The sequence below is a fragment of the Saccopteryx bilineata genome, chromosome 4 (genome assembly GCF_036850765.1).
Source record: "Saccopteryx bilineata isolate mSacBil1 chromosome 4, mSacBil1_pri_phased_curated, whole genome shotgun sequence".
Taxonomy (NCBI): Eukaryota; Metazoa; Chordata; class Mammalia; order Chiroptera; family Emballonuridae; genus Saccopteryx; species Saccopteryx bilineata.
The window spans coordinates 20,499,399-20,571,487 of NC_089493.1; positions in this window are offsets into that span (position 1 = coordinate 20,499,399).

The following is a 72,089-nucleotide window of genomic DNA, read 5'->3' on the forward strand; positions in this document are numbered from 1 at the left end:
TGTAATGGAAAAACCATAGACTTGAGCATCCCATTTTTTTTCCTGTTGACTTTATATTCAACCATAGACAATTCACATATCCTTTCTGAGCTTCAGGTTCAGCAAAATAAAATGCAGACCTTCACAATTGGCAGGCACAACCCTAGGGTGGCTATCTATATCTATCCATGCAAGATAGATACAGTTATGCCTTATTTTCCAGATTCGAAAGCAGAGACTCAGTGAGGTTAAGGAATAGGACAGCTAAAAGTATGTCATAAATCCCAGAGCTCTTCGGGATTTTGTTATAGTTGTTTTGACTGTTAGGTCACCCAATCCAACTATTAGGGTTTATGCCTGGTTAATTATCATAATACAGACAAAATAAACAATGATTAGGAGTAAATATTTTTGTTCTCCTTGATTTATAATATAGAGAAAATAATTAAGGGAAAAGTGGCAATTGCTCTTCCTACTAAGCTATGCAGTAAAAAGAATGGTCTATGTCTATCTAATTCACCAGTAGGTATCTCTAGCCCATAGGACAGTGCCTGGTATATAGTAGGAGCTGAGTAAAACCCTATAAAAGAGTGATGTGAGCCCTACTAGTCACTTACATTAAATGCCTGATTACATTATTGCAAGATTAACAAGTCCATGAAGTTTGCCAGCTGGAAGCTGTGGAGTATGCAATGCAAATCCATGTGGTCCCATGACTGTGGCTTAGACCCACCTCATAGTTTCCTGCCCTGCTTCAGGTATTGATTCTTGCTTCTCTGGCTGGCTGAGATTCCCAGGATAAGCATACCCTTATGTCTTTTTGGCCCTAATCCAGGTAGAAAGGGATAACACTGGAAATATGAGGACCAAGCCACCACACTTCTCAAGAAAAATTCCCCTCCTATTTCTTCACCTGAATTTACCCTACTCTTTCTGCATCACCTCCTCACCCCACATCCCTTAAATGATGAGAACTTTACTCTGGGTCTGGGCAGAGAACCAACATCAATTACCAATCACTAATCAAGGTGCCTTACTGTATTTTACTTTGGGTGAATCGAATGAACATACAACCAAAAGACGGCCAAGAGAAATGAAGGTATAGTTAGAGCATATTTAATGGGATAAATGAAACCAGTATGTATTGGGGTAGAAGATATTCCTAACAAGATTTTTTTTTTTTTCAAAGTGAGAAAGGTAAGAAAAAGCTCAAAGGAGAAGCTTCAGGGAAAAGAAACAGAAAAATATCCATATGAGGGTTGACCCTATTGTGTCTTTTTTTTTTTTAAGATTTTATTTATTGGTTTTAGAGAGAGGCGGGAGAGAGTGACAAAGGCAGGGGGTGGGAGAAGCAGGAGGCATCCGGGGTTTCAAACCGGCAACCTCAGCGTTCCAAGTCGATACTATCCACTGTGCCACCATATAGGTCAGGTGACCCTATTGTGTTTTAAAGATGGGCACATTTTGAGAAGTAAACAGACCCACAGACAAAATCATGCACAGCAAATGTCTAAGTCCTCTGTTTATATTAGGAAATTACTTCTTCAAGAATTACTAACCCTCCCCATTCCTCTTACAACATATCGAAGTGTCTATTTGGGGGTCAGTTAATTGGGTCAGCTTGCTCTTCACAATAAGCATGAGAATTACCCAACATCTGACAAGTGGTGGGATTCAGCCAGTTTGCACAGGTTCAGCAGAACCAATACCTAATTTGTTGAGTTCGGCAAACGGTTGTTAAAATGGCGCTTATAATCAAGGTTCTAAGGTGGGAACCTGGGCCCAATGTGGAAATCACAAATTTACATTTCTTACTCTTTTTTAGTATTCATCTGCACAACAGTGTATTCTATACACCTGTAGAATACCCTGTCCACAGGTGAAAAGAATTGCAAATGAAGACGCCAAACAAGACGCAATATGAACTTGACCAGGTGGTGGTGCAGAGCATTGGACTGGGATGCGGAGGACCTAGGTTCAAAACCCAGAGGTCGCTGGCTCATCTGGTTTGAGCAAGGCTCACCAGCTTGAGCCCAGAGTAGCTGGCTTAAGCAAGGGGTCACTCGGTCTGCTGTAGCCCCTCGTCAAGGCACATATGAGAAAGCAATCAATGAACAACTAAGGTGCTGCAACAAAGAACTGATACTTCCCATCTCTTTTCCTTCCTCTCTGTCTGTCCCTATCTGTCCCTCTCTCTGTCTCTCTGTCTCTGTCATACACACACAAAAAGCAATATGAAAACATCTTAAATAAAAGATTTATTGTTTTTTGTCATGTATTATCTAATATTTTTATTAATATTTTAAAACTCTTATAACACAATCTAGTTTTATTGTTCTTATTTAAGTATTAAATGAGTGAAATAATAAACTACCTTTCGGTATATCATTTTTTTATACTTAAAATGGTCATTGGGCCAGAGAACCAGTTGTTAAATTATTGATATTTGAATCCCACCACTGTGCCTGACCCTCCAGATCTGAAGGAACCTTCCCATACCTACCCCATCAAATTGCATTTGGCTACCATTTTAGTTTATCAAATGTACGATCTGTGAGCTTTCGTGATCCCTAACATCTGTCTTGATTTTCCCTGGGTCCACAGCAATGATGGTTAAGAAGAAATTCACAAGTGTTTGGCTTTGAAATACTGTGGTAGACTCCTGAGACTAGAGCAAGAAAAGAGAAATTTCTGTTTTCTTCAGATTTAACTTTAGCAAGACTACAGACTGATGACTTTCCAACCAAATGGGACCACTTTAAGCAGGTATGGTGACATTTTTCTCACTGTTTGATTTTAATACTAATTTTTTTTTATCTGGAGGCCATAAGACATCATTCAATAATGTTTAATATCATCTCGTGTAACCTTCCTCACAAACCTATGAGCTATATACTTACATTATTCTATTTTACAGATAAGGAAACTAAGTTTTAGTGGGATCAAATAACTTGTTCTAGTTCTCACGGCTACCAATGGATGAGCCCAGATTCAAACCAGCAAAGTGGCTCTTAATTGCAGACCAGAAGTTTCACTGCTAGCTTTACCCAGTGGCCAGATAAGTTTCTATTGAATGAGTACAAAAAATGTTTTACATAAATGTTAAAGGCACACTTTCAAATTAAACACCCATTGCATTTTGAAGTTATTTCTTACATGTTCTTACAAGCTAATATCTCTTTAAGGTATGATATTTATAAAACACTGTGTAATATGAAAACACAAGAATTCTCATGATCCATCTTCAAAGTGTCAAGCAGTTTGTCATTGTCTCAATTGGAACGTATATTTACTTTTGTATTTTTCCCCCAAGTCAGAAATTGGTTTGAAGTCTCCAGTATTCATTATAACTTGAGTGAAAATGCATTTTGTTTCTATTGGAGGTTATTGGTACTCCCATAAAAAGGTAATATTAGATATCGTTTCATGTACATTTGCTTTAGTAATAGATTTTCTAGATGCAAATATAGGTTCATCACTTTGCCACCTCTGTGACCTTGACAAGTTATTTAAAATCTCTGTGTCTTGATTTTTCTCATTTTAATTCAGCCTAATAAGAGAAACTCTCATAGGATTTTATAAGAACGAAGTGATATAATAGATATAAAATGCTGGAACAATGTCTAGCATAAATTAAGCTTTCAATAAATGTTGGAAACTATCATGACCTTGCATCTCTTAGGTTGTGCTTCTCTGATTGCATCATAATTTCCATTTGTCTCTCCTATTAGATCATTAACTCCAAAAGGCAGGAACAATATCACTTTCACCCTTATAGCTCCAATGCCTAACAGTATCTGATACATAGTAAGAGCACATTACATGTTTAAGGGATGGAGGAATAAACAAGTTCTTTTCAAAGGGCAAGCTAAGATTTTACATCAGATGAGGCTATCAGCCTAGACAAGGAACAGCCAGTTGTTCTTTGTTAATTTTCAGAATGTGTAAGTTTACTACCTTTATAACTGTAAACTGCAGATGGCAAAGACATCAAGAACCCCCTGAAGAGATAAAGAGAGACGTGTCTGTGGCCCTAGCTCATTACACATCTTTAACAAATTTACTTTATGTAATTCCATAGAAGGTAATGAGAAGCAATGAGGACTAATGACCCAGAAGTTCTCTTGAATTCAGAATAACCACATCATCTTACTGTGAGTCAAACAGAAGTGCATTTGGGTAGTTATCCGCACTTGTAGCTACTGTTTCATTCCCTTCTCCCTTGCAATTAATCATTTCTCTGGTCACATTGCCCACCCCATCTTTCTCCTGTCTCTCATCCTCACACAGTCCAGATAAAACATGGAAAGAAATTCTTGCATTTATATGTCCTTGAGAGGGCCTTACATTTGCAAATTTATTTAGTCTTAAGAGGAAAGAAATAATAAATCAGAAAACATTTTTAAAATAGAGCTGGTCTCCAGATATTCTTTGGGATTCAGTGCCACAAACATGGAGTGACACCACTTGGGTTTGTGTCCCTTCATGTTTGTTACCTGTGCCTCTTTGCCATAACTCAGTGTTTAAGCATCTGTCTCCTTATCTGTAGTGAGAAGATAATAGTACCTTTACTAGTGGCTTTATGCCAAGATTAAATGAGATAATCAGGTAAAGCATTTTCACAGTGGCATAATACAAAGAGTTAGTAATAATTTTGCTTGCAATTTACTCTATATTTATTTCATTATTTTAATTTTTTTCATTGGATCTATTGGGGTGATATTAGTTAATAAAATTATATAGGCTTTAGGTGTAGTATTCTATATTCTACTATGTGTCAGGTCCTGAAACTATTTACAGAAATAAAACAAGCTACTTAATGGAAACACATACATGTTACCTGAGAACTTCAGATGGAATGACCAGGAAAAAAGAAGGCAGTGTTATTGTTATTCTCACATTACAGATATTGAAACCAAGGCTTAGAGAAGTTAGCAACTGGCAGTAGGCTAATATCCTTAAAATTCATTCAGCAAAATTCAAATCCCTAAGTGTCTATTTGTTCTATTTATCAAATATACTGCTCTAATGGAAATGGTTTTTATAGCCTAAATGGTAAGAAAACTGAAAATCAAACAGGAATATTTTAAGAGCTTAAAAGGAAGGTTAAATTTTGATTTCTTCTAATAAAACTATTTCAGCAAAACAGAAAGGTCACCACTTATTATAAAACTTTTTCAATTTCTACTGATTCCTAAACTCACTTTAACATTATTTCCATTTTGCCAGATTTAGCAATTTTAGGATTATTTTTAGTCTATTTTTAATATTATTTCTTCACATTTTCTGATTTATGGTCAAGGATTAATAGAGGTACTAATCATATGATCTACCATAGCAAAATAATATGAAGAGTCACACACTTTAAACTTTTTAATCCTTTTATGTTTGGTATTTCACTAAATTTATACATTGGTCTATTCCAATCATCTCTTCTTAGCAAATAAAATTTTTACATTTTCTATGTCAGGGGTCGGGAAACTTTTTGGCTGAGAGAGCCATGAATGCCACATATTTTAAAATATAATTCTCTGAAAGCCATACAATGACTCATGTACATTATGCTTTATCCAATAAAAATTTGGTGTTGTCCCGGAAGACAGCTGTGATTGGCTCCAGCCACCCGCAACCATGAACATGAGCAGTATGTACGAAATGAATGGATTGTAATACATGAGAATGTTTTATATTTTTAATGTTATTATTTTTTTTATTAAAGATTTGTCTGCAAGCCAGATGCAGCCATCAAAAGAGTCACATCTGGCTCACAAGCCATAGGTTCCCAACCCCTGTTCTATGTGATTGTTGCTGGAAAGGGGACCTGGCCCTTAGCAGGTCAGCCCGGGGCTGGGTGATAGTGTGTGAATTCTTGACTTTGTGCAGGAAAGATTTCACAACGCATGCCCAGGTGATTTGAGGAGTATGCTTCTTGAAGCTGGGGCCTAGCATGGAAGCAATAGGAGAGCGCCTAGGTGGGGCTGCTTTGGTTCACCAGAAATGTAACAGAAAAGAAATGAACCCAGCTGGGGCTGCTTTAGCTCATTAGGAAGTCGGAGAAAAGGTGGCCTTGGAAACGGACTCAGGAGACTAGCCCAGGATGAGCTGCCCCTGCCCATTGCTCCTCTGCTTGCAAATCTCATGGGGACCCTTAGAATTTAGGTGATACACACCTGTGGAGAAGAAAAGAGAGAACAGGTAGGCATGGGTATGCTCCCAGGAGGGAGAGCATGTTTTGAGGGTTTTTAAAGGCTAGGAGTTTAGGGAGGTCTTAGGGAGATCTCAATAGAATATCCATCACCTTTTCCAGGTGTGTGCCCCATCAGGGTTGTGGTCTCCACTGATTGGTCAACACCAAGGCAGGAGGTCATTAGTTATTATGGCTGGTCCTGGTGTCACCGACTTGGTTTTTGTGGCCTTTAAGGGCCTGGAGCTGAAACACAGCAGGTCTAGATGTTATCTCTAGGGAGGTGACCTTCTATATCTGGCTGTAAATTGCTCAGCTAGTTTGTTCAGCTATCTGCCTCTGTTTCCCCATTCTACTTGCCAAGGAATTTTTCTAGCTTCTTGCTACCATGCCCCATGAGGAGATATATTTTCAGGTTATTTTTATCTTTTTAAGGTGCTTTTGAATTTAAGCTTAAATTTTTAATTCAATTTAAATATTTATGTAATTAAAACTTAATTTAAATAACCAGAAATTTCACTTAATTTGGAATGAAAATTTAATTCCATTTAAAGTTAAAATTCAATTTAATTTAATTTAACATCATGATTATTTAACATGCTTTTAAATTTTAAATGGCTAGAAAGACACACCAAATGCTGCTATGCCATTTGAGATGTTGGAAATAAAAATTTTTAAGTGCTTAAAGTTTGAAAAAGTATAAAAATGACAGTCAAAAGCATCCAGATTGAAATCTGAAAAAAGGAACAGAAACAATCCTAACATGTATGAAAAGTCAAAATGTTTACTGAAAAACAACATTTCTAAAAGAAATTTTTTTAACATGTTTTAAATTTGACAATTTTCTGGCCCTAGCTAGTTGGTTCAGTGGTAGAGCGTCAGCCCAGTGTGTGGAAGTCCTGGGTTCAATTCCCTAGATTAAGGAACACAGGAGAAGCATCCATCTGCTTCTCCACCCATCTTCCTCTCCTTTCTCTTTATCTCTCTCTTCCCCTCCAGCCGCCAAGGCTCCATTGGAGCAAATTTGGCCTAGGCGCTGAGGTTGGCTCCATGGCCTCCGCCTCAGGTGCTAGAATGGCTCCAGTTACAATGGAGCAATGCCCCAGATGGGCCGAGCATCGCCCCCTGGTGGGCTTGCTGGGTGGATCCCAGTCAGGCACCTGCAGGAGTCTGTCTCTCTGCCTGCCTACATCTAACTTCAGAAAAATACAAAAATAATAATAATACTTTTTAAATTTTTTTTAACAATTTTCTCAGCTAGCATATCAACTTCAGTATAATTGATATTCTCATTAAACACATGAATATTTTTGTTAAAACTACCACAAGTAAGTCTAGCAAAAACTGGTTATTTGGTTAACAGATTATCAGGAGAATTAACCTACTTCCCAAAGGTACATACCGACAGCCAGTATTGGAGTTGTAATCTGCCTAAGGCAACGAAAATGCTCCTTTCTGTGCACCATCTCAGAGAATAGAGGACCACGAAACTCGAGTGGAAAGTCTACTGCAGCAGGGTTTACTTGCTGAAAGATTACCAGGTGCCCCATGAAGTGAAATTTTCATTGCAACTACATATTAGCCAATAGGGGCAACCCCAAACATTTCACATGAAAAGGTAAGCCTTCTTGCTGTGTCCTTCACATTCTCAGTTAAATATTTTCTGCCAGCCTTTTCAATCAAATAAAAAAGGAGTTCCATCTTCTCATTCCCCAGTATTTTATTTAAAACTATATTATTTACTTGTACAAACAGCCAGACTTTAAAATATACCATAACTATTTTTTTATTTATTCACTTTAGAGAGGGGAGAGAGAGAGAGAGAGAGAGAGAGAGAGAGAGAGAGAGAGAGAAGTGGGGCAGAGCAGGAAGCATCAACTCCCATTTGTGCCTTGACCAGAGAAGTCAGGGGTTTCAAACCAGTGACCTCAGCGTTCCAGGTCAACACTTTATCCACTGCGCCAACATAGGTCAGGCACTGTAACTTTTTAACTCCTTAAAGGTGTTGATAAAACTTTTTTCACTCCTTACAGGAATTGATAAAATTCTTTTAGGAGAAAATGGAAGATGATGCATTAAGGAGAAAAAAAAAAGTATCTTGATAGGTAGCCAAAGAAACAGGAAAACAAACAATAGTTGTCTTTTTCTTCCAAAATTTATCAGTTTTGTCCCATTATTTTGAATATGTGGTTCCTGGTTAGGAAACTCCTGTCACCAATGTTCGAGATAAATTGTTACTAAAATAAATATTTATACTATTTCTTTACAAGAATTATATAAACCCTTACTTATTTACTGAAAATAAATGTCATACTTTTTAGTGATTTATTTCCTTTCTGTGATCTAAGGCATTTTAGAAAAAGCCAAGAGAACTTGGACTGGAGCAGCACAGGGTGAAGGTGTTCAGTAAACAGCATTTTATGTTGGTTGAGAAGGAAGAGGAAGAGAAAAGAGAGGGGAGTGTAATTCTAAGTGCATTTATTTTCTAAATCTATGCTACAAGACAAACATATTTAGTCACACCTCTGTACTTAGTATAAAACCAGTGATGAGGCAATCACTAATATGTAAATCCGGCAGAAGAGAATAAGAACTAAGTTCTACTTACTAACCATTTTCTTGGTGAGTAGAGAAGAAAATGCCATTTCACATTTATTTGGTGATGAATGTGTTTTAGGAATTCTGAGGGTTGAGGAGTATTTTTTTTTATGCACTGGGACACCTCAAACAGTGGTTGTCATTTCAGTTACCCACTGTCGAGTGCCCAGCCTGTGCCAGCAATATAGTTACTTATTTAATCCTCCAGGTAATATTATACCCACTACTTTATAGATAACGAAACAAAATCAAAGAGCTTAAGAACTTTGCCCATGAGTAATGGCTTATAAGCATAAGAGTCAAAAATTGAGTTTTAATTACTGATCCTGAGTGGAAGCAGATGCTTTTGGGGATTTTTTAATAATAATAATAATAATTATTATTATTATTATTATTATCATTGTTCCAAGAGGCAGTGTTGCCCAGTAATTTAGAGAGCATGAACTCTCATGCCAACTGCCAGCATTTGAACCTGGCTCTGCCACTGACTGGCTATATTGACCTGGGCTAAGTTACTGAACTTCTCAGCCATCTAATTCCCTCATCTGTAAGGTTGGTTATTTTGATGATTAAATAACTTCACCTATCTAAGACAATCAGATCCATCAGCACCTGGCACCAAGTAATGACTATAGAATTGTCCGCTATTATTATTAATTCTTGCCCAAGATCTATTTCCTCTTCTTCTAGAAAAATTAAGCCACATTTTTTCTTTGGGAATCACTCCTCCACTACTCTTCTATGGTTTGAACGGTATAACTCCACCCTGTTTCCTGACATAAGTACATGCTCCAAGCCTGCTCAGTCAGAATAATGAGTGTCCCAGGTCACTGGTTCAAGGATGGGTTTAGGACACAAGCTTGCTCAATGAAACTTTTGGAGAACTATCATGGGGGGGGGGGGGGATGGGGATAGGGACAGCGAGGTTCTTTCAATTATATTGAGAGCCATTTGAGTGTAAGTATGGAGTCTCTAGAAATCACCCTGTAGAAGGAGAATGCTTACGAGTTGATTCCGTGTGGGAATGAAGCCTAAATAAATGATAGCAAGAGAATCCAATCCAAAGGCATAATTTGAGCCCCTAGATTGGGCTTTGACTGACAAAAACTACCGAGAATCTTTAAAGGTAAATTAGCCTAGTTTTGCTCTTTGCTTAAGTCAGTATGAGTTGGGTTTCTGACTTTGAAAGCAAAAGTATTCTTACGAATACCACTACTAGTCGCTTTTTAAAAGTTAACCATTTACTCACTTTAAGCAGTTACTCCCACCCACCCTCTCTGCTGAAACATATTGAACCAAAATCGTGAGCAGTGCTAAATTTAGTTACATACAATATATCATCCGGCCCCTCACTTATCTCCTCTATAGAGAAGAGAAAGCTTGGCACTTGAGAAATTAAGCACATTTTCTGAGTTCATATACCAATGTATTTAGTTATGGATTATTTTTTTAACAGTATCTAAGGTGTGTTATCCAGATACAAAAATAATTAAGAAAAAAAGTGTATGGACCCCATTTAAATTTTCTTGCTGTGCTGCATGATCATGTCCCCAGCCTTTCACTATAAGGAAAGAAGAAAAGAATGAAAGAAAGAAATATCCTGATAGAGAGTTTAGCCTGATCATCCAACATCATCATAAAACGCAAAGATGTTTTTCCTCCTATTTGCACGAAATTGCGTTCCACTCTTCCTATATCGTTTTCATTAAGTGAAGAAAGACCATGGGGCAGAGAGAGACTTGCAGCACAACACTTAGCATTTGACCTTCACAGATAAGACTCTCTGGCTCCACGGAAATGAGGCTTTTGAATACCAATCTTAAATTCCAACTGCTACTGAAGTAATTTCACTATTACTTCTTAGTATTACTAGATATGAGAAAGATAAATTAAATGTGAACTCTCTGATTCCTGGCCAGACTGCAAGTCTATGACGTGACGTGAAATTTTTGGTAAACTACCTCCTATACCAGTGAAACTGTTTCTTCTAAATTCCAGTGGTCACACTGATGGCCACACTCTAAGAAAATGAATTTTTTTCCTCTATTTGAAAATATATTACATAATTTATGGTCCAATGCACAGGCCAGGCATCTCCATGAAAATAATTTCCTATTACCTCAGATGGGTGTGTTAGGCAGATAAAATATATTATGCTCACTTTGTTAAAGATGGCGCTGCCCACGTGGAAGCCCGTCGCCCAGGTGATATTAATGTGTGTTGGGGGTGGGCTGTGGGTAGGCAGGATCCTTGTAGCCTGGGGCTTGGTTTTAGGACTAAGCCTTTCCCATCCTTTTTGATGTAGGGTGGTGCACTCTCATGAGGAATCCCATTATGCCTCAGATAAGTGACTTTGTATCAGAGACTTCCTTATTTGTATATTGGATTAAAGGTTTTGATTTCTACACTATAAAATAGGGGCAGACCGGGAGCTTGCTCTCTCAGTTCCTGAGATTAGCATTAGAGAGGAGAGCAGAGAAAGGCCATGTGGAGGAGGCCAGGAGAAGCAGCCAAGATGGTGGAGTGATAAGTAAGAAGCCAGTTTGTGCAGAGTTTGTGCTGGGAGAAGGAAGGAGATGGGGAACAAAGATGAATAAATCTGGTGAGCTAGAAACTTTTGATTCTAGGAAACTCGAATAAGCCGCAGCTTTGAGAGCACTGAATGAGTGGGTTTTAGAGCCCAGTGTGTATTTTACTTGCCCGCCGGGTGCAAGCTAGGATTAAAGCTAATGGCTCAGCAGTTCTTGGCTCCATTATTTCATTACCATCTGTTTGAATCTAATGCAAACCTGCATGGACCAGGCGGCTGTGATGATGGCCATGGCTACTGGCTTCACAGGGTGCAACCAGTATTGTTTAATTTCCTAACACCTTTTTCCAATGCAACTATCTCATAAGCCATATCAGTACCAGTGATCAAAATGCCGGGGAAGAGGCAGGGGAAAGAGAGATGGTAATCCGAGAGAGATAAGAAGGTTATTAATAGCCGCAGAGTTAGACAGCTTTGTTGAATAAAAAGGATGGAGCTGGCAGTTTCATAACTGCCCCTGATTGATTGATATTACAAATGTAACAATAGCAGATGATGTACTGCCAAGTTCCGAACAGCAATGAGTCACATACATCAAGAGCAGCCATTCTTTTTTATTCTTTTTAATATTTTAGCTTAATCTTTGAAAGTTTACCTGATTCACTGACCTCAGTGTCTGATTTTTCTTCTCTAGAGATGGGGTTTAGCTTGAGCTATGGGAGTCATGCAGGGCTTGAAAAGGGGCCTTTTGCCCAGAGCAGTGAGTACTGTCATTGCCAAGAATTCTATAAAATCAATAGTCAAAAAAAAAAAAAAGGTGAAGAGAAACAAAGATAATGAGATAGCATAAGAGAATAAATGAGTTGGCAACTCAGTAGGAAATCTGAAACATGTTGGGGTTTGAAGCATAGAATCAAGGCTACAGGGTACAGGGACAGGGAGGAGATGAAGTAGAAACCTTGAGCAAAGACAAACCAGGAGTCACCATACGTGAATTCTGAAACAGAAGCTACTGGCCACCATGGCAGGGAGGTCATGGTCAACAGGCCAAAGAGCCAGAAAACACAAATTTGAGCTAAGGATACCCTGTTATCCCCAAGCTGAAGTACCAGGAGATTTTTCATAGAAGAGAAATTTTAAAGTCATTACTACAATTAATTCTCAGTTATCCATCCATGGAACGCAAAACGGTGCACGGAGAATATGTTCCAAAATTCTGCAAACGTGGGTTGAGGTCCAGGCTTTTCTCCCTGACTTTGTGTGCTATGGTTGCTTCGCTTCTCTGAAACTCAGCCTCCTGAGAATAATAACACCACTTTCCCCACCAGGTTTTAGAGAGACGAGGCAAAAGTGCTGAACACATTACCCATTACATAGCAAGTGCTGTGTATAAATGGCTTACCATACACTACACATATTTGAGTTGTACAATTTCATAAGTTTTAATATATGTATACACTCATGAAACTATTTCCACAATTAGGAAAATAAACATACTCATTACCCCCAAGAGTCCTCTCATACTCCTTCCTCTGCTCTTCCCTTCCGCTCTCCACACTATTATCCCCACCCCCGGCATCCCAAAAAACAACTGATTTTTTTTCTATCACCATAGATTAGTTATTATTTACATATATAAAATAGTATGTACTCTTTTTTTAATTTTAATTTTTTTAATTTATTCATTTTAGAGAGGAGAGGGAGAGAGACACAGAGAGAGAGAGAGAGAGAGAGAGACAGAGGAGAGACAGAGAGAGAGAAGGGGGGAGGAGCTGGAAGCATCAACTCCCATATGTGCCCTGACTGGGCAAGCCCAGGGTTTCGAACTGGCGACCTCAGCATTTCCAGGTCGACGCTTTATCCACTGCGCCACCACAGGTCAGGCCTGTACTCTTTTTTTAAGGGAGTAGAGGTCTAGCTTCTTTCACTTGGCATAACATTTTTAAGATTTATTGTGTCAGAAATCCCAAAACCACTCTTAGGTTTGTTGACTTGCTAGGAGAACACAGAGGACTCAACATAGAGTTGTGACCAGGTCTATAATTTGTTGCAGCAAAAATGATACAAAGTACAATTAATAAAGGCAAAGATAAAAGAGGTCAAGTCCTGCCTGATGTGTGGTAGCGCAGTGGATGAAGCGTCGGCCTGGAACGCTGAGGTCGCTGGTTCAAAACCCTGGGCTTGCCCAGTCAGGGCACATATAGGAGTTGATGCTTCCTGCTCTTCCCCCCTTTCTTTCTCTCTCTCTCTCCTTTAAAATGAATAAATAAAAATAATTTGAAAAAAAAGAAAGAGGTCAAGTCCAGAGGAAATTAGACACAAGCTTCCAAGAGTCCAAGAGTCCTCTCCAGGAAAATCACAAAGAACACATTTGATTCCCCAGCAACAAGTATGAAAACACATGTGTAACATCATCTACCACAGAAGCTTAGTAAAAATTCAGTGCTCAAGGTTTTTATTGGAGGCTTGTCATGTACCTGCCTCTGCCTAGCAGGTAGTAAAATTCCACACTCTCAAAAGGAAAGCGTTTGGCATAAAGTATATTGCTTACACAAACAGTTTAGGTACACTGAGTCATTCTTAGCAGTTCTGAGAGCAATGGAAACCCTGTCAAAATTTACATTCCCAGATGGCAGCAAAGGACCAATCATTTAAGCAGGGCTTTTTAAGGATAGCAGTCTCGGGCCTGTTAGTTTTAACTCTTTCCTGAACATTTAATCCAGCTGTTTTGCTGAGTAGCATTTAATTACATGACTAGGCAACATTTTCTCTCTCCAGTTACCTCTTATAAACAGGTAGGCTGTTTCTGGATTGAGACTATTATAAAGTTGTTACAAACATTCATAATGTAATCTTTGTATGGACAATTATGCTTTCATTGTTCTTGGAGTGGAATGGCAGGGTCACTTAGTAAGTGTATACTCAACCATGTACAAAACTGTCCAATTGTTTTCCACACTGGATGTACCACTTTACATTCCCACCAGCAGGAGACAAAGTTTCATTTGATTCATGTTACCAACATTTGGCATCTTCATTTTCCTTCATTTTGAACATTCAGATAGGTCTGTGATGGTATCTCATGATTTGAATTGGCATTTCCATAACTCATTGTCAAACATCTTTTTATGTGCTTATTTGCTATCTATATACCCTTTTCCTGGTGAAGCTTCTATGCAACCATTTTTTAAATGGTTGGTTCTTTTCTTACTATTGAATTTTGACAATGTTTATTTATTAGAGATAAAAATTCTTTATTCTATGTGGCTTATCACTATTTTCTCTCAATCTGTGGCTAAATTTTGCAAATTGTCCTAATTTTGAAGACCAACTCCTCAATTTTTCTGTAAGCATCATGTTTTTGTATCTTTTCTAAGAGAGCTTTGCTTAATTAAAACCATAGAAATTTTCTCCTACATTTTCTAATACAAGTTTTATGATTTGGGTCTTAGATTTAAATCTACATTCATTTTGAGTGAAATTTTTTATTATCATGCAAGGTATGGCTGATATCTTTTATTTTTCAGCCTCCTTTGTTGAAAACACTGTTCTGTTTTTATTGAATTACCTTTAAATCTTTGTCAGAACACAGTGAGGCATGTAGGTATAAGTCTATATGTATCTGTTACTCTTTATTACTGATTTGGAATTTTTTTCTAAGACTTCCTTTAACATTTTGTATAGTCTGTGTACATTGGTCATAAATTATTTCTCCTTTTTTATATCTTAAAATGTCTTTATTTTGCATTAATTTTTCAAAGATATTTGCTTGGTATATTTTTTATGTGTTCTCTCTTTTTCTCTTTCTTTCATTCTTTAAAAATATTGCTCTATTGCCTTCTGGTTTACACTGTTTTCAACAAGAAGTCTTCTATCTTTGCTTCTGTGCATGTACTGTACCCTTTTCCTGTCTGTTTTAAATTTATTTCCCTTTATCACTTACTTTAAACATTTTAATTATGATGTGCTTAGGATTTCATGGGTTTTGAACTTATTGTCTCAGTGGGTTTATAATTTTTTTTCAAATTTTGAAAATTCTCAGACATAATTATCAAATTATCAAACAAAATCATCAGACAAAATATATTTAAAAATATCCGTGTCCTAATTCTTTTTCTCCTCTCTTGAGGACTTCAATTACACATACATTGTTATTTAAAGCTGTCCCACAGCTCACTCATTTTCAGTTCCCTTTTTTTTTCTTTTCCTTTGTGTGTCTCATTTTGGGTAGTCTATTGGTATGTCTTCAAATTCACTTATCTTTTCTTCTGTAATGTCTGATCAGCTGTTAAACAAATCTAGAGCAGTTTTCCAACTCTGATGTAGTAATATGTCTAGAAATTTAATTTGGGTCTTTTTATTTTTTCTTTATCTCTAATTAATGTATAATTTTCCCTCTAGGTTCTTTAAAATATGAAATACAGGCCCTGGCAGGTTGCTCAATGGATACAGTATTGTCCTGGTGCACCAAAGTTACAGGTTTGATCCCTGGTCAGGACACATATGAGAAGCAACCAATGAATGTCCAACTAAATGGAACAATGAATTGATGCTTCTCTCTCTTCCTCTCTCTCTCTCTCTCTCATCCTCTCCCTCTTCTTCTCTCTCTCTCCCTTCCTTTCTCTCTCTCAAGTCAATGGAAAAGTTTTATTTAGATATAAATAAGTTAAAATAAATTTTGTAATATTCTTATTTACTAATTCAGTCTAGTGACATTTAAGAATTGATTTTGATAGATTCTTTTTCTTTATTATGTGTTACATTTTGCTTCTTTGCATAATTAACAACTTTTGACTGCATTATAGACATTGAGTTTTATTTTGTTGTGGCCTGGATATTTGGGTTTTTCTGTAGATATTAATGACCTTTGTTTTAGAATAAAAGTGTTACTTTGAATCACCTTTGTATTTTCAGGTCTTATTTTTAAGCTTTATTAAATAGTAATACAATAGCATTTAGGCTACATCTAATTTTTCCACACCACTGAAGCAAAACCCTTCTGCTATTCCACCCAACTTTTCATGAATTCTGAAAATGTCTGCACTGACTCATGAAGCAGAAACTATTTCTGACCCTGTGTCAATTCTGAGCACTCTTCCCTCTGACCATTTTGGATGATTATTTCCCCAGTCTCAGTAGTTTCTCACATACACACTAGTCAATACTCAGAGGAAGGTTTGACGGAGAGCTTCAGATCTCTAGAGCTCTTATCTCTGCAGCTCTCTTCTTTTATGGCTCTTGCCCCCTTGACCTCCCTAGACTCTCCGTTTTATCTCTTGGACACAGGGAGTATATACTGTGCTCACTTGTATTTCTTTTCTATGAGTTGCAGCCTAGATATTAATCAGAAAATCTTAGATCTCTTCTTATTTGTTCTTTGTTCATCAAAGTGTCAAAAAATAGTCTTTTCATACATTTTGTATGATTTGTAATGTTTTCAGATAGGAGAGTAAATTTTGTCCCTGTTTCTTCATCTTGAATGAAAGCCGTACATACCTTTTTTATATCATCCTTCCTTGTTGAGTTACTTAGTTGTCTGTAATTTATTATAACTTATTTAGTAAACATTTAAAGCAAATATGTGGATATGATTATGTGTTTTAATACAAAGAGAGATCTTAAAGAACCAGTCCAAAATGCTTCAGAAGTTTTTAGTGTTGTTTTATTAACTGCAGGATACATGATCAAAAGTCTATGTGTATGTATATGAGCGATGCCTGACATAATGACCATAACAGAATGACAGAAAATAGTTGTCATGAATAATGATACAAATGGATGAATTTTTAATATACATTGGAGGTAGATCTCATAGGGTTTCTTAATGGATTATATGAGAAGAGTGAACGAAAGAAGGAAATGGGGCATTGAATGTAAGAAAGACAAGCTAGGGAGAAACTAGACAAAAAAAAAAAAACGAAGTAAAAAATTCTTCTTTAGCCCTGGCCGGGTAGCTCAGTTTGTTAGAGCATCGTCCTGATATGCCACTGTTGCTGGTTTGAGTCCCATTCAGGGCACATATAAGAATCAACCAATAAATGCATAAATAAATAAATAAATAAATAAGTGAAGCAACAAATTAATGTTTCCCTATCTCTCTTTCTCTTCCATGCTCTCTAAAATCAATTTTAAAAAATAGAAAAAAAAACCTTAGCTTTAGCTTAATTAAGTGCATAGTACCTATTAGAACAGTCCTTCTCAAACTGTATTGTGCACAGTAATTATGTGAAGACCTTGTTAAAATGCAAATTCTGATTCAGTAGATCTGGGGTGGACCCAAGGTCCCACCATTTCTGCTAATTCCAGGATTATGCCAACAATGCTGATACACAGACCACACTTTGAGTAGCAAGACCTTAGGTAAATAATCAAGTTGAATTTAGGTAGAATAGAGATCTGGAGCTCAATAGAAATGTAAGGGCTTGAGTTACAAATTTGGGAACATTATGTATATTCCTTAAGGAAAGTGCAGATTGAGACTATGTGAAAGAACTAGCAAACCAGAGGGTTTAAAGGAAAAATTCTATAAAATTTTGTAGAGAGTGTACAAGAAGCCAGCATTTGTACAACACAGAATGTGAGTGCACAAGAAGTTAAGCCTGACCAGGCAGTGGCGCAGTGGATGGAGCGTCGGACTGGGATGCGGAGGACCCACGTTCAAGACCCTGAGGTTGCCAGCTTGAGTGCGGGCTCATCTGGTTTGAGCAAAGCTCACCAGCTTGGACCCAAGGTCGCTGGCTCGAGCAAGGGGTTACTTGGTTTGCTGTAGCCCCATAGTCAAGGCACATATGAGAAAGCAATCAATGAACAACTAAGGTGTTGCAACGAAAAACTAATGATTGATGCTTCTCATCTCTCTCCATTCCTGTCTGTCTGTCCCTATCTATCCCTTTCTCTGACTTTCTCTCTGTCTCTGTAAAAAAAAAAAAAAAAGGAAGTGAAAAACGAGAAAGGTGTAATGTAAGGTGCAGGAAACAGACAGGATGTGAGCTCCTTCATGCACCACAGATCTTCTAGGCAGGTTAGATGAAAAGGGCTCCCTCTACTCCCATTGGGCTAATCCTGTCCTGAGCCATTCTATAAGGATGTTTTGAAAGTTTAGAGTTAAAAAAATAATCCATGAAGGCTTGGAGTGAAAGACCAAGGGCAAAGCTAAAAAGTCATTAGAATTTTGGGTGGTGAATTTTAAATACAAACCAACAGCTTAAAAATTAATCCATAGACTAATGGCTAAGTGGATCTTTTGAAGGAAAAAAAAAAAAACTAAATAAAACTAAAGAACTATGAGCACAGCCAGGGACTGAAGAAGTTAAAACTATTGCTGAATTTTGACTGAACCCTGAGTTAAAAAAGAAGAAGAAGATCCCCTAAAGGGCCATTGAAAGCATTTAAATTTGAGCTCACCAAAGCATGTACTAATGTTTTAACAGCGGGAGCGTTTACGCATTCTTCTGTTTTAGCAGTTTTAATAGCTGATGACAAGAGGGCAAGGTTGGACACCCAGAGAGCTCAGAAGCCTCTCAGGCAACACCTGATTGAGTGAGAGACTGTTTTGATGGGATGGAACAGTGTCTTCTGAAAATCAAAAATGTTTAATAGTCTGTTCTATATATTTAAATTCAAGTGGATTTGCCCTTTGCTTAAACTTGACCGCAGACTCCACAGAAGCTGTAAGTAATAGTATTGCAATTGCTGAGTTACAAAAAGGAAAGGAGACCATCATTAATGAATACATATCTAGTGACTATAGCAGGAGGGCACATCTATTCTGTGTTCAGACAGACACCACGTAAAGCAAAAAAAGGAGGATTTGACCAAAAGGTGAAATTGGGATTTAGTAATGATTTGGTCTATCCAGTCAGAGCAAATTGAGAAGCCAGATTAGGCTTTGTTCCCCTCTCTCTTATATAATCTCTATTCCCTATTATACCCATTCATCTACAAGCTTCCATGTTTCCATGTCTTTTATCTTTCTTTAGGGGCATAAAGATCAAATATGACATAGACATTCTCCCAGGAGCATATATTATCAAGTAGAGCACATTCCCCATGTAAATCCAAGACACAACGCTAAGTTTTCGAACTGCAATACTTAAACTTTACCATCTATCAGAGTCGCCTGGAGGGTATGTCAAGTCAATATTTCTGAGCCTCTCCTCCAGTTGCTGAATTATTGATAGTAGATCGGGGGTGGAGGGCAGAAGAGGAAAAAATATGCATCTTTAATAAGTGCTTTCTAATGTTTCTGATACTACTACTGGTCCAGTGACTACACCTTGAGAATCACTGTTTATAGAGGGTGGCAGATAGAAACAGTACTTTCAACTGAGGCTCTAAGAGATAAATTCATTGAGAGAATTAACCATGATCTGGGTCAAATATTGCAACACAGGAAATAAAAGAAAGAGGGTATTAGAAATGGAACTAATGCCCTGGCAGGCTGGCTCAGTGGTAGAGCGTCGGCCTGGTGTGTGGAAGTCCTGGGTTCGATTCCCGACCAGGGCACACAGGAGAGGCGTCCATCTGCTTCTCCACCCCTTCCCCTCTCCTTTCTCTCTGTCTCTCTCTTCCCCTCCTGCAGCCAAGGCTCCATTGGAGCAAAAGATGGCCCAGGCGCTGGGGATGGCTCCATGGCCTCTGCCCCAGGTGCTAGAGTGGCTCTGGTCGCAACAGAGAGACACCCAGGATGGGCAAAGCATCGCTCCCTGGTGGGCGTGCCAGGTGGATCCCGGTCAGGCGCATGCGGGAGTCTGACTGCCTCCCCGTTTCCAGCTTCAGAAAAATACAAAAAAAAAAAAGAAAGAAATGGAACTAATGTAATTAATAAGCTAAAACTACAGAGACTTTTCATTGTCCTTACAATTTTATAGTCCTCGAAAATCTAAGAATTAAAAAAAAGAAAGAAAAATATTTCCATTTTTATAATGCTTGAAAAATTCAGAAAAGCACACTTTCAAAGGAGTTATTCCAGATCCCATTTTTGCAAGATCTTCTATAATATCCCCATCTCTTTTGGTGCTTTCATCACACTTCAATCTACACTCAAAAATGAACAAAGTCATTGGGAAGTAAAATGGGGACTTTTCTCATCCAAGGTCTAATTTTCTTCTTTGACATTTGTGGTCACTATTTCTATTGCATTCTCCTGCAACCAGGTATTAATTTAAGCCTTTGTATGCTTTTTGCTATTGTCCAGGATAGTTATATTTTCTTTAAAAAGATATATAAAAATCTTTTTAAAACAAAACATGAAATATTAATTAGAAGTCTACAAAACAGTATAGATGAGGTCAATGCAGAACATAACACAATGATGCTTAAATCAATTTTCTGGAACAGCAACAAACCAATGGGGGGAAAGGACATTATTCAATGCTATTCAGGACCTTGTATCAGAAAAAAAAAATGATCCTTAGTTCATTTTGGTAATAAAATAAAACACTGTTTTAATATTTTACTCTTTAATTTATGAAAGCAGAGTTTACCCTAATTCTGACCCCAAGGACCCTCAAAACAAAGATATGGAAAAGAAAATATTTTTAGAATAATGAGTGGTCATGTCTGCCCAGAGCCTAGATATGACTCTGGGAACAATAGAAAATAAAATTGAAAATATAAGTTGAAATCAGATTACATATAGGACTTTGTGACATCTAGAGAAGAATCAGACCATATCCCTACCAAGAAAGTATAATGTTCCCAAAAACAATCATCACCTGAAAGAGAAGCAACCAGGACCGTAAAGTAGTAGACATCTGTTACATTTGTCTACTCAGCACCCCTCTTTCTAATTGGAAACCATCTCTTTTCTACTCCATGTGGTCCAACAAGATTGGCAGTCAAAGCCTCACCTACAACCTGGCTGTACTAAATGGACATAACGTCTGACCTATCACTGCCCCCCATTCCCTAAGCCACAGGGGGCACTTCACCAAGTCAGCGTCTACCAATTTCCTTACTAGCAAAATGTTACATCATATTTGGAAATGAAGTATACCCTTCTGATTCTTATGCTGGGGGAGATGAGCTTAGGGCTGTCATCAGCCCATCACCACGAGGAACACAAAGAGAAGCAGTCTAGAGGTAGGGACAGAGAGACAGCCCTGACACCATCCTCTGAGACCTTCCATCCGGCAGAGGTAACCCCAGGCTACTGCTAAGCTTTCTGTTTTTATAAGCCAACACATCCCTCTTTGTCTCCATTGAGCCAATTTGAACTGATTTATGTCATTGACATTACAGGAATCATTAGCATAATCATACAGGCAAGTCTGTTTGCAAATAGTCAAAAAAGAAAAGCTATATTCACATGAATCTTTGGGAATCTCATTTTTCAGGAAAGCCACTTCTCAGTCTGAGTTTTGGGGTCGGTGAGGAATTTTAGGGTATCCTTGGAAGACATATTCCTTCTCCTTCTGCATGAAGTCATAAGGAAATAAGAGTAAAACAGGGAGAAGGAGGGAGAGTAAAAGGAAAGGAGGGAGGGAGGGAGGGAGGGAGGGAGGGAGGGAGGGAGGGAGGGAGGGAGGGAGGGAGGGAGGAAACACTGAACTGAAATCAAAACCCAAAGAATAATTCCCAGCAGCAGCTGCTGAAGTGTCTTTTGTCTAAGGAGTCAGAATTTCTTCAGAGATTACCTGTTGTATGCAAAGAACAGTACAGATAAAACGGTGCCACCAGCCTGTTTGCATGTTTACAGACACATATTTCAATCTGAAAGGTGGATACATCCAGTCTCATCAAACCACACCCATAAATTGACCCCTTGTTTCCAACTCCCACTTCTTACAACCAAAGATCCTGGTGCCAACTTCAGAAGACAATTGCCCACCCCATCCAAAAACCACCCCACACTCTACTCCTCCCGTCATCCTGTGACTGACCTTATATCAATTACAGTTCAAATTAATTTCCCTTCCAGTTTCTCTCCCTATTCCCTTGCAAGCCTGGGACACATCAAATCTCTGCAGTCATGGAATAGTTCAGCTAGGGAGAGTATAGCTCCATCAAACCCTGATAATCTTTCTTGCTGCAAGAATAATAGAATGGTGGCCTTCCCAGGCCACTTCCATCAATTTCTATTAAACGTATCCTTGCAAGCTGTCAAACCACTCATTTCTTCTTCCTCCTGTAGAGATGCCAGTGGATTTGGGGCCACGGGAAAGAAGTAAAAAGCATGGGGTAGATGAGGAATATGGAAGGGACCGCAAGTCCAGGCCGATTGCAGGGAAAGGCATCAAACCTGACGTGACCTGTGTGTGATGATCACAATCACAGAAACTTCACTTAATCTCACCAAGGCTATTAGGAGCTGCATTCCAGGTTGTGTCTAGCTGCTCAGAAAGATAACTGCTTTGCAGACTTCAATATACCTTGAGAGAATTTGATTTTTCTAAGCCAGAGATTGAATTCCTTCCTACTTCCCCACGTCTTTGCTGTACCCAGCGCCTCATGCAAGCAATTTCACTTCCCTCGCGAGCTAGGCAGATGACATCCTGCTAAGTATGCCAGAAGCAGAGAGGACTGAAATGCAAGATCTGTGACGTTGCTGGCTCGCTGCTTGTTTTGCTTACCTATTTCCACTGAAGGAGCTGCTGGGAAAAGCCCTAGTCAGAAAAACTATAAAATTAAGTGCTCTCTGCAGCTTCCAGGAGCCAACCTAAGTCAGCAAAGAGTGGCTTTTACTTTGAACCCTATGCTATTTGCCTTCGTGCGTTTCAGCTGATTGTAATTCTTTGCTGGGTTACAGAGGGAGCAGAGAAGGTGGAAAAAATTGTTTCTGACCCTTCAAACAATCACATGTCATCTCAGGGTTAGAAATATAATGTGCAGATTTAGTATTGGGACGTCACCGTCTGCAGAGAGAGATTTCAGCTAATTTCCCAAGCAGAGCCTGCACCTCCCTCCTTGTGTCCTCAGAACACTGTTGCCACCTCGCCACTGTCATTCCTGACATTGTATTACACCCACCTGTTAGCATACCCAGACCCATCTCCTCTCCACTATCCTAGGAGTTCCTCAAATCAGAGGCTGTCTTTTGTTTATCTTTATCTCCAACGGCAGCATAAAGTCTGCTGGAGGCTGATGATTCACAAATCCGGGTTAAATGAATGGATCAATTTCTCATATACTCTTGGCCAAAGGACCATAAATCTGTTAGCAAAGAGTTTTTCCTCCCTGGAAACTAAATCAAAACACACACATGTATAATCAATAAACATATGTGAGACTGGGACTCCTTTTAATATATTAATCATTTACAAAATTTAAAAGTCACATAGTGGGTGACATTCAGATCATCATTGTCAGCTCAGAAGTTTGAAAAATGTCCTCTGGGAAATCTTAAAACACCCCTTTCGGCTAAGTGTGTCTGTCCCCTCCACAGGGGGCCATATATGGTGGGAACAAGCACAGTGCTAAGCCTTTGAAGGTCTGAGGATCATCTGGTCAGCATGTGGTGGTGAGTCAGTTCCCAAATTCAAGAGCACCTCTGGCCGGATAAAGGGCTAGGACCAGGGAGGAGACCACAGACCACCCCACTGGAGCAGATGTGAGCTGTTTGCTCCTTGCTTGGCCCTCTTGGGCCTGTGTCCACAGAGCCCAGCTTGCCACTTTACCAATTTGGAGACCTTTTCTTAAAAAGCCTCTCTAACAGAAGGAAATAAATACCTAAACATCCTACCTGCATTGTTTTATAGCTTAAAAAATGCCCCCCCGTGTAGTGTGGCACTTGTCTCCTGTTCCAAGTCCATACAAGCTGGCAGCGCCACTGTGGAGACCATTGTTCAGAGGGTTCCCCCCTGCCCTGCTCTGACTCCTCCCACCGCCTTGAACCTCATCAGAGCCAGTCTTCTTTAAAGCAGCTAACAGGTCCCTTATCTCCAGTCCTCCCTCTGTGACCTCTCAGATGGACCAGCTTCTGTGGTTCCTCGTCCCCCGTGGCTCTTAGTCCTGGGCATTCAGGGTCCCTGTTATTTTTCTTCCTTCCTCAGGGATGGGTCCTTGCTCTATCACTGACACTTACTATACAAAGTTCTAATAATGTAAAATCTTCCCCTAAAGATGTTCTAGTTCCACCATTCCCAGGAAGTGGAGGAAAATTAAAGGTTAATGGGGGACTTTCTCAGAACCCCTAAACTAGTAGCTCAGGGACTCCAAGGATGTCACTAGATTTGGCCTCAGCCCCCCTGGCAGACTCCTCTCTCAGACAGCAACTTTTAACCAGTTGTACTGCAAGAATTCTTAAAACATGCAGTACCTGACTATTTAGTCAGGGGAACTGACCTCTTTTCCCTTAGATTGTCACATAAAGCAATGGCAACAGCCAACACAGCAATAGCAATCTGATGTGAGTTACTTAAAATTATGCTTTTTGGAGGGCGGGGGGGGGCAGATCTGCAAAACATATATATTTTTTATATGTGCCGCAAAATTTTAGTAATTAGTTTACATGTGCCAAAAAAAAAATTAAAAAGTTTGAAAAATCACTGGCCTAAAACAACAGGACAGGAATAAAAACTAAAACTTTAGAATAACAGTACAGCATTTGCAGTAATATCTAGGTCAAAGCTAAAGGAAAGAATGGGGATGGAGGGATCAGATCCCCAAGGAAACATCAGCTGCCTTAAAATGTGACCCGTGTCTTCTACTGGACATCTCCTCTTCCTCTTGGTGTTGGAGAAAGAGTGCGTGCTTTCTTCCTCTGGAGGACTTAGACCTTTTCATTTATTCAACAAACATGTCTCGGGTGCCCACTGTGTACCTGGCACTGTGCTAAGTTTGACCTTTTACTTGGTATGATAATGTAATTTTTAGAAGCATAAATGCTCAGGAGAAAGATCAAATTAGAACTTTGAACTTTAGAAGTAATACATGTAGCGGCCAATGTGCACACACTGGAATGAGCAAAATCGTGGTTGGAGTCCAAACTCTGACCTTTCTGGCTACATAGTCTCTTTCAGCCTCAGTCTCCATTTCTGTACAATGGAGATTAGGCTCATCACCACCTCACACCATTGTGAGGCATGGGTTAAAGGAGATGACGGGTGCAAAGCACGCAGCACACTCTTGGGCACAGAACACACAGGCAATGCGTAATAACAATTATTATTTGAGTAGAGAGGGGCAAAATCTGAACCAAAGGCAACCCTTTCTGCTAAAAGGCAGAAAGTGATCAATTTCTATCATCTTGTTATATAGCAGTGGGAAGTGGCTGTAAAATTTTGTGAAAGAGAGAAAAGGCGGATAAGAAATCTACATAGATGATGAACGTTTTGGATGATCTCTGGATTCTGAATGACTTTACTTCGTTATCACGGGAAACCAGGGATTGTGAGAACAGTGCTTCTCAAATAATGCAGAGGAGTCACCCAGGGATCCTATTAGGAGGCAGGTTGTGACTCAGTAGATCTGAGATGGAGCCTGAGACTGTATCTCCAACAAGCTCCAGCGACGACAGTACCACAGGTGCACAGACCACACTTTGAGTCATAAGGAGTTAGAGAACATTAGGATTCAAGCTACACTTAATATATATGTAAATGTATTTGTAGCAACATGTAGTTGCTAACATGTAATTATATATGTATGCCTATATTGGCAGATGTGTGTGTGTATATATATATATTGTTTATTATATATTTATACTTATATTTTCAAACATTAGCAATAAACTAGTAGTTGGGATTCCTGGTTTCTTGCTCCAGTTCTGCCATAAATTAGTGGCTGGGCTGTTTCTTCATTTTCAAAAGAGAAGGGATTGAATTTATATGTTTTCTAAATTTCCGTTCAGCTTCAACTTTCTATTTGAACATTTTTTTCCACTGGGGAAGAGAAAGAAATTTACTTATAATTCAATGGGATTTAACAGGCAGAGAAAGTAATTTCTGATCCTCAGATATTTTGTTCGCCTGGCCCTCAGGAAAATCCTGATGGAGACCACGGCTCAGGACTCATTTGAAATGTAGAAAAGGTAACAGACTGTTTTTTATAGCCAAAATCTGAATGTCAATGAAGGAACCATACATAGATAGTATTTAGAAAAACAGCATTAGACTTTTATTTAAAAGAACTCAGTTCAACTCAATGTCATAAACAAAGCCAACCAGTCAGCCTCACATGTTTAACAGTTCCAAGGAATTTATGGGGAAGGGGGGAAGGGGGGGTTGTAGTGAAGGGGGAGGGGAGGGGGAGGGAGGAGGGGGAGGGAGGAGGGGAGGGAGTAGAGGGAGGGGGAGAGGGAGGGAGGAGGGAGAGGGGGAGGAATGGATGAGAAGTACTACAAGATCCTTTCAAAGCACCCTGGAGAGAAAAGTCACCTTGGCAAATACTCCAGCTCAGAGCATCTCTTCAGCCAGCATAAACACTTAACTACACTTGTTCCTGCCATACAAGCTATGCAAATTATTTGTATTTTCTTCTTACAAGTCCCATCAAGTTTGGATTATTTATGAGCTAACTAACTTCACAGTAGCCTTTCACCTTGTCCTATTTTTCTGCATTCTCAGAGCTAACTTAGTCTGTCTTGCACTCTCCTAGCTGCACCGTATAATATGAAAATGGAGCTATTAAAAGCATTGTCTCTGGTGGGAAAAGAATGCACAACTAAGCAAAGGAATTAGACTAATGATGAGGGAATCAAGACCATTCTCCAATCCATTCATCCTTCCGGGGTGGGGTTTTTTTTTCCTTCTTTTCCTTTTTCAGACACTGTGCTAAGTATTTAGAGGTATCTACAATATAATAAATGGTTTGAATATTTTGAAAAATTTTTTAAACCAGAAAAATGACATGAAAGACGTTTGAGCTGACCTTGCTTAGTTCGTCTGCATAATCCCTCTTCATAACTCGAAAATGCTCCCTTCAGGTATGCTGTTGGAACTGATCTGAGCCATGAATGATCCAGCCAGGTGCTCGATAACCTTGCATAGAGACAAATGTATCCATTTCAGAGAACGTCTTAGGAATAAATATTTCCTTAACTGTGTTAAAAGTAATAATTAGATAAGCAAAAGATTTGATATTTCTTTCTTTTCTGCCCAAGAGCAGCACCACGTTAATGACAAGGATTTATTCCAAAATTCAAACGAGGTCTTCTTTAAGAACTAGATTCACGCTTGAGATCTGAGTCACTGAAAGGCTAATGATAAATGGGACCAAATGGGAGGTGGGGCTAAATTAGGCATATCTATGCATGTGCACATAATTACACAGACTATGTATGTATAATTTGCCTTTAATGGCATTTCCGTCTATATCTGAAATTCCCAGGTGTCCTCGAACAAGGACAGCTTTGTGTCTTTAATGGAGCCCTGTTACCATGGGGATTTCAGAGCTCCTTCTTCAATAGCGTTTAGTTCTGACAACTGAAGAAGCTGGAGAATTTTAATTAATCCATAGTCTTAGCACCTTCCAGCACCTATAAATTTGAAAGTTATCAAGTTCTGAAGTATTACTAGTTTTCCTGAGAAGATGTTGACTTTTGGCCATGCTTCAAAGCAGTACATGTATATAAACATCTATTTAATCTTTTTCCTTTCAATATCCTACAACACAGAAGGATATATTGCTAGGTCCTCTCAAAGGCAACTGAGTAGGACTCATTAATTATTCCCTGGTTCATTCATTCAGTATATACATACATATATAAAATGTCTTATAGATATCTCCAGTGCCCAGCATAATCCAGGTATCTTCCCCCAATGACCTTGAAGTACAGTGTATAATTATTATACCTGTTAAAAGATGGGAACACAATATGATAATATGAAAGAAAAGTTGGAGCAAGTAGGTCCAGAGAAAGGATTTTGGAAGGTCAAGTTAGAAAAATATCTCTGGCAAGATTTCAGAAGCAAAAAGGAGAAGATGGGTCCATCATTAGCCAAAGCAGTTAAATTCCCCTTCCTCTGGCCACTCTGAAGAGGATTTAGCATGCAAGAGGGTCTCAAGTCCAGAGTATATACAATAGTCAACAGCTATGTGGCCTGCAGCTTCCCAGAAGGTAAGGAAGGTTCCAACCACCACTTACACAACCAGAACAGCAAGGCCAGAGGCAGCAGAAGTACTACCATAGAGGACAGAACGAAGGGTTCGCATACACAAAGCTGAGAGGAATGTCCAGGTTATTCCCAATAGTCAGTGTTTTCCATAGAGGCCAACGAATGGTACCAAAATGAGCATCCCTTCACATTTCACAGACCTATTCATGCCTTGCTGCCCTGTAGAACAAAACAGAATAAATTCAGTAGACTGAGGTCACCTTGGAATTCTGTGTCCATGTGCCCACATAGTGCTTCTTATGTAGCATTTTCTATTAGCTAAATTTCCTCGTATTCTTTATCATTAGAGTGCTTAACCTATACTGTGGGCATTTCCTGGGGCTGCTGGGAAAAGGAAGAGTGAGTCAGAATTGTGTTGAGAAGGCAAAGAAAGAATTAAAGATCCTTTCTCTGACATTCGAAACCCTGGTGACTTTAGCTAAGGAAAATAGTGTAAACTGTCACCAAATTCCTGGACCTGAAATACAAGCAGGCAAATTTCAAAATTATTAGTTTGTTAGTCCAGTTAGAAAACTAAGTTTTCGCCTGACCACGAGTGGCACAGTGGATAGAGCATCAGCCTTGGATGCGGAGGGCCCAGGTTTGAAAGCCCGAGGTCGCCAGCTTGAGTGTGGGCTTATCTGTTTTGAGTGTGGGCTCACCAACTTGAGGGAGGGGTCACCGGCTTGAGTATGGGATCATAGACATGACCCCATGGTCACTGGCTTGAGCCCAGAGGTCACTGGCTTAAAGCCCAAGGGTGCTGTATTGAGCCCAAGATCACTGGCTTGCACAAGGGGTCACTCACTTTGCTGTAGCCCCCCAGTCAAGGCACATATGAGAAGGCAATTAATTAACAACTAAGGAACAGCAACGAAGAACTGTTACTTCTCATCTCTCTCCTTTCCAGTGTCTCTCTCCCTGTCCGTCTCTCTCCCTCTCTCTCCCTTTCTTACTTAAAAAAAAAAAAAAAGTTTTCACTGCATTTCTCACTTGATTGTCCTTTCCATATTGACTTTCCTAGAGTTAATATGATGTAATAATTTAGGTCTTAATCTGCACATAAGAACCTAGTTCCAAAAACGGTACATCCTAACTTAATAGCTAGGTGATCTTGAGCTAATCAGGCAATCTTCTTAAGCCTCAGTTTCTTCATCTGAAAATTGGGGTAGTACAAGATTTTATTTATATCATTTTCTCTGTACCAGGCACTACAATACCTTTTAAATATCAACTCACTTTACCCCTTTCACACCCAGTGAGGAAGAGTATTACTCCCACTTTGCAAATGGAAAAACTTATTTCAGAGAAATTGAACTTGTCCAGAGTGTAAGTAAAAGAGCTAGGATTTGAGGTCAGGTAGTTGGGCTCCAGCACCTGTACTGTTAACCACTATTTTGAATTCCTCAAATAATACCACCTGCCTCATAGGTAGCTTATTTGAGCCAGTTACATGTATGAGTCTGCTAGGGCTTCCAAAACAAAATATCACTAGTTGGGTGACTTAAACAACAGAAATTTAGGCTCATACCATTCTGGAGGCCAGATGTCCAGGATCTAAATGCCATCAGAGTTGGTTTCTGGTGAACCTTCTCTTCCTCTCTGGTAGATGGCCACCTTCTCGCTGTGTCCGAACATGGGCTTTGCCCTGTGTGCATGCATGTGGGGAGAGAGAGAGATCCTTTACTGTGTCCTCTTTTCTTATTAGGACACCAGTCCCAGGATTAGGACCTCAGCCTTACGATCTCACTTAACTTTAGTTACCTCCTAAGGGACCCATCTTCAAATGCAGCTATATATATTTGTGGTTAGAACTTTAATCTCTAAGTTTTAAGGGGACACAATTCAGTCCATTGCATTATAGAAAGAATTTAGCACAGTATTGATACACATGCTAAGTATTTACATAGGAAGCATTCAACAAATAATACTTATTATTGATAAATTTATTCTTTATGGATTTATTTTTCAGTCTTAGAAATGATCAGGGTTAGTGGAAAGGTAGAATTGGAAGTTAATTTGTTTGATAATGCCATTGGAGCAAGGCGCTTCTTTTCTGCCCGTCTCCTTTTCTTAAACTATAAACTAAAATATACCCATCATTAAACATTAGTATGGCCACATGTTTACAATTCTATTCTCATCAAAATTAACAAGAGTTCATGAAGGTAAGCTTATTTTGTAGGGACTAGTCATATTTGGGGGGGCTCCAGTGCTTCCTGTGACCTTCATGGGCTGCCGATACCTACTATCCTATTCAATAGAAGCACAGGCTCCCTTCTCCAAATAGCTGTCTCAAGTTTGACCAAGCTACATATCTACATCCCAGCACTTCCCTCTTCCCTCTGATGTTCACTTCCAGTGGAGAGCTCATTATAAATGGACCTCTGGTGCAGCTTGTTAAATCTGCTGCAAGCTCATAACCTGTATGGGTCCTGATTGTCACTGTTCTTTTCAGAGAGGAGGTCACTGCCCACCATGCAATGCCTTCACTTGAAGTGGGTGGAGTCAAATAGATCCGCTAAGCTTCCACTTTTAATGTATTTTATTCTTTTTTTAATCCTCTATTTTCCCATCTGTTTTATAAATGATCACATTAACTCAGGTCCCAGCTGAAAGTTGGTAATTCTGGGCTTTCAGGAAAGAGGGACACATTATCCCTCCAGTGAGTAAGGATGATTTTTCCAGAGCTCTTTAAAGGTAGATGAACCTCTACTCTGGGATAGATATGATTTCATACTACCTGAATGTGGGAGGTGGGCTAGGTGACTGTAAAGGGTGTTTTTACCCCAAGATGGCCACCGAGAACATCCAGTTGAGGAGATAAATAAATGAGGCAGAAATCCAGCCAGGGCTTTGCTCACCAAGCTGTGCACCCTAGCTTAGGGCTATGTCCATCTGGAAGAAAGGCACTTTTCCTAATTTACACAAAGGGTTTGAGACCTTGCTCCAACCCTGCAAGCCTAGGAGTTAATTTTGTTTGCTCCACTTTTCATTGTTCTATAACAACTGTTTTATTCTACGATGATTTAATGAGCATCAATTATGTGCCATGGCTAATGTCTCCTATCCTTCCTAAATATGATAAATACGTATTAGTATTTAGGATCTCTGATTCCAGCCGCATTCTAAACTTAATACAAAACAATGATCCCATGCTTATTATGGCTTAAAGGAGTAAGAATAGTTCACATCAATAATATTGTCATAAAAATCATTTTTTTAAAATAATCTGTGGACTAAGGAACATTTTCAGATCTAAATTTTGATATATCATGACACTGTGTGTCCTTTTTTCTTTTTTTTGTATTCCAAAAGGAAAGTTTATTTTTAAAATGCCTGGATGCAAGCATACAAGCGGGCTGAGACCAACAGTGTCAGCCCCGAACTTCATGTGTCTTTTCATATATTTTGAATTCTCCCAGCTATATTTCTTCCCCAAATACTATCATCTTAAAGCAGCCACCAGGTGAGGAGTCATAACACCTGAATTCAAGCATTGGCTTGACAACTTGACTCACTTTTGACATTGAATAAAGTCACTTGAGTTCTCAGGGCACTGCCTTCCCTCTGGACCATAAAAGAAAAACTAGTCTCTGACTCCACAGGGATGTTGTGAAAATAAATGAGATGTAGGTCTACAACATCCCTTTGAGCTCCTAGGAATAAAAAAAGCTTAAAGAGACATAGGGTTTCAGTAGTTATACTTTCAGCCTTACAAGTGAGAAAGGTTTCACCATGTTAGGTTTGGAAGAATACAGTCTCAGTGACTTTTCCCCATCTATAGCTTTTTTCTCTTCTACATTCACAAAAGCTATTGCAGTTCTGCTTGTTGCTTCAGTGAGGTTAGTAAGGATCTGCCATATCCTCGGGCAACAGAGAAGAATGGTCACACTCTGCATGGGGCAAATTATCTGCTTCCAATGGGCTACCAGACAATGCATACCCCTACAGTGGCTGTGGGAAAAAAAATCTCTGATGAAACAAAGAAAGTGTTACATTGCAGAAAAGAGGATGTTGTGATGATAGAGTTCCCAGCTAGGATATTGATAGACAGAGTCCATAAGCCCTAAGGTAGAAAACTTCCAACACTTTCTTTTAGAAGAGCTAACACCGCATTCGCCAGTGTCAGAGCCACTCTCTCCTAATGCGAAGGTGGCTCTGAAGGAGGATCCCAAAGAACCAGCTAACACTCGTGTCACTCTCCTCTGCCTCAGGATGAGGAGAGGTGATAGAGACAAGTGCTGTAGAACCTGTCACTTCATCTTCCTTAAGGGAGCAGCATAATCCAGGGAGCTCGCATAAACTCTTCTGTCGCTCTGATCCCATTCTGACATTCAAGAGAAAAGTTGACAGCCTTCGATTAAAAGAAAACACTAGAGTGAAGAGATACTTACAATAGGTGGCTGGTTATGACTAAAGATGTGTTTGGGCAAGAATTAGTTAGAAAGACATATTGGCATGCTGACATGGCTCTCTAAGCCGGTAGATCAAGCTAACATCTTGTGCCTTGGTCTCACTGTGACCCGTGTTTACATATAGGTGATGATTTTCTTCATTTACTCATTCAATAAGTATTTCTTGAGCATTGCAATGGAAATCGCTAGGGGAGCCCCCAAATCTATTCTCCTTTTCTTCTGGAGCATGGAGCTGTCAAACTCCAACCTAACTTTTGCAGCCCAGTTATATAAAGGTGTGGTGACTTAAGTTCATATTTGTGGAAAGCGAATGGAAGTGATAGAGACAACATGGCTATCAGTTAGTTTAAAGAAAATCCTTGGCCTGGACTTCTTTTGTCCCCTTCTTACCTAATAAAAATGACAAAGTAAAGCCTACCTACCTGCGACAGATTGCTACATGAGAGGAAAATGAACATGTGTGTCAGAGCATCTTTGTTACATCCACTTAGCCTTCATCTTTACAAGTAAAAGTACCTTCTGGGTACTGGATCTTGTGTGACATGCTGGGGATTCAGAGTAGCAAAATACACATGGCACATGACCACATAGAACATAAAAGGTGGGACAAAAGTAGGCTTATCATTGTGAGTACGTGAAACACAGAGTTTGTTTTTATATTATTATTTCTTAATTATTGTATTGTCTTCCATATGAACAACTGTAAACCTACTTATGTCCCACCCTGTATAGTTTAATGTTGACCCTAGTCTTCTTTCTGGGAATTAAAATCTGTGGAACAAGGGTCTACCATACCCAACAATCAAAATAAAACTGAGCTGGGAGCAAGAGAATAGAAGTGGATAAAGACCTGATCTTCCAGACTAAACAGATAAAAATTCAAGCCCTGGCGCTATCTTTTACTAACCATATCCATGGAGCAAATCCTGTAAACCTCATTTACCTCCTTGTGAGTCAGGAATAATGGAAATAATAATATGTACCTAATAGAGTTGTGATGTAAATCAAAAGGATTAGACATGTAAATAACTTAAACCAGGGCTTGAGCATTACCAAGTGTGATTATAAGAGTCTCAGCCTTCCACTGCTCTTGTTAGCACTAACTTCCATGTGGAGAGGCTTAAAGAAAAGATGTGAACATCATTATCTTATTTAAACTAAGTATGTGAGGTTGGTATCATTCCTCCCATTTTATAGATGAGAAAACAATTGCAGAGGGAATATCACATAGTAAGTGGCTGAGCCTGAATTTGTTTCCTGGTTTGTCCAAGTCCAAAGCTCATACCACTGCACCAAATGTGTCAGAGTCAGGGCCAGTAATCACTGCTTAGCTATTAGTCTAAGAGGGAAAGTTCTTTATGGACACCAATAAATAAGTTAGCACCCTGTGCTAAGTTCCCATGCCACTTTGTATCTCTGTTATAATTTAATTAACACTGACTTATAATTACATTTGCTCAAGTGGCACTCCCTTCTAAAGCATGAACAACTTGAGATCAGGACTATTTCTTAAATATCTCTGTCCCAGGACTTAGCATAATGCCTGGTGTGTACTCAACACTCTCTGGATACTGTTATGAATAATTGACATCTAAATAAAATGAAAGGATATTAGAAAGTGTAGTAAAAAAAAAAACTAGTAAAAAAAACTACTAAGGAGGTTGTTTGTTTGATGCAAAGGAAGTAGAAAGAAGCATTCAGTTTTGAAAATAAATGGATGGCAACAAAATATTTAATAAAATTAATTAAACCTGTGAAGTTAGTCCAGAGAGGCCTCATGATAGAACTAAATTTTCCAAATGTTGTAAGCCAATTGCTTTGGCCTCAAAAACATAATAAAACATTAGGTAACATGAATAAGTTCACAAAAGCTCTTTTTTTTACACCTCAGTTAAAACTGAAATACTGTATAATTAAATTATTAAAAATTGTAGCAAACAATTTGATTGAAACAACTAAAAGGAAAACAAAACAAAAAAATCAAAATTTTGTTGAAGTTTAATTTGGAGAAGGAAAAAGAAGAAAACGTGGACTTTTAAAGGTCCTGATGCATTTACTGTGTCTTCTCAGTGGGTTTAGAGATTCGAGGCACTATTCCTCATTCTCCCTAATTCCACATCAAAGCTTTCAGCTTTCATTCTCATTACCGCAGAAATATTGCCATCAATACTCTTATACTAAATAGTCAGGATTAGCCCCTTTTTGTCACAAGTGGAACAAAGAGAAAAATAAATTTTTCTAGGTGAACTGGAAAAGAATTGGAAGAAAAAAGAACTGTAAGTTGCATAAAGAAGGCTAAAGGAAAAATTACTAAACTTAGCTGAGGGTGCCTCATGTGAAATTTGCTGAACTATAATCAGTGAAATGTTAAGAAAATGGAAAGATGAGTAAATTCTTTATAATACTTTTTTTTAAAGGAAAAGATAGCAGAAAAGACAATAACCATAATATTTTTCCATGTGAGCCAACAAATAATACTATTAGCCCAAATAATTTTGGTTGTTGTCAATAACAAACAGGAGGAGAAAATACCTTGTGAGGAAGAAAAAAAGAGAGTAGAAGAGAATTTTTCACTTACATAAATAGGTTAATTGCAACTTGATTTATTTTTTAAATTTAGAAAAACTCAACTGATGTTCTCCATATCTTTGGAGAAGATAACAGAAAAGAATAATGTAAACTAGGTATTTAAATTTGCTGTAAATATAAGGAAGAAACTCCCTGACATGCTATGCATAGCAAGGCTATTATGGCAAACTGGGAAACAAACATGGAAAATTAAAAACTAAGGGAAACCATTTTGAACCCTTTATGTAAAAACTCAATGACTGTTAAAAATATATAAATTTAATAAATGAAGAATCTTAGAAAATCGTGAAAGCTACCTACAGGGGCTTAGCTGAGTAAAAGTGGTGCTTACTGGATAAATGAGTGAAAATTTGTGTTTCTTGGATAATGCATGCCTGCTCAGTCATCTCTCCCCACTCCCACCTCCCTACTTCAGCACCAAGGACAGCAGTCCTTAGAATGACATACCATATGTGTCAGAGATCATTAGAAACTGGGTATATTGATGATACCCCATTTCAGGAATTCATTAGAATTCAGATTAGAAGTTTTTGGAGCTTAGCTCAAAGTTGTAAGCACATGACTTATAACACTAGTTTTTTCTATTCAGAATAGTATTATCAGTATTTGTTAAAGTATCAGACATTGTACTAATGTTCTCAGAGTGAATCATGAATCATTGTCAATACTAAAGATCAGAGGTCACTAGAGTTGGAAAGATCCTTCAGGAGTCTTCAATCCAGTCTCTTATTGGTAAAGATGAAAATAATAAAGAGAAGAAGTCATGAAGTTAGTTCCTAAACAGACATTAGTCTGGCTGGATATTATGGAAATAATAGTGCTTTTATGTACTTAAAAAATTATACAACATTGAGGAGTTTTTTTTAAGGTCATATTACTTAAAGACTTAGGGTTTTTATTTACCTAGACTCCAACAATAATTTTTCACATAAAAATGCCATAATCAAAATGAAAAAATTTAGCCCTCGACCCAAATATTCAATTTGACAGTGGTATACCAGTTTATGAAACTGTTTTTTATATATATTTATAAAAACATAACTAATATCTTCACAACCCACCTGCTACATGCCAAATATTTTAGAGATATGAAGAGTTTATTCTTAATTCTTTGTAGGGGAGAGAATTATATTACTTAAATTTTCCTAGACACAAACTTAGTAGAAATGCATCTAATAAGTTAGTGGGTTTGTTTTCAACTTAGACACTACATTTCTTAGGAAGCCAAGCTCTTGGAGTCTGGGCTATGTGTCCCTCCTCTTCAGTCTTATAGTAACCCATGCCTATCTACAATAGTGCATTTATCTCGTTATACCAAAGTCATTCATTTAGATGTCTTCCCTTTAGTTATATGACCAACTTAAGGGTAGGTGCGAGGGTCTATTTATTTTAAAACTGTGTTTTTAAAAAGTATTACATGAAAGTCATTGTGCTATGCACTGGAGATGTAATATGATTAAGGAATTATTCCTCACCTCAAAAAGTTTGAAGTTGAATAAGTGAGAGATAGAAGAAGAAACTTATTCTGTATCATAAAAGATTGAATCAGGCTCTGATAACTTACAGGTCAGGATTTAAACCTTAGTTCTGCCATTCCTAAAACACCTGGGAAAGCTAATTAAATGTAGCTGAAAATGATAGTGGTGATGCTATTTACTATTTAGTTTCCTTAAAGATTAAATAATGTTAAGTGAAAATCTAGTCTTGGCCGTAGTAAGTGCTCACTGAGTGTAAGAATGCGCACACAACTATAATACTGATGGTGTGTGCACAAGATTCTAACAAAGCAAAAAGCAGATTTATTGTATTTTGATCCAAGAATTAACTACTTCAGGGAGATGTAAATATGTGATAAATGTACTAATGAATGCCGAAATAATTTTAACATGAAATGGTTATTTGATTAAGTCTATGAGGGCTAGAGTAGTGCAGAAGGAAAGTAGTGCAAAGATTACCAAAGGACATGGCATCTTGTTTAAGACAGGACAGATGAGTAGGCATTGACCACATGAAGAGGTGCAGATGGTAATACAGGTTGGGAACACACCTTGTGCAAAGACCTAGAGACAAGAAAGCACATGGTTCTTTCAGGTAAGTACAGATAGTTCTGATTAACTATGGCATCAAATCAGAGGGATGCTAAGGGGTGGGCAAAGATGAGGCTGGAGGGCAAATAGCAGCCAGCTCATGAGCATCTCAGGTGTTCTTTCAAGGAGCTAGCACAGTATCCTGAATGCACTTGATAACCACTCAAGAATTCCGTTCATAGAAGTAACATAATAGAATTTACATTTTATAAAAATAACTCTATCTGTAACTTGAGGAACAAGTTGGGAGAAAATGTAATGATGAAGTGATAAGACTAGAAGCAAGATTTCTAGCTAAAACACTGGTGCAGAAATCTGGAAAAAAGCTAAAGGTGGCCAAAACATTTTGTGTCCCAAGTGCTTAACACACAGTGTCTGACAGCAAATGGGTGCCTAGTTAACTTTTGTTGAACTAAATGAATAGTATAAAGTGGAAGTAACATAGCATAGGGGTAAAGAAGCAACCTCTCTGTTGGCTATGCAGGACTCATGTACACCTATTCCTCACTTCTGCACCTTGTGCACTCCTATATAATTAAATATTGTGGGAGCCCTATATGAGAGAAAGGTAAGGAGATAAAAAAAAGAGAATTATGACCATTAAGTGTCATCACCTCAAATTACTGCGGTTTAACTTTAGGATTAACGCTCATTTTATGCTAGTGGAGATGCTTTGGGTTTTATATGTGTGTATATATGTGTTTCTTGGGCCATGATTTTACTTATAATCTGCCTAAATTCATGAAACAGCAGAAGATGCTAATGTTTATAAGTCTGTTTATTTGTACCAATGCAAATATATATACATGTTTCTACCTTTGTATTTGTACATCATACCTAATTTAAAAAAGAAAAGCGATACTAAAAAAAAAAAACTTATTGCTTACTAGATTCTCTGTTCCGTTTTTCCTTCACTGTTTAGTTTGTTCAGATTGGTGCTTGCTGTGGGACTCTCAATGCTCATGACCACAGCCAACTACATCTACATAGGGCATCCCCTCCTTGTCCAATCTATTAGAATTCCAAAGGACTATCAAAGGGCCCTGTGACTTTCCATGGCTTCCCAAAAGCTCTGTGTGTCTAATTTCCTCCTGACCCCCCATTTCTTGGCATCCGTGTTAGAACAGGTGTGAGCAGACACAGGCAGGTCCATGGAGTCCACCGTTCAGTGCTGGCACATGATAAGGGTTATTTTCCTGCAGGAGATGACTCTGACAATGTTTTCCAGGATGCCAACTTCCAATTAGTGTCATCTTCTGCTCCATGTCCTAGGGCAAATGTCCAGTTGACAGTGAGTAGATTCAGGCTGTTCTGAGAGATGGGCACTCGTGCCAAGAAGGAAATGCATTTCAGCTTCTTTCTGATAGTCAAGGAAGACTGGTCTGTCAAAAAAGACATAGTCACCACTGTCCAGTGCAAGGTCAGCCCCTTGTTCAGGAACACAGATGCTAATTTAATTTCCAACAATGAAGCCGAATGTGTTTCCAGATGTTGAGCTATAAGCAATTACGATCATTGCAAGCACATGAAAGAAAAGGAAAAACCACTGCTAAGACCTACAAATTGTCCTTGGGAAACCATGTGTACTGGGGGGTGGGGGGGTGTTGATGTAGACAGAAAAGCAAAACCTTTTGTCAACCTGACTCAGAAAGATCTTTTATCAACTAACTCAATGTTAAGAAAAAAATTAATTTCTTATAATAAATTTCTTAACAACCATAGGCTTTTTTCTATAGTTAATGTGTGTTAAAAAAAAAAAAAAAAAGGGTAAGGGTGGGGCTAAGGGGTGGATCCTTTTCAAAAGACTATATTCACATGATACCATAGTCTGTTGGTTGAGTTAATTCAATGCCAAATATGTTAAAGGGTTATTGGATTTTAAGCTATCTACTTTTTCTGTTATTGTTCTTTGTGTTTGTTTGTTTGTTTATTTATTTGTTTTTGATGGTGGTGTTTTTTGCAGGCAGGGGACAGACAAGGACAGACAGTTAGGAAGGGAGAGAGATGAGAAGCATCAACTCATAGTTGTGGCACATTAGTTGTTCATTGATTGCTTTCCTATACATGTCTTGACTGGGGGGCTCCAGCTGAGCTAGTGACAGCTTGTTCAAGCCAGCAACTTTAGTCTTCAAGCCAGTGACCTTTGGGCTCAAGCTAGTGACCATGGGATCATGTTTATGATCCCACACTTAAGCCAGCAACCCCATGCTCAAGCTGATGAGCCCTCCCTCAAGCTGGATGAGCCTGCACTCAAGCCAGCAACCTTGGGGTTTCAAACTTGGGTCCTCAGCATCCCAGGTTGATGCTCTATCAACTACATCACCACCTGGTCAGGCATATTGTTCTTCATTTTTACTAATGAGCGGGTAAGTATTCATCAAGGGGTGACCCTGTATAGGCAGAGAGCCTTCAGAAAGGCTTCTATTTAAGACTGTTTGAAATCGTAAGTACATGCCTGACATACGAGTTCAGTAGAAGAACCTATCCCAGGGACAAGCAGAGATGCCCTTGACTGTTCTATTCCCTTATGTGGGCCTGCCCACACACACAGAAGCCCAACCTTAGGCAAAAATTACTTGACTTTTTAGTCCCGACCACTGGCCAGCTTTGGTCTACTCTCCCATGTCCTCATATCTGACTCTGAAGACCCTTTCTATGCTTATTCATCATTAACCCTTAGTAAATTCTCTACATATTACTCTATACTCACAATGCGGTCCTCTGCACCACAACCTACGAGTCAGAGACATGCTTCAGCATTCTCTCCAATCCTAGGTACTAACCAATAATACCCAAGCTAGCATCCTGCTTTGCCTTCTCCAGTATGATGGCGAAAGAAAATGAATTTTACCAGCCAACTATTGAGCAAAGACTAGTGTTAGATATAATGTAGCTTTGTGTGTTAAAATACCTGGCAAGTCTCCTCCCTTTTAGGCCCCACCTAAAATCACCTCTGAATTCTTTGAGCAAAAATAAATAAATAACTAAAATTGAAACATGAGAACAGGAGGGTTAGGTGTGAGGCAGGCCTGGGCTTTGGAATGTGAGAGGCTTGACTCGAAAGTCCACTTCCCATTGGACACTTGACTGCTAGGAGAGCTCATGCAAGCTACTTGAACGTCAGCTATAGTTTTCTCGTCTGTAAAAATGAAGATTAAATGACATAAGGCACAAATGGATATTAAGCAGAGACTGGGGTATCTAGAATCACTCATTTTTATTAAATTATTGATGAGGATGCCATTCTCAAGCGATGAAATTAGAACTTTTATTCTGTAGTAGTTCAAGTCAAATATGAGCACTTGTTATCATCTGAATGTGGCAGATAATATTTTTCAAAAATGACTTCAACAATATTTCTAGTCCCGTTGGCTTTTCCAGCACCTTGCTACACTCCTATCATTTTTCTATTTCTCTTTGAACAAATCAGACCTGTGTGACTTCCTTAACCTATAGCATGTTGTGGGAGGGGCTATGCCTGACTTTCAGAATTAACTCACTGAAACAATACAACTTCCTCTGGGCTCTATCCAGATGCTTATCCTTGGAACCAAGCTATCATGAACACATGAACATGCTGCATATAGAAGTTCTAGCCAGCAGTCTCAGCTAAGGTTCCAGCTACCAGCAAACATCAGCTACTAAGTGTACAAGTAAACAAGCCTCCAGGTGATCCTAGCTTTCGGCCTTCAAGCTACCTTAGCTGATGTTGAGTGGGACAGAGATGACTGACTGTCCTCAGATTCCTGCCTGAATTGCAGATTTGTAAGCAAAATTTATGCTATTGTTGTTTTAAGCCACAAAATGTAGGAGTAGTTTGTCACACAGTAGATAACTAAAACACTGAACCTCAGTATATTAAATGCACTGCTTTTAAGAGTCAAAAAGAATTTTCAAATAATGTCATCTGAGAGTCATTTTGTAAAAACCTGAGGATCCGAAATATGATAGTTTGTGACTGGCATGAGATCCTAAATATAACCACGATAGGAGGATGGCCTAAACCAAGCTCAATCCAATATAACCCTTTCCACAACATGACTATGAGTAGCAAGCAAGTTTGATGGGTTCAAGGTTTGAGTGACCAATTTGGGGTAGTGGTTCTCCAAGTCTGCCAGAGTTCACTACAATGTTTCTATGCCCCTCTGTGTTTTTCTCTTCCTTTTTGCTTAACAGACAGATTGATCTGAACTTGGTTGATTTAATGTGTAAGTTTGGGAGGCCGGATGGGAGCCAACAGGCTCAATTGAGCTAACAAGAATTTAAAAAAAATGTGTAGAATTGTAGAAGGAGCAGATGTGACTTGAAGCAAAGAAGAGGGAGGACAAATGTGCTCAATGTGAGACGACTGTCATTCCACAGTCATTTTTCTGAGTATAAATGTCTACAATTCACATAGCATTGATCAAATGGTTAGCAGCCTGCATTTGGCAGGCAGAGAGTTTGCCGTAAGATAGGTTTCTTTTAGTAGGAGCTCATCTATTATGATAGACTTACATATCCATGTAGCGCATCAATTAGACATTGTTATAATTGAGGCTAGAGTGTTCTTGAGGCCAGAGTGTTCTTTCACTTCCATTCTAAATGAAAATCAAGCCAGGACATAATGCCATCTACCCAAATACTTCAAGCATTCTCATGGAACGGATATGTGAATGTGACATGTGTACCCATCTAAAAAGTTACAAAAAACAATAAAGGGGAACATTTGAATGAGAAAGAAAGAAGAAGAAAACAAAGAAGAGAGAAGAAGAAAGGATGAGAGAGTTCACTACACTCATCGTAATCGTGGTTCAGTGCTCTTCATTCCAAATGACCTTCCTCAACAACAGGTGTTGTTGATAAAAACGTTCATCTTTTCTTTTTCTGGAATTTTAACTCAATATCTTAGAGTAATTAAAAGATTTTTTTCCCCTCTTAATTCTCTTTAAATTCTTGGTATCAGTATTTAAATTAGGGTCCAGACAACCTCAAATTGCACCTGTTTTGTAAAGAAAGCCTTATCAGAACATAGCCAGACCTGTTCGTTTGGCATTTTCTGTGGCTTCTTTACAATGACAGAGTGGCAGCAGAAGCCTCAAGGCCACAAGCTGAACACGCTTGTTTTGCTGCCTTTAAAAAAAAAATTGTTGACTCCTAGCTTAAATGCTACCGAGTTTGTGGTGTTCGTTCTAACTCCTGGGAGCTGTATAGAATTTCTCATTCCCAGGATGGTTTTCTTTTCCTACTTGCCAGTGGAGGGACCTGATTTTAAAGGCACAATCAATAGGACCACTAATTCTATTGTTTCAGTGAAATTGAGAATTTCATGCTTCATGGAAACTCTCCACACAAAGACTCACTGTAGCATCAGCTTTAGAGAGCACAGTTAAGGTGTTTGATGACTTTACTTTCTCCATTTTGAAACATTTGCAGCATTTTGTAAAGATATTGTTGAACAAGAAGTGGTGGGATACCTTCTGTGAAGCTGTCTTTATCCATTAAGTACAGACAACTAAACTACCTCTTCTGAGTTCTGCTTCAATGAGAAAGTCAGATTTCTTTCTCACTTAGCCACAAACCACTGATTTCCTTGCTCTAGAGAGGGAAAGATGGGGGAGATAAATGTCAAAACACCACGTCACGTCTCTTGTGTGTGGTTCGGTGTTGGGTTGCTTGAGCTAAGAAAATCCTAAGGAGAGATTCAGACCAAAAAAAGGGAGGGGCAAGAGAATAGAGTATAAAATTCACAGAAGAGAGTGATGCTGCACATCATTTTTATTGTCCTTACCTGGGTTCTCCTAAAGAGTGACATTAACTGGCTATCTATACAAAGTGAATTATTTTTGATATTCAAAGCAGAATGAAATGTAGATACTGGCTGAAATTGTCTCCAAGGTGATAAAAATCCAACTGAGAAAGGACCCAGGAGACAGACATAGCAGCATTTTTGGTATATCACACACACACATACACACATACACACAATGGCTTAAAAAATGACAACAAGGCCAGAGAAATAAAAATAGCAAGTTGAAACATGAAGAATAAGGGATGAGGAAGCTTAGAAAGGCTGCACTTTTTGTTTTCCTTTGTCTGAATTTATGGTGAGGTTTTATACATTGCTCTGAAAGAAAAACAAACTGGAAAAACTTTTGAAAACATCTCCATCCATACCTCAGTGCTCTGATGCCTTTCCAACTCACACAAACTGGGTGTAAATGGCTCTTTATGGCATACAAGATGCATGCATGTTCTCATAACTCAGGCTGTTACTCTGGACTTGTCCATAGATGGTGAACTTCCATCACATTTAATCACCACCTTTGTCAACCCCAGGTGGTTACATTCCCAGATGTTGACTAACTGTAAGGATTGATTGTCTTCCAGATGTGTTAGGTTTTCACATATCTCTGTCAACTCTAAGAGAAAATGTGAATGCTTATTTGACTCAGGGACCACTGACAGATCTCTCCCAGGTGTCTCCTTGGCAAAAGTACCCCTTTTTCTGGAGAAATCAAGTTGAGCAGTGGCTTCTATAAATATTAAAATGTATTAACCACTGTTTTCCTCTAAGGTCACCAACTGATTTTGGTAAAATGAAAAACAGATGCAAATTAGCAATGAGTGTCACCGATTTGGAATCTTATATAGATGATTATTTGGTAATGTTACAAAGAGATATCAGACCTCAGACTTAAATCCAAATGAAGCAATGTCAGCATCAGAGATAGGCCTAGTAAATTAAATGTTTCCCCAAACTGTGGAAGTGCTTGGACCTAGACACATCGTAAAATATAGATTGTATTTTGTTTAATAATCACTTTTTAATTTATATTTGCCTTTGAATTTTTTTTTAGGCAAAAATACAAAGTTTGTTAATAGATGAGCTTGCAAAGTCCCAAATCAACAAAAAGTTTAAACTAGCCTGAACAGGCAGTGGCACAGTGGACAGAGTGTCGACTTAGGATGCTGAGGACCCAGGTTCAAAACTCCAAGGTCGCTGGCTTGAGTATGGGCTCATCTGGCTCAAGCATGAGCTCACAAGCTTGAGCATAGGTTGCTGGCTTGAGAGTGAGATTATAGACATGACCCCATGGTCACTAGCTTGAGCCCATAGGTCACTGGCTTAAAGCCCAAGGTTGCTGGCTCGAGCAAGGGGTCACTCGCTCTGCTGTAGCAACAACCCCTGGTCAAGGCACATATGAGAAGGCAATCAAGGCAATCAATGAACAACTAAGGTACTGCAACAAAGAATTGAGGCTTCTCATCTCTCTCCCTTCCTGTCTGTCCCTGTCTGTTTCTCTCTCCCATTCTCTCTTTGTCTCTCTCTCTCTCCTTCAATAAATAAATAAATAAATAAATAAATAAATAAATAAATAAATAAATTTAAACTAGTTTCAGTTAAGTAACCAAGCTTCTGAGTATTGATTAAAAGTTTGTTAGAACTCTGGGCTTTTGCCAGTCTTTAGATTTTGATAAATATATCTATGTCCCCACCTAGTCAACATAATCTAAGAATAAAGCAAAACTTGAATTTCAAAACAAGCTTTCAAGTGCTTTTCCTTTCCAAAGTAGGGAAACATTTGTTCTTTTTTTCCTCTGTTGTAGAATCACCATTTCAAACAATGACAAAAATGAAGACACTAAAATGATATTTGGTAATTACAGTTGCAGATAACTAATATGGACTTACACAGTTATACCCAACCCATCTGCCATTTTAACAAGCTACATTTACTCTGTGATTAAGAAACTGTGGATACAGTGGCCAGGACATGGAAACAACCAAAAAGCCCGTCAATAGACGACTGGATAAAGAAGATGTGGCACATATACACTATGGAATACTACTCAGCCATAAGAAATGATGACATCGGATTATTTACAGCAAAATGGTGGGATCTTAATAACATGATACGAAGCGAAATAAGTAAATCAGAAAAAAAAACAGGAACTGCATTATTCCATACATAGGTGGGACATAAAAGTGAAACTAAGAGACATTGATAAGAGTGTGGTGGTTATGGGGGGGAGGGGGGAAAGGGAGAGGGAAAGGGGGAGGGGGAGGGGCACAAAGAAAACTAGATAGAAGGTGACAGAGGACAATCTGACTTTGGGTGATGGGTATGCAACATAATTGAACGACAAGATAACCTGGACTTGTTATCTTTGAATATATGTATCCTGATTTATTGATGTCGCCCCATTAAAAAAATAAAATTATTTAAAAAAAAAAAAGAAAAGAAACTGTGGATAGACAATACCTCAATTTTAAACCTTTCCTAACATTCTGGTTATCTGAATAACTGATCAATTGTTCTATTTTAATTAAGACAATGTTATTAAATAGATAATATCTTACTATGAACTAACTTTAGGGGGCCATCAAAAAGTTTCCAAACTGTGCTGTGTTATTGGCCCAAAGCAATTTTCTCATTCTGATATTAACACAGAGTTAGATCAGTCTTGAGAATGATTTACGATGGGATGCTAACACCTTTAGATATCATATAGCAATGCCACAACTTGGCTGAATAAAGCATCAAAAAGCAAAGTTTCAGAAAAAGATATTCAAGAACTGACCTAATCACCACATTAATTTTCATTTTTCAAAAAAAATAAAATAAGGTCCTGGCTGGCTAGCTCAGCAGTAGAACATCGGCCCAGCACGTGGAAATCCTGGCTTCAATTCCCGGGTCAGGGCACACAGGAAAAGCACCCATCTGCTTCTCCACCCTTCCCCCTCTCCTTTCTCTCTGTCTCTCTATTCCCCTCCCACAGCCAAGGCTCCACTGAAGCAAAGTTGGCCCACTTGCTGAGGATGGCTCCATGGCCTCTGCCTCAGGTGCTAGAATGGCTCTGGTTGCAATGGAGCAACACCCTAGATGGGCAGAGCATCGTCCCCTGGTGGGCATGCCAGATGGATCTTGTCCGGGTGCAGGCAGAAGTCTGTCTGACTGCCTCCTCGCTTCTCACTTCAGAAAAATAGAAAAATAAATAAATAAATACAAAGCAGAAATCAAAACACAAGTCCACATATTCTGTACCAAGACTTTTGCCCACTGATCTACAGGACTCTTTTAATACCATTTAACTGAGGCCCTGGCCGGTTGGCTCAGTGGTAGAGCATCGGCCTAGCTTGCGGAGGACCTGGGTTCGATTCCCGGCCAGGGCACACAGGAGAAGCGCCCATTTGCTTCTCCACCCCTCCGCCGCGCTTTCCTCTCTGTCTCTCTCTTCCCCTCCCGCAGCCAAGGCTCCATTGGAGCAAAGATGGCCTGGGCGCTGGGGATGGCTCTGTGGCCTCTGCCCCAGGCGCTAGAGTGGCTCTGGTCGCAACATGGCGACGCCCAGGATGGGCAGAGCATCCCCCCTGGTGGGCAGAGCATCGCCCCTGGTGGGCGTGCCGGGTGGATCCCGGTTGGGCGCATGCGGGAGTCTGTCTGACTGTCTCTCCCTGTTTCCAGCTTCAGAAAAATGAAAATAAATAAATAAATAAATAAATAAAAAATAAAACCATTTAACTGGCTTTTTTAAAAAATAAACTTTTTTTTGTTGATTTTTTTTGTTGATTTTAGACAGAAGTGAGGGAGGCATTGATTTGTTTTCCCACTCATCCATGCATTCATTGGTTGATTCTTGTACATACCCTGACCAGGGATCAAACCCATAACCTTGGCATATAAGGGATAATGCTCTAACTAAACCAGCTACCTGGTGAGGGCTGAGTGGATTTTTTATAAAAAAAAAAAAATTTTGATTTAAGTCAGAGATAGAAAGAGAGGGAAGATGTGTCCACACAGAATACTATAAAATTGTAGAACCAGATTTTCCCTAGATTCACAATTTCCATAGAGATATTTCAGAAGCAACAACTGGGGAGGAGCACAGACTCGGAGTAGGTGAGAGTTCCTTGAAGCTGTCTCTGCTTTCGCTGACCTTATACATCAACATTCCACACATAATTTCACATCAAAGGTGGGGAGGGGGACCTGCAGCTAAAAACATTTTGAAAGTGGACCTCAAAGTTTGGTCCCCAGACCAAGCGCACAGTGACACTGGGGAACTGTTAGAAATGCAAATTTTCAGGCCCCATCTCAGATCTACAGAACCAGAAACTGCAGACAGGACCCAGCAATCTGAGCTTTAACAAGCCCTCCCGACAATCTGATGAACGCGTTATATGATTTCCAGGCCTCCCTTCCTCCCAGAAGCCTACTGTAACCAAACCCTTTGCCCCTTCCACACCCCTCCACCCTACACATTTACCCCACATGCTCACACAGATGTTGGGTTGGGTGTCAGTAAAAAGGGGCATCAAAATTCTGTGCTATAGACCAAACTCTGTAGAAAAGAAAATTCCTACCCAAACTGTGATTCTATCCCTTAGGAACAATTCTTACAATTCCAAAACAAATCGACACTTGCTGGGATCTGACAAAGTCTCTTTCATGACAAACAGGATTTGAGTCTCTTAGCCTTTCCAACTAGCACCTTGCACCATCAATAAATGTGCCATATCCCACCCTTCTGAGAGAGTCTTTGGATTTTGTTTTGGTTTTTGGGGGGAGTGTGTGTGTGTGTGTGTGTGTGTGTATGTGTGTGAGACAGACACAGAGAGAGGGACATATAGGGACAGACAGACAGGAAGGGAGAGAGATGAGAAGCATCAATTCTTTGTTGTGGCTCCTTAGTTGTTCATTGATTGCTCTCTCATATGTGTCTTGACCAGGGATGGGGGGGTTGCTACAGCAGACTGAGTAACCTCTTGCTCAAGCCAGCGACCTTGGGCTCAAGCTGGTGAGCCTTGCTCAAACCAGATGAGCCCACACTCAAGCTGGCGACCTTGGGGTTTCAAACCTGGGTCCTTCACATCCCGTTCCGGCGCTCTATTCACTGTGCCACTGCCTGGTCAGGCAAGAGAGTCTTTGGAGTTGTAAAGACCCGTGTGCTGCCTAATAATTTGCTGCAGCTACTGATGCAAATTCCACATCTTTATTGGGCTTATCAAACCTGGTGCCTCAAGATTACTGTTACATTTCATTTGCAGAAGATAGCCCTGAAAAAAAAAAACATTAATAAAATTTTTGAGGCTATATCTGCTCCTGTGATCCTGAGATATTGGATATTTAATAACTGAGAGGAATTGACAATGTATCCCATTAAAGCAGGTGAAAATAAACAGGAAGTAAATTGTAAGACAGGCAGGCCCTTTACTTAAAAACTCAGGACCTACAATATCCTTTACAAATGAACGCCCACCACCACTGCAGCCCCATATGCTACATTCTCCGTCCCTCCTAACTTCCCCGAAGCTTTGCAGCTCCTTTGAGAATACTGAAATAGAGAAAAATGCATGTTCAAAATTGGAGGAATGAAAACAAAACTGAAAATAAAGAATAGTTTAGAGCAACTGACCGCTACACATTAGGCAAACATATATACCCAAAAACCCTGCAAACATATTGCCCAAATACATTTCCCCCGGCGATTCCAGATTACATGCATCTCCCTCTGTAACTCCTCGTAAACTTTCATCATTCAAAGATTTTTTTAGTTTAATGAGCAACATTTATAAAAAGATGGAGGGTTGTTGAGCTACCAGATAGGCGCAGATCAGGGTTATCGGGGTAAATAAATTAAGTGAAACAATTTTCCTCATAAGGCCACGTCCACAGAGCCCTGAATTACCATACTTGTTGTAAAAAGAGCAGTCCAACCTGATTTGTGTCATCCTTTGTCTCAGCTTTGAAACTGATTTCTACTCTACTTCCAGGGTCCAAAATGAGTTTGATCCCTGGATTTTAGCCATTTAAGGTAAGTCTCCTTCTCTGGCAAAATCTCACACTATTTCCTTCCAAAGAAAGATACCTTCTCAGGAGTTTTGCAATAGTCACACCATGCTTACTGCTTTGGTACTAATTTTATATATACTGCATTGTTAGGCATCTTTTCTTATTTAACACCTTGTCTCTCTAACTGCATACAAAGTAATATTCCCTCACAGCCAATGGACAGACATCTCTGGAAGGACTCCTGCCTATCAGGGATGGTGCTAGACTCTGGAGACATAGTGATTTGAAAAAGTCACAATTCTGTCTCACATGGAGTCCATAGGAGACCAGAACCAGATTTTTTATCTCCTTATATCTTCCTTATCTCTTCAACAGAGCTTAGCACAGAGGAAGTGCATGGTCTGTTTGTGTTCGTTAATTGGCTTCTTGACCAAAATAGATAATAGGAGGTCTAATCATAGCTCTATCACAGCTCACAATGTTAGCTAGAACCTCAGGGAATTACAATTCATCCAGCCCAATCTTTGATTTTATAGATAAAGACACTGAGGCACAGATAAATAAAGTTACACAACAGATTATATATGACTAGAGACGAGTGAAGGTTACATCCTTGTCTTCCAGCCCCTAATCCAGTGTGTCTCCTAATTGGACCCAGAGGTGACAGCTAAACTAAATTCTGGGGACAGTTTTGTTTGACTCGGCCTGAAATTGCTACAAATACCCAGGTTTACTAAGCTGTACAAACATCTGATTCCACCCCAGCTCTTTACCTATGTCATTGACCATCACTGTCATTCTCTCTCGGCAGAATGAAGCCACAGCTGGTACGAAGGACCTTTGGGGGTCACTGGAAAGCAATTTATTTCATTTAAAAAGAAAATGTTAATATCACAAGAGCTGTGTCTAAAATGCCCCGGGGCAAGTTTCCTCTCTGACTTTATTGTCTCTCATTTTCAACTTTTTTTCCCCCCTCCCATGTCAAGTTGTCAGGATGACTTTGATCTCTGAGACATGCTCCTTCTCCTTCTGTGACTCTGACAGAGCTCCCACCTGCCACCGTGAGACAAGTCCGCAGAAACCCATTGATTCTTTCAAGTCTAAGATCAATCCCTGAGCGCTTCCGCAGGGGCGAGGAGGAACCCCGGGCACCACAGAGAGACGGAACTCAAAAGAAAATGTAAGTGCGCGCGCATGTCAACGGGTCCCTGCAAACATAAAGCAGTCTGTCTTCACTGAAGCCACAGATCACAGTTTCCTAGACTTTCTATTTTCAGACAACCTCTGGAAACTAGCTTTCATGTGACACGAAAAACATACAGCAAGTAGGGCGGGTGTGTTATTCTAAAGTTTATTCTAAACAGTAGCTGCATATCTGATCTGTGGCCAATTACTTCCAGTTGATGGGAACAGCATTTCAAACTCAAACGAAAGAGATGATTTCGGCTTGTGGGAAGCCTTTTGTTTACAGGAAAACACCTTCTGCTTTTTCATAAATGTTACAGTTAATTCTGGTCAGAAAAAAATGCAAAGTTGAATCAATGGCAAACAAACATTTTGGCAGGCACTTGAGTTGGTTCATTGGGGAGAAACAAAGGAAAGGCCATTCTCCTTTGAACAGTCACACAGGTGCCAATGTTCTTTTGTCCCTTAGTTGTTATCTCTCCCCCACCCCAACACCTCTGTGCCAGAGGACACATGAAGACAAAAAAAAAAAGTGGAAATACAGAGAACTCAAAGAACTGCCATGATTGCCTTACAAATAATAAACCTCTGCTTGTAAATGACCTGCTCCTAGAGAAAACGGAGTTCACTTAAGGTGTTTAATAGACATGAAGAGCTCCGAGTTCTATAGAATGAAAGCAACTCAGTCAAACCCTCTTTGAAAACAAACAAGAGAGAGGAAAGCACCCCTCACACCTTTGCTCTTTCCATCCTCCAAGAAGTAGCAATCTTGGGCCCTGGGAGGGGAACCATAATTTTTATCTGCAAACCTCTCAGGCTGTCCTTTTGTGTTTCCCTTTCTTTCTGCGCAGATCACAGCGGCAATTTTCTTTTATCGCCAGCTATTTATAGTTTTCTTTTCTCAAAACCTTGGCCAGAAAGAAACTGGGTGAAAAGCATTTCTTTCAACAGCCACATTATTTTGTAGCACTCTTCAAAACTATTAACTACACTCAAAAGAGGCAAAAAAAAAAAAAAAATTCCCCAAACTTTTTGCAACTCATTCGATTCTTTTTTATTCTTTTTTATTCCCTCACTAGGTCTGCTCTACCTAAAAAAAAAAAAAAAAAAAAAAAAAAAAAAAAAATGGAAGCCTAATCAATATTCTCCTCCTGCCCCCAGAACAGTCAGAGATGTGGGAGGAAGCACCACTCAAATACTTTCTTGTTCAGAAATGACAGTGCAGGAGTGAAGGAGACCCTTGGTATAATGGGGTTGTCATCCACCTCAGTCCTGTTTCCTGTGTCTTATGGATTTCACAGAATCTTCAACATGCTCTGGAGAAACGGGGGGTGTCTGGTCAAAATCTAGAGACCTGTCAGCCTCCTCCACCCCCTTGGCAGGTAGGCATTTCTTTTGTACTCATAGTAGAGTGGTTCAAACATGACTTGTGGTCAGACATATGTGACTCCAAACTCTGACTCTCCTTCTTGCTAACTATGCAATGTTTGGGAGGAAATACTTGGCCTCGTCAGCCTCAGGTGCCTCACTCGTAATTTAGCCCTTAGCAAATAGGTAAGGCTTAGCACATTGTGACCACTGGAAGCACAGACAATGCTTATTCCCTGCCCTATTGCCTGGTCCTGAGCTTGTACAAAAAGTGACACTTCACAGGCTACTGGTAGTTGGGACCATGGGACTGAGTTCTGGACAATGTGACATGGGCAGAGGTCATTTAACTCCCTTCCAGACCAACTATGAAAGTTCTGGTTCCAAATCTCATGGCAAGCACTAAAGTTAGGTGTACGCCTGAGCCCTTCGGCATGGGTGCCCGAGAAGAGCACAGCCACACCACCAACCTGCATTGGGTGCAGAGCAGGGGAGAAATCAACCTTTTGTGTTAACTTCTTGAGATTTTGAGATTAATCTGTTACCTCTCCTGACTAATGCACCCTGCCCTGGGTCAGTTCAGGTCCTCTAAGGAACAGACAGCAAAACAGAATTGGAAACACAGAGATTTATTGAAGAAAACCCCTGCAACTATGATAAAGAGGAGAGGTAGCAGGAATAAGCAGGGCAAGACTTCAGACCATGATGCAGCTCAGGTTCAACACCTATGGAAAGAGAAGAGGAAGGAAGGACTATTGGGTGTCCAGAGTCTCGGACTGTGGTGCGGCTCTGTGAAGGTCTAGGGTAGTGGGTGCGGTGCTCTGAAACAAAGAGTGCCCCTAGGGGAGTCCTGTATTGGGTAGAAATGTCCCACCTCTAGCTCCCTTGCTGTCCTCAGTTATGGGCTAGGAGCAACTTGGGAAGGGCATGGCCTCAGTGTGAACAGCGCAAGGAATCCCAAAGGGGTAGCAGCTGGAGCCTCTCAGCTAACAACATTCCTTATCTCGCGGACTCTTTTGAAGGGAGATATGAGTTGATCGCCTGCAAGGCTGCCACAACCTCTCAATAAAAATAGCTATTTTTACCATCCCATAACTTCTTGCCTCTTTCTCGGTCGCACGTGACATTAACCGAGGCTCTCTGCCTCACCAGAAGGGAGCTCCTTGAAGGTATCATCAAAGGCTTGCTCATCACTACATTTCAGCTTCTGGTTGGTACACAGTAAGAACTTAATAAATGCCAGATAATGGAATGAGTAACGGCGTGGCAGAGTGTGAGTCCTTGGAAGTTTATGTTGAGGAGCACTGACCTTGAGCATAGTGGGCTACTTCATTCATATTGAGTCTACCCTGCTTACATACCTAAAGTCATCGTTTCAGGGCTAGACCCAGTGAGAGAAGTTGGTATGTTCCAAAGTAAAGCAGGTCCTCGAATAACGACATCTGGTTCAACATTATTTCATTATAACGTTGATGAGATGGGTAGGAACTTAACTCTCGTTTATGTCAATTAGCCCACAGTAAAATTCGTTTTACTATGTCATTTTGCTTAAAATTACAGAACCTATCGATGACATTAAATGAGGACTTACCTAACCCTCAAGCCAGGATGATCTTTAGTTGAGGATCAGGGTCCCCTTCTCTTCACTCTTATCTCAGCCCCCCTGACCTCCACTCATCCACCAGAACTCCCTTCTCTCCCTCTACTCTCACATTGGGGCCACTGGCTGTCACTAGTTAATTTTCCCAAAGAAAGAAAGTCTCAGCAAACACATCTTTCTCCTTGGCTCAGGTCCTTCCATTGCTTTCTTTGGCTTCCACCCTGTACAGGTGCCTCAATCAAGCTGCCTTCAGTAATGCATTCTCCATTGTGTCTCTGCTTCCAGCTGAAGCATTTTGTGATGCAGCTTCGATGAAGAATATTGTGCAAACTAATGTTGCATTCTACTCTATTTTAAATGTCTAACTTCAGGACCTTCTTTTATAAGTTTAAAAGTCCCAAAGTCAATGGAGATAGCAGTCAGAAAAATACAGTAATCCACCTTCCACTGCAGAGGGCACAAACCCTGCCAATGCAGTGCTTTCCTTAAGGGTGAGCTCATGTTAAAGCTTCAGTGAATGCAAGGGAGAAATAACAAGGAGTGGCCAAAAAGGTGCAGCTCAAATCACTGGCACCAAGGGTGGTGGCATCAAGACCATCAACCCTACCTCTCGGGAAGAAACCCTTTCTCTCTCCTGATACAGATGATTAAATTCAATCACCAATGGCCAGACTGAACCCATCATGCCTATGGGACAAAGTCTCCCCAAAAAGGACAGGGCTCACGAAGCTTCTCGGTGGAAGAACATGTGGAGATTGGGGAGAATGGTGCGCTCAGAGAGGCCGTGTTAGCTTCAGGCCCTTGCCCCATGCTTTGCCCGATGCATCTCTCTCATAGGGCTGTTCCTGAGGCATATCCTTTTATAACAAACCTGTAATTTAGTAAGTAAAATCTTTCTCTGAGTGCTGTGAGCTGCTTTAGCGAGTTAATTAAACCCCAGGAGGGGCTCAAGGTCACTTCTAATTTATAGCCATTTGGTCAGAAGCACAGGTAACAGCCTGGACTTGAATTGGCATCTGAAGTGGAAAGCAGTCCTGTGGGACTGAGCCCTTGATCTGTGGGATCTGATACTATCTCTGGGTAGAGAGTGTCAGGGTTGAGTTCAATTGTAGGACTGGTGTTAGAGAATCACTAGGCAGGGTGGGAACTATCCCCCCCCCCACACACACACACACACCCACCACTGGAATTGGCAACAGAATCTTGGTGTGTGCATCTTGACTAAATTGATGTCTGTTTCCCCATTAGATCCACAAAAGCATGGAATTTGGACTTTATGTCAAGAGTCTACAGTGTACAGAATGTGTAGTAGAACTGGTCATCTGAAACCTAAATAATCACATTGACCAGTGTCCCCTCAATGAAGTTCAATTTAAAAAATAAGATAAAATATATTTTTTAAATTAAAATAAAATGTCTTGTTGGTATAACACAGTTCCTTGTACCTAGTAGTTCTCAATTAATATTCATTAAATAACATAAACAATGAAATAAAATATATGCAAAATGCCTGGTATATGTATACCACTATCAAATAGTTCTCTGCTTCCTCCAGAGGCCATAGTGATTCACACTACATTCAGGAAAGAGGCAGAAGCTTGGGTGATATAAAACAATAAAAACCTCACAATAAATTATATGTAGTTGCCAGATATTTTTCCAAGGTTGCTTTTCCAAGACAGCCCTGAGCACTCCATGAGCATCTGCCATTAGACCCCAAGTCTTGTCCCCCACGGGGTCTGCTTCCAAATCCAGGAAAACACAGAAACATCTCCGTCCTTGTGAGGATGCCAATCTTCTACTCTCCAGGTTTCCCACTGTTCTCTGGCCTTCTGTGTTCCCCTCTGTACAGGGGCCTTCAGAGTTCATTAACCTTCACAGAGAATACACTTACTTATGCAATTGCTCAAATCCCAGACTCTGGGCAGAGTCACTATAAAACCAAAAGAAGGTAAAAATACACTGAAAATCTACATCGCTCACATCCCCTACACTCATGAGAAATTCTGTGTTCTGTGCCCTTTCTGTGTGTCCCCATCAAATCCCTTAGGCCCTGGCCAGTTGGCTCAGTGGTAAAGCGTCGGCCTGGCGTGCGGGGGACCCGGGTTCAATTCCCGGCCAGGGCACATAGGAGAAGCGCCCATTTGCTTCTCCACCCCCCCTCCTTCCTCTCTGTCTCTCTCTTCCCCTCCTGCAGCCAAGGCTCCATTGGAGCAAAGATGGCCCGGGCGCTGGGGATGGCTCCTTGGCCTCTGCCCCAGGTGCTAGAGTGGCTCTGGTCGCAGCAGAGCGATGCCCCGGAGGGGCAGAGCATCGCCCCCTGGTGGGCAGAGCATCGCCCCTGGTGGGCAGAGCATCACCCCTGGTGGGCATGCCGGGTGGATCCCGGTCGGGTGCATGCGGGAGTCTGTCTGACTGTCTCTCCCCATTTTCAGCTTCAGAAAAATACAAAAAAAAAAAAAATCCCTTAACCAACTCTGGCTCCTCAGTCCTTGAGTTTAACTGTTTCACTCCCAGGTGTCTGACGCCGCAGCACCTCTCAACAAGGTTCCACTTCTATATACACGGTGAGCACCCTGACCTGCTTGTAACACAGACAGACAATGAACCGGACTTTTACTCAAGAGAGGAAAAAAACATCTTGATTGGACTCCAGACTCTTCATTTTGCTTCAAAGGCAAAGTAAACAATGAAAACAAAAACTACAGGTAACATTTTCCACTTCCAATTCCCTTAAGCCCAGGCACCAGATACCCAGCTGTGGTTCAGAGTTCATCCCACCCACAGACCTTTCATGCTTAGAGCCTTGCTGTGCTGCTCCTGATGATTACTGACGGCAGAATAAATCTGGTAGAAGTGTGGTTCCTGTCCTTGGAGTGGTCTCACTGTCCCTTTCCATGTACTCTTTTATTTCCATTGTGTGAAGCCACTGACCAACGTAAGCATTGTTCCCTCCTGCCGTCCCCCTGCCCCTGCCGTAGGCCACCAAATATTGTTTCAAGAGGGCCATGCAGGAGCTCCTAATGTTGTAAATGACATGGAAGAAACAGAGGCTGAAGCTGCAAGTGCCTGATGTTCACTAAACCAGGCAACCTGGCCTCAAAAAGTTCACAGATGTTATTACTCTCAGACAATTTTTTTTCCTCAGAGATAGCAGATCTCTATCTTAACTCTTCACATTCATGACTTCTTCTTCTTTCCTTTGTTCAGTAAGTGAAATATAATTCTTCAGTCAAGTTAAGTTCATATTCAATAAGGATTAGTCCATTTTCATACTTAAAGGGGCTTAATGTTTGTGGAAGGGAGAACAGGTGGATAAAAGGCTGGATTTAGATCCTAAGACCTAAATTTCAGAACTTGCTCGGATAATATAATAACTTGCTAGACTAACTGAGCCAGTCCTTCCACGGATAACGTTCAGTTGCATTAACTCCAGCTTGAAACATGGAAATTGGACTATTTCTTCCCCAGCTCCATGTATATATATTGTGAGGATCAATAGGAAAACAGCAATAAAATTACATTAGAAAAAAGGCAGTGTAAAAATGCAAGGTTAAATGCCTCACTCGTCGTCATCATCATCGTCGTGGTCATCATTACCATCGTCATCATTATCTATCGCCTTCGGCTTTACTCCATATATCGCCTTAATGCTTTTCATGGTACACGCCTGCCACCTACTGGCATAGTTGAATGAATTTAGGCTTTCTTCAAGTTGCACAGTCTGGTTTTGCATCTGCTTAAATTTGAATTCATCTGGACTGAAGTCAAAAAAATGTGCAGACACCCCCCCAAAAAAATTAAACAGAAATGATTGCACTTGTTATACTTGGCAAGTGGAATTCAGCCCCAGCCTTGAATAAATGGGGCAGAAATGAGCCCAAGGTCTAGATTAAAGAGAAAGCCCACCAGGTGGTCTTATTCATTTTTTATTAGTCCAAATGTGTTTTGCATGTAACAAACCATGCTCCTATTAACTTCCAGACATAAAATGAAAATATTTAGGGCAAGCTGTGGACTGATTATCAGAAATGGAAAGAGCGTGGCATTTTGAAACTCTTGAGACAGAAAACTGGGTCTATTGATGTAAGTCGTTACAGCAGCTGGCTGTAGCCATTACACATGTGGCCTAGCTGGTGGCACATCTTTCCGGGGTGTTTCAGACTCTCCTGTGACTCCCAAAGGAACACGAATTGCTCCTCACAGACTTTACAAAGAAACAAATGCTCTTACTTCTCTTTGATCTCCTTCTATAAACATTCTAGTTAGATGTTCCATAGAGCAATAAAAACTAATAACTAGTCAATTGCTCTTTTTATTTCCATGGTAACTTTCCCCCATGGAGGTATGCCAAAGTTCTTACGAAAACAGGGCACGCTGATGGGCTACCTCCAGGAAATGAGGCAATGGCTTTCTTTCAGGCCCATAGGCAAAACCCAGCTCATTTTAATACACGTCTCTGTCTGCGGAACGTCAGTGGGGCTTCAAGAACAAGGACACCGTGCCACACTCTGGGACAGAAATAATTATTTCTGGGACAGAAATAATCTGTTTGGACAGCCAAGGGTTACCAAACCCGCTGGGGGAGAGAATCCCTCTATTGCAATATGACGTGGGACTTTCTGAAGATGGCAGAAGATTCTGGAGAATGACGGAATGGATTAGCCTCTGAAACAAGAACTGGGTATATTTTACTGTACATTCAACTAAGAATAAATTTTCAATATGATAGAAAATCTTCATGGAAACAAAAACCATACTAACAGGAGAGGACAGACATATAAATTGTTTAAGTGGAAAATCAATTTGAATTCATCATTTGAAGCAAGAAATATATATTTGCCGGCACTGTCTGTGATTCAGAAGCAGCAGCTTCAGCTTTTCCCAATAGTCAGGCACAACTGTGGCCTCTACACTGACTGCTCAGCAGTCCAGACCCGCCATCTCGGCTAGTCTGGGAAGGTTATTATTTTCCAGTGGAGTCTGATAAGATTATTATAAGCACAGGATGCAAATAGAGTATGTGATACATTTTCTGTAAGCCTAGAAAGGCAACCCTGGGAAAGAATCAAAGTAAGGGTAAGAATAAGAATAGAAATGGGAATTAGAATAAAAAGTGAAATAAGATTAGGAATAAGAACAAGAATAAACATGTGAATGAGAATGGAGACATGAAGAAGCTACATGTCAATTCATGCTACTTGCCTTATGGGGAAAAGTTTTATTGCAAGTTTCATAATTTGCTAATCATTGAGATATTTTGCATGTGTTGTGTCTGCACCCTAGAATGTTTAAGCATTTTTGAAAGCTTCTGAAGATTTGTGCTTTTTAATTAAATCATCAGGAGAGCTTTGTGAAACAAGTTTAAGTTTGTGGTCAAGGTCTAAGTATTTGAAGAAATTTGTTTTGTTAAATCCCTAAGTTTTTATTTATCATTATCTAATAGTATGTGATAATAGTATCATTATCTAATAGATAGTTACAGTGATGTTTATTATTTATTGCTTTAAAAATCATTATTTGATAAACTGTAAAATCAATAACTGACACTAAACAAACACCAAAGATGCAATAAAAAGACTTTTCTATATATGAGTCATTTGAATATTAAGACCCTTGTCACAGACAATTACACAACAGCCCAAACACATACAGAGAGTTTTTTACATGCACAGCTCCTCCTCTCAGCGGAACTGGTAGGAATCACAGTCAGCCCACGTATTCAAGCCTTTCCTGAGAGTCCTTACCACCTCTGGGGAGATGTCACTTTCACATTTCCAGGTCATATTATATTTGTAAGGTGCGCATAGTTTAGTACAGGGGTCCCCAAACTACGGCCCGCAGGCCACATGCGGCCCCCTGAGGCCATTTATCCAGCCCCCGCCGCACTTCTGGAAGGGGCACCTCTTTCATTGGTGGTCAGTGAGAGGAGCATAGTTCCCATTGAAATATTGGTCAGTTTGTTGATTTAAATTTATTTGTTCTTTATTTTAAATATTGTATTTGTTCCCGTTTTGTTTTTTTACTTTAAAATAAGATATGTGCAGTGTGCATAGGAATTTGTTCATAGTGTTTTTTATAGTCCGGCCCTCCAACGGTCTGAGGGACAGTGAACTGGCCCCCTGTGTAAAAAGTTTGGGGACCCCTGGTTTAGTATCTATGTTTCTAAGTACGTCACTTCCTCCATCTTATTCAAAGCTTCACTGTTTTCCACCTTGTTGACTTCAGGGGAAGCATATGACACCCCTTGTCCCTACTGTCACTTCGGTGTGAATCGGGGTTTATACTCGTGAAGTACTCCTTGATTGCTTGTCAAAAGTCCCTACTCAAACAAAACCAACAAGTAAAAAAATGTTTACTCACGTACCCGATACAGACGAGTTCTGGCCAGGATAACCATATCAGGCACTCAAGTGCTGCAGAATCTCATATCTCTACTTCTGTCAGAAACTGGCTTTATATTCTCTTCATGTAAACAGATTTCCTCTACATCGTGCCAAACATGGCTGCCTGGATCAACAGACTTACATTCTAACAGTTGCCTGATTCAAAGACAAGGGGAAGGGCCATTATCAGCCAGACAATGATTATGTCCAGCCTATTGATAGAAAAGGTGGAGGACTATTATCGGTTCACTTTGGCTCATAGATTGCTTGATGTTCATCATCTAATGATTGAGGCCTGTTTCCAAAAGAAGTAGAAATGGCTCAAGTATGATCACTGAAGAAATTGTCATGATCTGGGAGATTGTTGTGAACAACCAATTTGTAGCCAATAAAGGGTATGCAAGCAGCAGTATCGTAACATTGATAAAGATCCCAACACTGACAGCATCTGCCAATGGAAATGAAGGCCCAACCATTTAAATGCTCATCACCTATAGTCTCTATAAGAATATTCTGATGAGAAGCTAATAATAATCTAAAAACGATGATATCTACTTGTTTGTCACAATAAGCAAAACAATATACCTTTGAAATGTACTTATGTGTCTCATCTCAAATGCTTTATTTCTGTGTGTCTGAACAAATCTCTATTTCTGAGCTGCAATTTGTGTAGCCAAGGTAGCCTCGCTCACACGTGTCTGAAAGACTAAGAGGTTGAAACATATTTTTTGAGCTTCTGACACTGCCAAGGCCTAATGATGAGTGGCAGTGGATTAGATTAAGTCCCTTCGCCATCTTTATTCCTCCCATGTCACAATAAGAACTTGAAATCACACTTAAACGTAATCATATAAAAATAAAGCTTCTGTTTCACTAAGTCTTCAGGCTCCTTTTTGGATTGAGATGGAGAAAGACAATGAAGGGAAAATGTAGATATATGTGGATGCAAATTAAAATTCTGAGTGAGCGGAGAGAAGGCCCAGAAGCTCCAGGGAAGCAACTATAAAAGCCGTAGTTAACCACTTGATTGGAAGCGAAGCTCGCGCCTTGCAGATATTTTTATATAAGCGAGTGCAAGACTTGGCGGAGCTAGCACACACACTGTCCCTTTTATAGGAAAATGGTGTGACGGGTCCCCCTCAGTGAGTCGGGGGCTTTGCTTTGTGCTTCTTGCCCTCCGAACTGTTTTTCCAACGGGAGGAATAGATTCCCACAGAGCTTTCTACGTTTTATTCCCAATCTCTGCCTTTGATCAAGGTCACACATTCTAAAGAAAACACTGGCGAGGACTCCTTGATGCCTTGTCATTCTAAGCCCAAGTCAGATGTGAGGGGGAGGGGAGGAGGCTATTAGTTATTAAAGTTAGTACTAGTTTTGCCTCACCTGCTCAGGCGCAGCGGATAAAGCATCGACCTGGAACACTGAGGTCACCGGTGTGAAACTCCAGACTTGCCCAGTCGAGGTACATATGAGAAGCAACTACTACACGTTGATGCTTCCCGCTCCTCCCCTCACCCCCTTTCTCTCTCTCCTCTCTTTAGGATCAATAAATAAAGTCTTTTAAAGAAATAAAAGATAAAGTTAATACTTGTTTCTAAATGTTCATGTCTAAATCTAAATCCTCAGCCTCACAAAGGCCCCAATGCCTCCAACCTACATATTGCTGCAAACATCCTTATCCTCTCCCTGGGCAGCCGTAGGAAAGGGGATGATAAAAGATGGGTTTTTACGAAAACTTGTTAAGAGCCACCATTTGGTGCTCAGACCAGATCCCTGTCAGGAATTGGCTGGGAGTCCAGGAACAAAGGCTCAGACGTGTAAATCCCACACAGCAGATGATCTAAGGAGAATATGTAAATCCAGTTTTCCGAAACTGAGTGGAGAGCTGCGGAGTCAGATGCCAGCCTGCGCGCCACCCATTGTCTCAGCCTCTTGTCTTAGACTCGGGAGCCCAGATGGCAGACAAGCAGGGCAGTGGGCGTGGTCAGTAACCACGCAGCAGCAAAATGCAGACCCACCACTTTGGGGACCTTGTTTTTCTGAAACCTCTGCCTTGTATCTCCCCACCACTATCCATCCCCCCAAATATTTACGGAGCACACCCCATGTTGCAGCCACTGTTCTAGTCACTGGGGATGTAGCTGTGAACAGAAGCTGATATAGTCCCTGCCTTCGTGGGGTTTACATACTGGGGGGGAGAACCAGAAAATTAACATCTACACCAACAAGTTAGGTAATGGCAGATCATTTCTTTGAAGTTAATAGAACTGGGTAAAAAAAGGGGGGGGAGGAGGAAGGGGGGATAAAAATGAGGACATATGCTATTTTAGATAAGATGGTGACAGAAGCCTTTCCAGTGAGTGACATTTAAGCTGAAACTCGAACGACGAGAAAGAGCTGGCCATGTAAGGACTGGCAAGAAGAGCTTTGCAGGCAGAGGAGACAAGTAACAAATGCAGAGGACTAGACAGGGAGGGGGGAGTGGGAGAAGCAAGGGGTGGGGGTGGGTAGAGGAAGCAGTGGGAGAGAGAGAGAGACAGAGAGAGGGAGAGAGAGAGCAAGCATGCAGAGCCCCAGGGAGTCTCCTCCTCCACCACCACCTACATCCCCCCATTATTATGCCTCTAACAATATATTATAAAAGTTAACTTACTCTCTTCTCCCTCTGTTTGAAAAGATGGTGAGTTCTTTAAGTATACTACCTCTTATTCATGATAATAATTATAGCTCCCATTTATGGAGCTACACCAGGCACTAAGCTAGCTACTTTGCATACATTATCTCCAATCTTGACAACAACCCTGCAAGGTAAGTATTATTAACATGAATTTAACAGATAAAAAACAACAGCTAAGTGATTTACCCAAGGCCGAGCAGCTAGCACGTGGCAGAGCAGGCGTCTGAATCTACGTCTTGTCCGGCTCTGAAATCCGGCCTCTTTTCCCTGTCTCACCTTGTCCAAACCTCACGGTGCTTATTCGTGTGTGGAGTCCTGGCAGCTCACACACTGCCTGGCACCATAAGCAGACTCAGCTGCGCCATAACTGTGCATAGCGTGGAACCACAGGGAACAGAACATGAGCCCACACAAGAGGAGACAGAAGTCACGAGGCCACAGACTCGGGGAGACTTACAGGCCCCCGCGTAGTGGTAACGGTCGCCTTCTCTCTCAGGACAAATTCAAAACGTGGTGGAAACTGGCGGAGAGAAGACTGGACTTAATAAGACTAAATGAAAGCAATGGGGTTTCCTCAGAGCTAATGTATGACACACGGACACAGCTGCGTATCGCGTTCTGAAAAAAAATTAATGGAATTTTAAAGAGAGAGGCTGCTCGATGTGCTTGCAAAATGGAGACACAGAAGAATGCGCGCGATGATGAGAAGAAAAGCACGGAGAAGGATGGCCCTGTTGTAATTGCCCGTGATCCCTCCCCCCCCCTCCTCCTGACTTTAATTAGGTTAGGACACTTGCGAGACACACACATTTGTAAGAGTGACAGAGCTAATTGAAGAAACCCGCATGTCTCATCAACAACCAGATCAGGAATAATAATCAAAGCAGCAGAAGCAAAGTGGGAAGGCATGGAGCTGTCGACCGCAGGGGGAACTCAAATACAGTGAGGCATGTAATTTAGAAAAGGCGAGAGGGCTATGAGGAAGCAATAAAATATGGGACATGAAATAAACCAGTGAACTTGACTCACAACTGAAGCTTTCACTCCCACAAGCTGGTCACAATAAAAGCTGGTCAAAATGTATCCGCCCCCATCAGCCTGTGTTATGTGGCTGGCTGCGTGACTCCACTGTATTCCCTAGAATGGTGCAATGAACAGCAAGTCGCCTACTCTCTTCCCCAGGTCCCCATTACTACACAGCGCCCTCCTGTCACCACATGGGTCGGTTCCGTCCTAAGTGGAGATGGAAAATGACAGGCCCTCATCCTTAATTTTTTAATATTGCTTACATGCAGAGGTCATTATTAAGTTACTCTTCCAACCTCTATTTGCAAACCTATAGTGAAGGATAAACTAGCAGGTCCAATTGAGGAAGAATTCTCTGTATTCCTGCTATTTCTTAACTGACTGGACACCTGTTGCTTGCCGACCCCACCCTCAGCACCCATTCTCCCTTCTCTCAACAACAACAACGCCCCACTCTCAGCCAACACAGACAAATCGGGGCCCCACCCCCAGGCCGATCCCAGTGTGTGAATGAAGTTCAGTTCAGGGCTGGGCAAGTGATCCAAGCTGGCCAGGCAGAATCTCAACACATTCCCGGGGCTGCTGGGACAACAGTGCTCCATCTTTCTCATGAATCTGACTCTTGGAACGGTTTCAACCACCGCAGGGGTGGGAGGTTCTCCTCTACCTTCTTGGGTTCTCTGGCTGGGTCCGTGAAATAAATTGACAGCATCTGATGTTAAAAATTTTTATGTGGCCCAGGAGGCTGTCATAGAAAGAAGAGACGATCCCAAAGGCCAGTTAGGCTTGGAGGCTTTTACACCATTTGGATAAAATTAATAATAATCTATTTAAAGAGAAGTTAACAAGACAAAGGAAAGGGCCTCGGAGCACGTAGGGACAGCAAACCAGAGGAAGGCAAATATACGGGGAAACTAATGACACATAAGGACGAAACAGTAAGGTGTCCGTAGGGTCCTTCTCGGTGCCATCTCATCTGCAGTTATCCCCTCCCTGGTACGGGAAGCGGGAGAGGAGGGGGCATCTTCCCGAGAAGAATTTATGATCTGTTCTTCAGGCAGGTAGGGAGGCGGCAGAGAGTTCGTTCTGTGCCTGCCTTTTCTTAATTGCCTTCAGCTCAAAATGATCCTTAGGGCAGAGTGGTATATTACGGAGCAGAATCTTCTGATTTCCTATACCATACGCACATAAATACCCTGATCTCTTGCCACCATTTGGAGATCAAGAATCAAGTAATGATATCTCAAGAAAAAAAAGAAGGGGAAAAAAGAAATCCTTGTCACCTTGTAGAAATCCTGGTTCAGCTATGCCTGAAGCCTGAAGTCTGATTTATTGCCGAACTTTTCAGTTATATTCCTAATAAAGTCTCCCCTATTTTTGTTTATACTGGGTGAATTTTTAATTTCTTTGCAGACAAAAAATACAAATCATAATCTATTAATGTAATAGTAAACACAGCAATAAAACAGAACTAAAAATAACAGCTGGTACTGATGAGCGTCCTTTATGTGCCAAGCACAGGGTCTTCTTAATTATTTCACTATTTCTAGTATGTACTATTATTCCCATCTTACCGGCACAACTTTGGAAATTAGAAAGTTTGGGGCATTTTACCCAGAGTAATAGAGGTAACGTTAGAACCCAAGATTCTCTTTGGAAGCCCATGTTCTCAAAATCCATTGCCATGGCGATAAAAGAAGCAAGTGAGTCATAATCTCAATTCTAAACTTCTTTCCTCATCAATGAGTAAATAGAGAAAAATGGCCTACCTTTCTTCTTCTCTTTCTTGGCATGCCCCTAAATATCCCTGATTATTCCTTGAGGGTTTTTGTTTTTTCACATATGATATCACAGGTTTGCAGATGTTTTCTGTGAGCACAACCCCACTACCGAAGCACAGTGCAAAAACTGCAACTCTTGTCGCTCTTCAGGGCCTTGATCACACAAACAGATGTGTATAAGCAGAGGTCACTGTCCAGAGAGAAAGAGAGAGAGACAGAGACAGAATTTAGAGTCTGCTCCATAGAAGGAGAGAATTGACCTCTCCAGTGTGTAAAGGTTTCCTGAAGCTAACTATGCCAAGTCATAACTGAGTGTGATTATCCGGGTCGGGTACCACAATCAGGGTTAAAGAGTCGTGTTCTCCTTCCATAGCTAGATCCAGAAGTAGCTCCTGAGCTTTCTTTGCTGATCTATGGTGGCCACCTCCAAGTCTGTCCTTCTCCCCTCCTTCCAAATCGGCATCATGCTCTCTTCCTTTCGTTCCTCAGTCAGCGCTCGCCAAGTCCAGTCCGCCTGCCGCTCTCCACACGGGAGGCCCCGTGGAGGTCAGCACATGACATGGAACAGACAGCGTGGGTCTGATTTTCCTCTTTGCAGTTTTGCCTAAAACGTTTAAGTGAATGTAGAAGTAATAGAAAACCTGATTTCACATAAGAAAATGGAAAAGGATGTCATGAACGTGCGAGAAAATTTTCACAGGTATTGCACTAATGAGACAGGTGCTGGAAAGAGCTTGATCTTCATGAGAAGTGAGACCCAAGGAAAATGCATAGGGGATATCCCAGATGGAACAGTCCTCCTATGTGGCAGATGCTAGGGGAAGCATGGGGAAACCATGGTTCCTCTGCTATTCTTTAATCCATTACAGCTCAGCATCAGAGTAGCCGTGAAGTAGGCTTCACCAACTTTACTGCCAAGGGGGCCCAGAAGGCCCTTCTTGTTAAGTACCATCACTCTTGCCTGATGAGGCCAGTTCAGCATGAGAAAGGAAACGGAAACACAAAAGTTCTTAATCAAATGTAGGGAAAACTCCAAACAGAAACAAAATTCTTTTTTTTTTTTTTTTTTCATACTGATGGATGACCAAACTGATAGCCAGAAAAAGAATAAAATTACTATGGGCTGAATTTTGTTACCCCAAAATTTCTATGTTGAAATCCTAACCCCAATATCCATAATGTGACAGTATTTGGAGATAGGGGCTTTAAAGATGTACGTAAGTTAAATGGCATCATTCAGGAGGCCCCTACCAGTGTAACTGACGTCCTTACAAGAGAAGACTAGAACACTGACTGCCATGCACTCAGAGAGAACCATGTGAAAACACGGGGAGAAGCCGGCATCTACAAGCCAAAGAGAGAAGCCTCAGAAGAAATGAGCTCAGCCAACATCTTGACATTGGCCTTCCAGCCTCCAGGACTCTGAGAAAATTAATTTACATTATGTAAGCCACCCAGGCTGCAGCACTTGAAACTGGCAGCCCTTGCTAATTAATACCAAACGATAACATTAAATTTTTCCTCTGTAATTTTAGATGCTAGAAAACAGGAGAGTAATATATATTGGCTAATGGGAGAAAAGGAGTATGACAAAAAGCATCTTCTACCCAGACAGAAGAAAGATGGATATTTACAGATAGATAAAGGATTCTGAGAGCACGTCACTCACAGGACCCAGCTGAGGGAAATACTTAGGTAAGGGCTCTAATCAAATGAGTGAGCAGAACAGATGGAGCGATAAGGACAGGGACAAGGAGAGTAAACAGCGGTAGGTAATAAACTTTGAATGGATAATGATAGAGTCATTAGGAACTTGTAATATTAAAAATTCTTGAACTAGAGGAATCTCATGGCAGAGCTGAAGCTAACAGCAGTGTGGAACTAAAAGTAATCATCTATCTCATCAACACCTATGATTTGGGAAGGTATAGAAAGTCACACCAATATTTCTATGGCATATTAATATTGTATATGTTCGGTATAGGCACTGCTCTAGATATTTTAGTTTAGTAAATTGGCCCTATGAAGAAAATGGTCTGATTATCTCCTTTGTACAGATGAGGAAACTGAGGCCAAGTGAGCGCTTATCTAAGATGACACAGCTAGTAAATTGCTCCAGAGTCTGATTTTCACCACTGCACCACGCTGTAAAAAGGGGAGAATGAAAGGCATTCTGGAGCATGTGGAAGTAGGAGGGGAGAAGGGTATCCAAAGTGATCTAAGATGTTTAATGTATTGTGTGGATCCGATTGTATACATGTAGTTTCTTGTATAAACTAAAACAGTTTAAGATTAAAGTAACACAGTTACTAACTATGCCAAGAGAATAGAAATAAACAAGGACTGTCCCAAGCCAATCGGTACAGATATTCATCCTGTATCTTTAGGGTCTTAACTTATGAGTGGGCACAATGATGAACTAGACTGAGAGATATGGCTAATATCTTTATTTTATATAATAGTAGAGAGAGAGATATTCAATTATGTATATTGGCAATAACAATATTGCAAATTATAGAAGATAAAAGCACCAAGAAATTTCTAAACTAACGTGAGTAGAAAAGGAAGTAATTAGCATCTTGATCAAATACACAAAAATAAAGAATAAGAGAAAAAAGAAAACAAAGTAAGATGAAGGAAATAAAACTAAGGTTCTCAGTTGTTAAATGTAAACCACATAAATTTTTTTTTATTAAAAGAGACTGAGAGATTGCATAAAAAACAGCAAACAAAAATATGCTAGATATTTTATAAAAATAAAGTATATAAAGCAAAAAAGAAAATTTTTAAATCAAGGCATAGCACTGACCAAGAAAGAAGAATTGATAAAATGCACTCTGCTGAAATGAAAAACATTTGCTTATCCAAAGACATCACTGAGAAATTAATAGGCAAGCCACAAATTGGAAGAAGATATCCACAATACATATATCTGACAAAGGACTAATATCCACAATATATAAATAATTCTTACAACTCAATAATGAAAGACAAAAGTACAGTTTTAATAATGAACAAAAGACCAGGTACTCTGCTAAGGAGGGTATACAAATTAGCAATAGGCACATAAAAAAAAAAAAGACTCATCATAATTAGTTGTGAGAAAAATCTAAATTAAATCCACAAGGAAATACCACCACCCACCACTGAATGGCTAAAATAAAAGATCGACAAAATCAAGTGTTAGTGAAGATGTGGAACAAGTAAACTGTCATACTTTGTGGGGGGTGGGGGTGGGGGCGGGGGGGTGATATAACCAATTTGGAAATCATTCTAGAAGTTACTTAATTAAACCTATGAAGCAACATTTTCACTCTGGGGTATTTACCCAAGAAAAACATGAAAACATATATCTACAAAAAGACTTGGACAGGAATGTTCATAGCAATTTTTTTATAATAGCCAAAAACTGATAACATACCAAGTGTCCATCAAGAGAACTGACAAACTATGGCTTAGTCACAGATGGAATGTTACTCAGCAAAGGAAAGCAATGAATTAATTACTAGAATGAGTACCATATACAACATGACAGAAAGAAGCCAGACATAAATTCTAATTAAGTTCTACAGACAAAACTAATCTATGATCAAGGAAATCAGAACACTGTCTTTGGAAGAAGGGCTGGGACTAACTGGAAAGAGGCACAATGTATCTTTCTGAGTTGATGTTCTGCAGCTTGTTAAGAGACCAGGCACTTGTTAGGCACATCACACTGTATACTTAAGATTTGTGTATTCCACTGCATGTAAAGGTTAGAATTCTATGAAACTGTAACCTATAAGTCATAAGCAAAGACTTACTAGGAAAATAAAACAAAGCAGAAGCAATCATGTTACTATTAAAGTAAACTTAAGTTTAAAAGTACTGAACAAAAAAAATTTTTTACAAAAGTAAACTGGTCTGTGCTATAACAATAGAACAGCATGAGGTTGAAGCAATGAGAAAGAAGAGAAAATTTTGTGAGTTTTATCATATTTCATAGAATTCAATATTTTGATTTTTACATTAATAGAAAAAATGTGGCCCTGGCTGATGGCTTAGTGGATAAAGCATTGGCCCAGCATGCAGATGTCCCAGGTTCAATTTCTGGTCAGGGCACACAGGAGAAGTAATCATATGCTTCTCCCCACCTCCTTCTTCCCCTTCTCTCTCTCTTCCCCTCTCGCATCCAGTGGCTCAATTGGTTCGAGTGCGGCCCCATGCACTGAGGATAGCTTCGTTGGTCCTCATGTGTCAGCCTCAGGTGCTAAAAATAGATTGGTTGATTCAAGCATCAGTCCCAGACAGGGGTTGTAGAGTAGATCCCGGTCAGGGCATATGCAGGAGTCTGTCTCACTATCTTCCTTTCTCTCACTTAAAAATAAAAAAAATTTTCCCTATACATCTTAAAAGAAATCACTAATAAAATGAAACATATTGTTCTCCTATTTTTGAAGAAAAGCAATAAAAGTCCATAAAACAAAAGAAACATCAAGAAAGTATTTTTAAAAAGAAACGTGAAATGCTATGATTGGTACATGACCTAGTATTGGTAACATCAGATGTAGATGGGGTTTTGATGTGGGGGGCATCAGCAAGATGGAGGGTAGACAATAAAATAGGTTAACTCTTAGCTTTTCTAATTAATAAAGAATTTAAAGGAATAAGCACAAAATTAAAAGAAATGATTTATAAAAAAGAATGCATTCTTTGTAACACTCATCTTCTCCATTTTGTGCTAGATAGACAAAGCTTAGAGATGGATCTAGCAGAAGAAACTATGACTAGAGAGGCAGGTTAGCGACCCCTGGACCCTACCATGTCACTGTGGCTTTCAGTCCAAAGAGAGGCTTCTCTATCCCTAGCTAAAGGAAACAGAAGGAATCGGAAAAGAAATGTGATAGATTCCATATAGAGGCTCTCGGACCCTCCTGTCCTGATACAACTGTTTATATTCACCAAGAGTGGGTGGGTGTGGTCAAGTGAGTACTGCATATTGTTTTTAGACCACCTCATGCACTGGTTGGTCACAGAGGTAGCAGAAGCATAGACAGAACAGAAAGCTGATGAGAATGGAAGGATTTTCCCACCAGATCGAGTGCATCTCCATAGTTTCTCGTGCTGACAGTAATCCAGGGTCAAACCTGACAATAAATGCCTAAGCAAATTTCTGTGTGGACAGACTTTAAGGTCTTTTTATAAGCCAAAGAGAGAGAGAGAGAGAGAGAGAGAGAGAGAGAGAGAGAGAGAGAAGACTACAGCAACACACAAGTCCTTCTAAACTTGCACCTGATGGAAAACTTGCCTAAAGGAGGGGTTTGAAAAATTGTCATGTTCCAGAGGAATAAAGAAATAATACTCCTTGCAGATCTGATCTGTGATACTCAAATCTTTTTTTCAGCTTCTTGGTGATGCATTCTACTTATAGAAGTTTGTTTTCAACACTGTTGTTTTGCTTAATCTAATTCTCTTGCCTGCAGAAGCTTAAAGGTCAATGAAATAAAAATATTAGATATTGCTTCTGCCCTCCTCCCCCCTTTAATTATAAAGGACAACAGGAGAGAGACAGAAGGAAGGGAGTGGAGGGGGTGGGAGGCAGCTGGGCTTAGTCTGAGGACTCAGGTCTGCCTAAGGGACAATGCTGTTCAGCCCTAGCATCTCATTAGCAGCAGGGAATGATTGAGAAGGGGGAGAGGCTTCAGGGAATAGCGAAGAAGCCTAATAGCCTTGCAATCAGATCATCTCAAAGTCAAGTCTTAATTTTGCTTGAAGAATTATAAATTTCCACATTAGGGATCTGCATATTTTAAAGTTAGGAAGTCACTACTTTTGTTCCAATTGACTTCTTCTCCTTAAAGCCACAAGTAGGCCATCAGTCCTTGTCGTTTTAAATCTTTTTAAGTGTCAAATTAATACCAAAGCCAGAAGCTGAATAATGACTTGATTAATATAATCAATACAGAATGGAATATACACATCCGCTCGACCAAATTTACAAAGTCCAGCAAAATATTCATTCTTCATGTCTAAATACAATTTTGTTTTGTACTAAAGATACATATTTTAGAAATATAAAGTCAGACCCTACTGATGTAAAATATTTTTCACCATCCGCCACTTGTGGACCTTAGTTCACAGACATACTTCACAACAATACAAGTTGTTGCTTGGCTTCCTGTTTCAAAGTTACCTTAAAGATTTCTATAACTACATGTGTAGTAAACAGTTCATCAGAGGACTAATCTGTTTTTTTTTCCCTACTGTCTCTAAATGATGAAATAAATTTTTTTAATGAAGCAAATTTCTGTGAAACTTCGGACTATGCATAAATAAAAACATTTCCCTGAGAAAAAAATTTTTAAAAAAAGTAATACAGACTGATTGACATGTCCCCAAACCACTGTGCTAAGCCAAGATCCAGAACAGGGGTCCCCAAACTACGGCCCGCAGGCCACATGTGGCCCCCTGAGGCCATTAATCCGGCCCCCACCGCATTTCTGGAAGGGGCACCTCTTTCATTGGTGGTCAGTGAGAGGAGCATAGTTCCCATTGAAATATTGGTCAGTTTGTTGATTTAAATTTACTTGTTCTTTATTTTAAATATTGTATTTGTTCCTGTTTTGTTTTTTTACTTTAAAATAAGATCTGTGCAGTGTGCATAGGAATTTGTTCATAGTTTTTTTTATAGTCCGGCCCTCCAACAGTCTGAGGGACAGTGAACTGGCCCCCTGTGTAAAAAGTTTGGGGACCCCTGATCCAGAATATAATTTGATTCTGAAAATAAGTACTGGGTCAAGGTCATGGTCACCAACTCCAGGAGCCACTTCTGAAATGCAGTGAGAAAATCTGGCTGTGATAGTAGATGGTGACCAGGACGGAGAGACTG